Genomic DNA, 72,089 nt, shown 5'->3' on the forward strand with positions numbered 1-72,089 from the left:
TTTAAGAGGTGATCATTTTAAGGCGTTGGACCTTAAAAATGATCCATTTTACTTAGTTAGAAAATGAAATGACAAACTTCAAAAGCCTATTTTTATGGACGAGCTTGACTAGGCGAGTTGATTTTAGCCTTAGTTTCACTTTAGTTATTAATCAATTCGATTAAGAATGAGAAATCCCAAAGAGAAAAAAAACGTCCGATTGATTTTCCGCTTTATTTTACTAAAAGATGTTTTTTTGATTATTATATTATTTTTTACCTCTTTTTGATTTCCAACGTGGTTACGGCACGACCGAACGGTCGGAATTCATTTTAACCGAAGTTAACGGATAATACAATTCAAACGTTCGGTGGAAATTGATTTTGTTTTTGAGTTAAGCGAGAAATGACTTAAGTAAAATGGCTTAAGCACGTCAACAGGGGGTATAAAAAGTAAACAAAACGAGAATAAAAATGCACGAAACACAATGTGGACCACCATGGGTACATAGAATGAATCGAAAAGCTTGGTTCGAGGTACTTACCCGTTGAAGATCGAAGAACGATGAAGAACGAATGAAGAATGTCGAAGAACGGTTGAAACCTTTGCGAAATTCTTCACGGAAAACGTTACGGAAACGTTTCGGAAGCGCCTCGGCTTAGATTTTCTTCACGGAAACAATTTTTCCAAGCAAATTCGAAAGAGAGAGAAGTGCCAAAGGGGCTGAACATTTTGAAACAGCTCCCCCCTCCCCTATTTATAGAAAAAAAAGGAGGTGCTTGCCGCCCAAAGACTTAATGAAGAAGATTTCTAAGCGCACCCGAATTACTAAGTTCACCCCCCTTTTCGTATTTTACGGAAAAGTTACGGAAGCCTTACGGAACTGTTTTCGAATTTGATTTTCATCTTTTTTCTTTTCCCTTTTACCAATGTTAAGTGGAATATGCTTACCCAAGGTTTTCGGAAATTTTACGGAAGTATTACGGAAGCCGCGGAAGCCCCGAAAACCATTTTTCAAAAACGTGGAAGAGCTTGCCGCCCAGTTGCTTCCTCCTTAAGCAACCCAACTTCCAAAATGTCCTGGAAGGGCCTAGATTTGAATTGCTATTTACACCCCTATCTTGATAAGTTCACCCCCCTTACCTTTTTTGGTGATTCTTTTTTCGTAAAGTTACGGAAACTTACGAATCTCGTAACGATACTTGTTTTCTTTCCGTAATGTTACGGAACCTTGCGGATTACATAATCATCCCCTTTTTGACTTACGGAATGTTACGGAACCTCACTTAATTATGCAACGATGCTTCCGTTTGATTTCCGGTGTGTCACGGAAACTTACGGATTGTGCATCAATATTTTTTTGGTTTTTCGGCATGTCCTGGAATTTCACAAATTGCCTAATGATGGATGCCAAGCACCTCACAAGGACCAAAGAAAGGTCGCATGTCATCAAGCAAAGGTCCCCGGACGAAATTAGGGTATGACAGCTATTTATATGAAAAAGCCATTTTGGAGCAGGGGAAGCTCGCCCAGGCGAGCTGGAGCTCGCCCAAGAGAGCTAGTTACTTAGCCCTGAAGGAATGAGCTTGCCCAGGCGAGCTAATTGCTTAGGAAGAAAGTCATTTCATGGCCTAGGCGAGCCAGATTCTAGCTTGGGCGAGCTAGGGTCTAGTAAAATCCAAAGAAAGACCCTTTTTCTCCCTTCCTTGGTATCCTTTTGTTTTCTTGATCAAAAAACTGAGTGATTCCTTGCTTCACACTATAACTGGCGCCAAATATCGTAATTCGACTAGCAAGAATCAAAACATCATATCGAACGATATTCCTCGGACAAGATTAGGGTCTGACAGTTGCCCCTCTTTACTTATCTTTTATTAAAAAAGGAAAGTTAAGTAAAGATAAGGACACTAATTTCATTTAAGCGATCTTGCTATTCGAAACCAGACGCTAGAGGAAATAAAGGCAATGAAATTGAAAAAGCAAAAGAACATTGACATTGAAATATTGAAAGCATCAAGCAAAAGATGTCGTAGTCTAGTAAAACATAAGACTAAAGATATTGAAGTCTTTGTAAAAGACTAAAGATGTTGAAGTCTTGTAAATGTAAAAGACAGAAGACATTGAAGTCTTTGGAAATGTAAAAGACTGAAGACATTGTAGTCTTTGAAAGAGTAAAAGACTGAAGACATTGTAGTCTTTGAAAGCGTAAAAGATTGAAGACATTGTAGTCTTTGAAAGCGTAAAAGATTGAAGACATTGTAGTCTTTGAAAGCATAAAAGACTGAAGACATTGTAGTCTTTGAAAGCGTAAAAGACTGAAGACATTGTAGTCTTTGAAAGCATAAAAGATTGAAGACATTGTAGTCTTAGAAAGCGTAAAAGATTGAAGACATTGAAGTCTTTGAAATCATAAAGCAAAAGACATTATAGTCTTGGAATCATAAAACAGAAGACATTGTAGTCTTTGAAAGCGTAAAAGGCAAAAGACATAGAAGTCTTTGAAATTATAAAGCAAAAGACATTGTAGTCTTGGAATCATAAAATAGAAGACATTGTAGTCTTTGAAAGCGTAAAAAGAAAAAGACATTGAAGTCTTTGAAAATGTAAAAGACTAAAGACATTTAAGTCTTTGAAATCATAAAGCAAAAGACTTTGTAATCTTGGAATCATAAAACAAAAGACATTGTAGTCTTTGAAAGCGTAAAGCAAAGGACGTTGAGTCCTATGAATCATGCAATTGGATTTTGGAAATTGGTATATAATGAGAAATCTATGGACTCATAGCATGATGTGAAACATGAGTTTTGGAATGCTTGGACATGCAAACTTCACCCTAAAATAAAGTAAATGCAGGTTTTGTATGCAACAATGCAATGCAATGAAAAATTGTGCAATGTTTATGACATTCTTTCCTCTTTTGGTGATCTTAATTTTGTTTTTTTCTGTGTGTGAAAAAACACAGATTGACCGTCTCTTTCTAAAAGGCGTGATAACTCATGCAACCTCATCCTATCTTTTGCAAATCTCCTCGAGGATTCCCTTAGAGTGTATGTTTTGATTTAATCAATTGATAGTTTTGGGTGACAGCAGTGGAGCCGTTTAACATTTAATCAATCAACTGAAATATTGATCCTAGGGTTTGTCCTTTTTTTTTGTTTAAAACCTTCTATTATTCTGCATAGCAATGAAACATAAGGCTTTGGGATCGATCGTGCGCCCTATTGAAGGATGGAAATGGATTGTCACACATTGGTATGTGACCAAGTGAAACATTCCTGATTTAAATATCATAGAGTGTGTAGCTATTATAGGGGTGTGTAGCTAAGCTATAGCTTCTCAAGAAAGCTTCTCAAGGAGGTGAACTTAGTTTTTAGATGGGTGTGTGTAGCTAAGCTCTAGCTTCTCAAGGAAGCTTCTCAAGGAGGTGAGCTTAGTTTTTAGATGGGTGTGTGTAGCTAAACTCTAGCTTCTCAAGGAAGTTTTCTCAAAGAAACTTCTCAAGGAAGTTTTCTTAAGAAAGCTTCTCAAGGAAGTTTTCTTAAGAAAGCTTCTCAAGGAAGCTACCTAGTCTATAAATAGAAGCATGTGTAACACTTGTTGTAACTTTGATGAATGAAAGTCCTATGAGATACACTTCAAAGTTCCACTTCTTTCCCTCTTTTATTCCTTCAATTTCGTGCTCCCCCCTTCTCTCTTTCTTTTCCTCCATTAAAGCATCCTCTTCAAGCTTCTTATCCAAGGCAATTCTTGGTGGTGAAGCTCCTTCTTCCTTGGCTTATTCCCTAGTGGATGGTGCCTCCCCTCTCCTCTTCTCCTTTGCCTTCCGCTGCATCTCCATGGTGAAAAATCATCATTGAAGGACCTCATTGGAACTCAAAGATCCAGCCTCCATAGAATCTTCACAAGCAAGCTCTCATCAAGTGGTAATCAGAGCACAAGAGCTTCAAGTAGGTGCTCCTTAAACCTCCATTAATTTTTTTGCTTTACCTTCTCTTCCATTGTTGTTTCTTCATTTTTCTCCATGTATCTCCTCACATGTCTTGTTCTAAATGTTTTTAACGTGATTCTTTAGAGTTTCCACCGATTAAACTTGCTATAGAAGTTAGATTTGATTTTCTATGGTTCAAATTTCTTGTTCTTGTTCTTGAACCATGAATTGTGTTGAGTTTAGGTTCCTTTGAGTTTTGTCTTGTTATTTTTTGTGGCTGAAACCTAAACCATAAAATTCTTACAAAAATATTAAAGTAGAAGAAAACCTCAAAAATCTAGAGTGACTTGTTCACCTATTGTAGTTTTGTCATAGAAGTCATGTCTAGTCATGAAACTTGTCACATAAGATTTCTTATGTTGTGCTGAATTTTATTTTCTTGTTTCTTTGTCTAACTCATTTGTTCATGAGTGTATGAAATTCTTTTAGCCTATTATTTGATTTGAGTCAAATCTTTCATGTTAATTAGTCCTTAACATGTTCATGCAAAATTCTTAGAGAGTCTTTGATTGTGAACCTTTTCTTGAACTTTTAGGTTTCTTTATGATTGTGTCTATTGTGAATTTGAGTTTTGGTGATTGAATTGCTGGCTGAAATGTTGATCCTAAGTGAATATTGAACTCCGAAAACTGTGGTAAACAATCCTAGTGAGTTCAACATACATAGGAAGGTTGAAAGTAAGCCCAAGGCAATCAATATACTATGCATAAAGAAACAAATCGCTGGTGCTGGAATTACTGAGAATTGGTTACTTCGAATTTTGAGCTAAAATTTTTACTGAATTTTCTAGACATCTGGAAAAAAGTTATAAAAAAAGAAACAAGTGATTTGGATAAAAGGAAAAAATACGAAAAATCGCACAAGTTGGCAGGAAAATCAGTATCCAGAAAAAAAAAGGTGAAAGGGAAGGGTGCTTGTTGTTTTGGCTCAAAATTTATTCTATAATTGGAAATTTCAATTGAAAATTAGTGTGAAGACAAGTGCCAAAGCTAGAGGTTTTTTGAGTCTTTTTTTTTCAGTTTTTTTTTTTACTCTACTCTAGAGCCATTCTAAGTTTCTCTTTGAGTCCTAGCTTGCTTCTATGTCCTTTTCATTGCTTTAATTGTTGAATAATCCTTGAAAAATTGTCTTGTTAAAACTCCATTGGTTTAGCTTTCATTTCATTTTTTTTGGTCTTTGGTTATTGCTTGTCTCTTTGTTTCCTTGTTTGTGGGTTGCCATATAAGGAATTGGAAGGAGGATTGGTGCCATCCCTTGAAGAATTTGAGTCCAGAAGCAAGGGGCCAACCACCTTAAGAGCTATTGGACTAAGAAGCACTCCAAATTGAGTGAATCACCAAAGAGAGAACAACCACCAAAATTGAGGACCGTTTTGTAATTTTGTAATTTGCAATTTACTTACCTTCATTGCTTTCAAGTTTTTGTAACAAAAAGGCCTTTCATTGGAAGTGTGTTGGGAGCCTCCAATAGGTTACCAAACTTCCATTTGTGTGTAATAATTTTAGGCAATTTTTACTTAGGATAGTGAGTGTTTTGTTGGGAACCTTGAATGTGGTCATCCAAACACTCTTAGGATTCACCTAGTTTACATTTCTTGCTTACTTTCATAGCTTATTTCTTTTACCTTCCATTGTCAAACCGCCTAGATAGCTTGCATTTTACCAATTAGTTTTTTTTACCTTATCTTTCACACCTCTTTTAGTGTTTATTTTGGCTAGTTTCAACCATAGTTTCATTTACCTTTTGTTTTCAAACCTCCAACAAGAAAGAACCACAACTTAGAAACCAACATGAGTCATCATTCAACTAGTGTTAATGATGAGGGTACTAGTCATAAGGACCCTCTATCTAGAATCTTAGATGAGTTGAGTTCTCTCAAGTTATGGAAAGAAAAACAAGAGAGAAAAGAAAAAGGAAAAAAAAAGAGTGGAAGAAACAAGTCAAGATGAAAGAGAGAAAATAAGAGAGGAAGAAAGAAGAAAAATAATAAAATAAATGAAAAGAGAAAAACATGCCTCCTATAGTAGTCATGACTCTTGCAAGAGTTTAAGTGAAGAACTTAGCGACTATTATAGAGGGCGCCATAGTTCACATACTAAACATCACTCCCAAAGAAGGGAAAGGGATAGAAGGCCTCAAGAGGTTAACATTAGTCTTCCATATTTCCATGGAAATGATAATGTTGAGGCCTACTTAGATTGGGAAATGAAGGTTGAACAACTCTTTGCTTGCCATCATATTAGCGAAGAGAGAAAAGTTCCATTGGCTACCCTTAGCTTTCAAGGGTATGCCCTCTATTGGTGGACTTCCCTTGTTAGGGAACGAAGGATTCATGGGGATCCTCCAGTAGAGTATTGGAATGATCTTAAGAGTGCCCTTAGGAAGAGGCACATTCCTCCCTACTATGAAAGGGAGCTTATGGACAAGCTCCAAAGGCTTAAACAAGGGAGTATGAGTGTTGAAGAATACAGACAACAAATGGAACTACTCTTTTTCAGAGCTGGACTTAGGGAGGAGGAAAGGACAAGCATAGCGAGGTTCCTTAGTGGGCTTAATATGGAAGTAAGGGACAAGGTTGAACTCCTTCCATATAGGGACCTAGATGAACTAGTCCAACTTTGTATAAGAGTGGAACATCAACTAAAAAGAAAGCCTTCCTCAAAATCTTATGGCTTTCACTCTTATCCAAGGAAGGACCAAGCCCAAGGAATTTTGGGGGCTACACCTTCAAAACCCAAGGAAGAAAAGGGTAAGACCATAGAGAAATACACCCCTAAGACTAGTTCCCAAGAAAGGACTAGCAACATTAAATGCTTCAAATGTCTTGGGAAAGGTCACATTGCCTCTCAATGCCCCACAAAGAAAACCATGATTATGAGGGGTCAAGACATTTATAGTAGTCAAGAGGAAACTACTTCTTGCCCTTCCTCTAGTGGAAGTGAAGATGAAGTAAGGGGTGAAGAGTCTAGTGAGGAAGTCTACCCCCATGAAGAAGGTGACCTCTTAATGGTTAGAAGGCTCCTTGGAGGTCAATCTTGTGATCTATCTCAATCCCAAAGAGAGAACATATTTCATACATGATGCAAAATTTTAGATAAAACTTGTTCTCTCATTGTGGATAGTGGATCTTGTTGCAATTGTTGTAGCACAAGATTAGTTCCCAAGTTGAACCTCACTATCATTCCCCACCCAAAACCTTATAAACTTCAATGGCTCAATGAGCAAGGGGAAATGATAGTTAACCAACAAGTGAAGGTACCTTTCTCCATTGGGACATATAAGGATGAAGTTAATTGTGATATAGTTCCCATGGAGGCAGGGCATATTCTTTTAGGAAGGACGTGGCAATTTGATAGGAAGATCATTTACAATGGCCTACCTAATGAGATTACCCTCACCCATCTTGGCACTAAATTTGTGTTGCATCCTCAAACACCTTTACAGGTGGCCAGAGATCAACTAACTATGAAAGATAAAAGGGATGAGGAAGAAAAACTAGAAAAATAAAAGAAAAAGAAGGATAGTAAGACCTTGTCTTCAAAGGCCAAGGGGAAGGAAAAAGAGGAAAAGGATTCCTCCAAGAAGATTCTTAAGAAGGAAAATCATTTTGCAACAAAAGGTGATATTAAAAGAGCACTCCTTCTTAAACAATCTTTCTACCTTCTCCTATCAAGGGAAACATCCCTTACCACTGCCACAATTCCTACATTTGAGACCTTACCCCCAAAGGTCTAAGAACTCTTACATGAATTTGGTGATATATTTCCCAAAGAGATACCCCCTGGGCTACCTCCTTTAAGGGGAATAAAACACCAAATAGATTTAGTCCCAGGAGCAAGCCTTCCTAATAGGCCAGCCTATAGGACTAATCCTCAGGAGACTAAGGAGATAGAGTCTCAGGTAAAAGAATTGTTGAAGAAGGGCTGGGTCTAAGAGAGCCTAAGCCCATGTGCTGTGCCAGTGATGTTGGTGCCCAAAAAGGATGGTACGTGGAGAATGTGTACAGATTGCAGGGCCATCAACAACATCACTGTAAAGTATAGGCACCACATTCCTAGACTTGATGATTTGCTTGATGAGTTGCATGGTGCCAATATCTTTTCAAAAATTGATCTTAAAAGTGGGTATCACCAAATCAGGATGAAAAAGGGTGATGAGTGGAAAACCGCTTTCAAGACCAAGTTTAGTTTGTATGAATGGCTAGTGATGCCTTTTGGGCTCACTAATGCACCAAGCACCTTTATGAGGCTTATGCATCATGTCTTAAGGGATTTCATAGGTAGATTTGTAGTTGTTTATTTTGATGATATTTTAGTGTACAGTAGGAGCCTAGATGATCACTTAGGACATCTCAGGCAAGTTCTTTCGGTCCTTAGGAAAAACAACCTCTATTCAAATATAGAGAAGTGTAATTTTTGTGTAGATAATATAGTTTTCTTAGGGTTTGTAGTTGGTAGAAATGGGGTCCAAGTGGACCCTGAGAAAATCAAGGCCATCCAAGAATGGCCCACCCCTAAAAGTGTGGGAGATATTAGGAGCTTCCATGGGTTGGCAAGCTTCTATAGAAGGTTCATTCCTAATTTCTCTACAATTGCATCACCTCTCAATGAGCTAGTGAAGAAGAATGTGGCATTTACCTGGGGTGAAAAACAAGAGCAAGCCTTTGCTTTGCTCAAAGAAAAGCTTACTAAGGCACTTGTTCTAGCTCTTCCTGACTTTTCTAAAACTTTTGAGCTAGAATGTGATGCCTCTGGAGTGGGAGATGGAGTTGTTTTGTTGCAAGGTGGGCACCCTATTGCTTATTTTAGTGAAAAACTTCATGGTGCCACCCTTAACTACCCCACCTATGATAAAGAGCTTTATGCCTTAATAAGAGCACTCCGAACTTGGGAACATTACCTTGTTTCCAAGGAATTTGTCATTCATAGTGATCATCAATCACTTAAGTTCATTAGAGGGCAAAGAAAGTTAAACAAAAGGCATGCAAAATGGGTAGAGTACCTAGAGCAATTTCCATATGTTATCAAATACAAAAAGGGAAAAACAAATGTGGTAGTTGATGCCCTCTCTAGGAGACATACATTGTTTTGCTCACTAGGAGCTCAAATTTTAGGATTTGATAACATTAGGGATTTGTATGCTTTAGATGAACATTTCTCTCCCATTTACAAGAGTTGTGGGAAAAAGGCCCAAGATGGATACTATTTGGCTGAGGGGTATTTGTTCAAAGAGGGAAAGCTTTGCATACCCCAAGGAACCATCAGGAAATTACTTGTGAAGGAGAGCCATGAGGGTGGGCTCATGGGTCACTTTGGGATAGACAAGACCCTTGTCTTACTCAAAGAAAAGTTTTATTGGCCCCATATGAAGAAAGATATCCATAAGCATTGCACTAGGTGTGTGGCTTGTTTACAAGCCAAGTCTAGGGTGATGCCTCATGGGCTATACACACCCTTACCCATTCCATCTGCACCTTGGGTAGACATTAGTATGGACTTTGTCCTTGGGCTCCCTAGAACCCAAAGAGGTGTAGACTCTATCTTTGTAGTGGTGGATAGGTTTAGCAAGATGGCACACTTTATACCATGCCACAAGGTGGATGATGCTTCCCATATCTTAAAACTCTTTTTTAGGGAAGTTGTGAGACTCCATGGTTTGCCTAGGACCATTGTGTCAGATAGAGATGCTACGTTCCTTAGCCACTTCTGGAAAACATTATGGGCTAAGCTAGGAACTAAGCTTCTTTTCTCCACCACTTGTCATCCACAAACTGATGGGCAAACAGAGGTAGTGAATAGGTCTTTATCCACTCTTTTAAGGGCTCTTCTAAAAGGCAACCATAAGTCTTGGGATGAGTATCTTCCTCATGTAGAATTTGCCTACAATAGGGGCGTTCATAGAACCACCAAGCAATCCCCTTTTGAGGTTGTCTATGGGTTCAATCCCTTAACACCCTTAGACCTCATTCCCCTCCCACTTGACACTTCTTTTATACATAAAGAAGGGGAATCTAGGTCAGAGTTTGTAAAGAAGTTGCATGAGAGGGTTAAGACCCAAATAGAGAACTAAACAAAGGTGTATTCAACTAAGGGCAATAGAGGAAGAAAGGAGCTAGTTCTTAATGAGGGGGACTGGGTTTGGCTCCATCTTAGGAAGGAAAGATTCCCTACTAAAAGGAAATCCAAGCTTAGCCCAAGAGGGGATGGACCTTTTCAGGTCTTGGAGAGGATCAATAATAATGCCTATAGGTTGGACCTCCCAAGAGAGTATGGAGTCAGCACCACTTTTAATATTTCTGATTTAATTCCTTTTGCAGGTGGAGCTTGTTAGTGCTTAGCTCTACTGAGCTTTAAAAGATTGGCTAAGATTTTGTTAAAACATAAGCACTTAGACAATGAAGGAAAGCTGGAGTTGCTGCACATGATGTCCAACGTTATGTCAAGGAATAAGAACGGGCTGCACAATGTACAAGGCAAGATAAAATGGCAAATGAAGAAGTGAAGTTGCAGGATCCACGATGTCGGATACAATGTCCTGACATCCTGCCCGAGAATACTGGAGTTGCTGCACAATGCAAGATAAAAGTCAAGTGCAGAAGTGAAGCTGCAGGATCCACGATGTCGGACACGATGTCCTGACATCCGGCCCGAGAATACTGGACATATAAATCTGTTATATCTTTAACAGATTATTGTGCAGTTAGCAAGAGATTAGAAGATCTATCTTTAGGAACGAATTAAAAGATCATTAAAGTTCGAATTTCAAAGTAGAAGAGTTCGTTCAGGGATTAAAGATTAAAGATTAAAGATTCAAACTAAAAGATCAAAAGTTATCTTTTAGTTCTTTAACTGCAGATTTTTCAGAAGAAGATAGATCTCCTCCAGCATCAAGGAGTTGCAGCCCAGAATCGTACACGGCTATATAATCATGGAGGCTGCACGAGTTCTGTACCAAGTCCAGGATTGAAGAGTTAGTTTGTGAGTTTTTGGGACTTGAGTCTTTTGTGAGCCACCTTGATGGTACCCTAGCATCAAGTGTTGGACCTATGTGTGTAGAGTTGATCTCTTGTGTCTAGAGTTGATCTCTTGTGTCTAGAGTTGATCTCTATTGTGTAGGGTTGATCCCATTTGTTCAGAGTTGATCTCTGGTGTGTCTTTGACTTAATTGTAAACACAGGAGTGTGAGTGAGAGGGAGTGAGCGGAGGTTCTCATATCTAAGAGTGGCTCTTAGGTAGAGATCGCACGGGTAGTGGTTAGGTGAGAAGGTTGTAAACAGGGGCTGTTAGACCTTGAACTAACACTATTGAGAGTGGATTTCCTCCCTGGCTTGGAGCCCCCAGATGTAGGTGAGGTAGCACCGAACTGGGTAAACAATTCTCTTGTGTTATTTACTTGTTTAATCTGTTCATACAGACACATATAATCTGCATGTTCTGAAGCGTGATGTCGTGACATCCTGTACGACATCTGTCCCCTGGTATCAGAATTTCAATTGGTATCAGAGCCAACACTCGAAATCACAGAGTGAGATCTAGGGAGATAAATTCTGATGAACATGGAGAAAGAAGGCGGACCAGTGAACAGACCACCAATTCTCGATGGAAGCAACTATGAATATTGGAAAGCAAGAATGGTGGCCTTCCTCAAATCACTGGATAGCAGAACCTGGAAAGCTGTCATCAAAGGCTGGGAACATCCCAAGATGCTGGACACAGAAGGAAAGCCCACTGAAGAATTGAAGCCAGAAGAAGACTGGACTAAAGAAGAAGACGAATTGGCACTTGGAAACTCCAAAGCTTTGAATGCTCTATTCAATGGAGTTGACAAGAATATCTTCAGACTGATCAACACTTGCACAGTGGCCAAAGATGCATGGGAGATCCTGAAAATCACTCATGAAGGAACCTTCAAAGTGAAGATGTCCAGATTGCAACTGTTGGCCACAAAATTCGAAAATCTGAAGATGAAGGAGGAAGAATGCATTCATGACTTCCACATGAACATTCTTGAAATTGCCAATGCTTGCACTGCCTTGGGAGAGAAGATGACAGATGAAAAGCTGGTGAGAAAGATCCTCAGATCCTTGCCTAAGAGATTTGACATGAAAGTCACTGCAATAGAGGAGGCCCAAGACATTTGCAACATGAGAGTAGATGAACTCATTGGTTCCCTTCAAACCTTTGAGCTAGGACTCTCGGATAGGGCTGAAAAGAAGAGTAAAAATCTGGCTTTCATGTCCAATGATGAAGGAGAAGAAGGTGAATATGACCTGGATACTGATGAAGGTCTGACTAATGCAGTTGTGCTCTTTGGAAAGCAGTTCAACAAAGTGCAGAACAGAATGGACAGAAGGCAGAAGCCACATGTCCAGAACATCCCTTTCGACATCAGGAAAGGCAGTAAAAACCAGAAAAGATCAGATGTAAAGCCCAGTCACAGCAAAGGAATTCAATGTCATGGGTGTGAAGGCTATGGACACATCATAGCTGAATGTCCCACTCATCTCAAGAAGCAGAGGAAAGGACTTTCTGTAAGTCATTCTGATACAGAGAGTGAACAAGAAAGTGACTCTGACAGAGATGTGAATGCACTCACTGGGAGATTTGAATCTGCTGAAGATTCAAGTGATACAGACAGTGAAATCACTTTTGATGAGCTTGCTACATCCTATAGAGAACTATGCATCAAAAGTGAGAAGATTCTTCAGCAAGAAGCACAACTGAAGAAGGTCATTGCAGATCTGGAGGCTGATAAGGAGGCACATAAAGAGGAGATCTCTGAGCTTAAAGGAGAAGTCGGTTTTCTGAACTCTAAATTGGAAAACATGACCAAATCAATAAAGATGCTGAATAAAGGCTCAGATACGCTTGATGAGGTGCTGCTGCTTGGAAAGAATGCTGGAAACCAGAGAGGACTTGGATTTAATCCTAAGTCTGCTGGCAGAACGACCATGACAGAATTTGTTCCTGCCAAAAACAGGACTGGAGCCACGATGTCACAACATCGGTCTCGACATCATGGAACGCAGCAGAAAAAGAGCAAAAGAAAGAAGTGGAGGTGTCACTACTGTGGCAAGTATGGTCACATAAAGCCCTTTTGCTATCATCTACATGGCCATCCACATCATGGAACTCAAAGCAGCAACAGCAGAAAGAAGATGATGTGGGTTCCAAAACACAAGGCTGTCAGTCTTGTTGTTCATACTTCACTTAGAGCATCAGCTAAGGAAGATTGGTACCTAGATAGCGGCTGTTCCCGACACATGACAGGAGTCAAAGAATTCCTGCTGAACATTGAGCCCTGCTCCACTAGTTATGTGACATTTGGAGATGGCTCTAAAGGAAAGATCATTGGAATGGGAAAGCTAGTTCATGATGGACTTCCTAGTCTGAACAAAGTACTGCTGGTGAAGGGACTGACTGCAAACTTGATCAGCATCAGTCAGCTGTGTGATGAAGGATTCAATGTAAACTTCACAAAGTCAGAATGCTTGGTGACAAATGAGAAGAGTGAAGTTCTAATGAAGGGCAGCAGATCAAAGGACAATTGTTACCTATGGACACCCCAAGAAACCAGCTACTCCTCCACATGTCTATCCTCCAAAGAAGATGAAGTCAGAATATGGCATCAAAGGTTTGGACATCTGCACTTAAGAGGCATGAAGAAAATCCTTGACAAAAGTGCTGTTAGAGGCATTCCCAATCTGAAAATAGAAGAAGGCAGAATTTGTGATGAATGTCAGATTGGAAAGCAAGTCAAGATGTCCCACCAGAAGCTTCAACATCAGACCACCTCCAGGGTGCTGGAACTACTTCACATGGACTTGATGGGGCCTATGCAAGTTGAAAGCCTTGGAGGAAAGAGGTATGCCTATGTCATCCACAACAGAGTCACACTTAGAAGAGGGACTCCAACCACTCTGTATGAAATCTGGAAAGGGAGGAAGCCAACTGTCAAGCACTTCCACATCTTTGGAAGTCCATGTTACATTTTGGCAGATAGAGAGCAAAGGAGAAAGATGGATCCCAAGAGTGATGCAGGAATATTCCTGGGATACTCTACAAACAGCAGAGCATATAGAGTATTCAATTCCAGAACCAGAACAGTGATGGAATCCATCAATGTGGTTGTTGATGATCTGTCTCCAGCAAGAAAGAAGGATGTCGAAGAAGATGTCAGAACATCGGGAGACAATGTAGCAGATGCAGCTAAAAGTGGAGAAAATGCAGAAAACTCTGATCCTGCTACAGATGATTCAAACATCAACCAACCTGACAAGAGACCCTCCATTAGAATCCAGAAGATGCACCCCAAGGAGTTGATTATAGGGGATCCAAACAGAGGAGTCACTACAAGATCAAGGGAGATTGAAATTGTCTCCAACTCATGCTTTGTCTCCAGAATTGAGCCCAAGAATGTGAAAGAGGCACTGACTGATGAGTTCTGGATCAATGCTATGCATGAAGAAGTCTATGTGGAGCAGCCAAAGGTATTTGCAGATCCAACTTATCCAGATCATGTATACAGGCTCAAGAAGGCTCTCTATGGATTGAAGCAAGCTCCAAGAGCTTGGTATAAAAGGCTAACAGAATTCCTTACTCAGCAAGGGTATAGGAAGGGAGGAATTGACAAGACTCTCTTTGTCAAGCAAGATGCTGAAAACTTGATGATTGCACAGATATATGTTGATGACATTGTGTTTGGAGAGATGTCGAATGAGATGCTTCGACATTTTGTTCAACAGATGCAATCTGAATTTGAGATGAGTCTTGTTGGAGAGCTGACTTATTTTCTGGGACTTCAAGTGAAGCAGATGGAAGACTCCATATTCCTCTCACAGAGCAAGTATACAAAGAACATTGTCAAGAAGTTTGGGATGGAGAATGCCGGTCATAAAAGGACACCTGCACCTACTCACTTGAAGCTGTCAAAGGATGAAGCAGGCACCAGTGTTGATCAAAGTTTGTACAGAAGCATGATTGGGAGCTTATTATATTTAACGGCTAGCAGACCCGACATCACCTATGCAGTAGGTGTTTGTGCAAGATATCAAGCCAATCCTAAGATAAGTCACTTGACTCAAGTAAAGAGAATTCTGAAATATGTAAATGGCACCAGTGACTATGGGATTATGTACTGTCAGTGTTCAGATTCAATGCTGGTTGGGTATTGTGATGCTGATTGGGCTGGAAGTGCAGATGACAGAAAAAGCACTTCTGGTGGATGCTTCTATCTGGGCAACAACCTTATTTCATGGTTCAGCAAGAAGCAGAACTGTGTGTGCCTATCTACAGCAGAAGCCGAGTATATTGCAGCAGGAAGCAGCTGTTCACAGCTAGTTTGGATGAAGCAGATGCTGAAGGAGTACAATGTCGAACAAGATGTCATGACATTGTACTGTGACAACATGAGTGCTATCAATATTTCTAAAAATCCTGTTCAACACAGCAGAACCAAACACATTGACATTAGACATCACTATATCAGAGATCTTGTTGATGATAAAGTGATCACACTGAAGCATGTTGACACTGAGGAACAAATAGCAGATATTTTCACAAAGGCTTTGGATGCAAATCAGTTTGAAAAACTGAGGGGCAAGCTGGGCATTTGTTTGCTAGAGGAATTATAGCAACTACAGCAATCTGAACGTGCCCAAACGAATCACTTAACATTAATAGCACGTTCACTATTAAGCCAAAACGAATTCGACCGTTGCCTCACACGCCCCTCTACATTCTTCATTCAAAGTTATATCTGCTTGGCATTCGTGTTTTTACCAGCATTTCCCAATAGCCTTCTGAGATTTACGAAATCATTCCAAACGCTCTGCTTTTCCATGGCTACCTCACCAAAAGAAACTTCCGCTTCTGGTTCACCCGCTGTACCATCATCTCCGCACCAGGAACAACCGGAATTCAACATTCAACCCATACAAATAATTCCTGGTCAAGCTTCAGTCCCTGAGAAACTGATTCCCAGAAGACAACAGGGGGTGAAGATTGCTGAAAACCCTAGCCCTGCAACAAGTCCTAGGGAAGTAGACACGGAGATGGACAAGAAAATCCGCGGTATTGTGAGTAGCATTCTGAAGGATGCTTCTGTGCCTGATGCTGAGAAAGATGTTCCAACATCTTCCACCCCAGATGTTTCTGTGCCTGATGTCAATAAAGATGTTCCAACATCCTCCGCTCCAAATGCTGAAGCCCTCCCTTCACCCAGTGAAGAGGAATCAACAGAAGAAGAGGATCAAGCCTCAGAGGAGACCCCTGCACCAAGGGCACCAGAACCTGCTCCAGGTAACCTCATTGACTTGGAAGAAGTCGAATCTGATGAAGAACCCATTGCCAACAGGTTGGCACCTGGCATTGCAGAAAGGTTACAAAGCCGAAAGGGAAAAACTCCCATTAAGAGGTCTGGAAGAATCAAGACTATGGCCCAGAAGAAGAGTGCTCCAATCACTCCTGCCACATCCAGAAGAAGCAAGGTTGCTATCCCCTCCAAGAAAAGGAAAGAAATTTCCTCATCCGATACTGATGATGATGTCGAACTAGATGTCTCGACATCTAAGAGGGCCAAGACTTCAGGGAGAAAGGTGCCTGGAAATGTTCCTGATGCACCATTGGACAACATCTCTTTCCACTCCATTGGCAATGTTGAAAAGTGGAAATATGTGTATCAACGTAGACTTGCCTTGGAAAGAGAACTGGGAAGAGCTGCCATGGATTGCAAGGAGATCATGGACCTCATCAAGGCTGCTGGATTGCTGAAGACTGTCAGCAAGTTGGGAGATTGCTATGAAGGCTTAGTCAGGGAATTCATTGTCAACATTCCCTCTGACATATCAAACAGAAAAAGTGATGATTATCAAAGAGTGTTTGTCAGAGGAAAGTGTGTTAGATTCTCCCCTGCTGTGATCAACAAATATCTGGGCAGACCTACTGATGGAGTGATAGATATTGCTGTTTCTGAGCATCAAATTGCCAAGGAAATCACTGCCAAACAAGTCCAGCATTGGCCAAAGAAAGGGAAGCTTTCAGCAGGGAAGCTAAGTGTGAAGTATGCAATTCTGCACAGGATTGGAGCTGCAAACTGGGTTCCCACCAACCATACTTCCACTATTGCCACAGGTTTGGGTAAATTTCTGTATGCTGTTGGAACCAAATCCAAATTTAATTTTGGAAACTATATTTTTGATCAAACTGTTAAGCATTCAGAATCTTTTGCTGTCAAATTACCCATTGCCTTCCCTACTGTGTTGTGTGGCATTATGTTGAGTCAGCATCCCAATATGTTAAACTACACTGACTCTGTGATGAAGAGAGAATCGCCTCTATCCCTGCATTACAAACTGTTTGAGGGGACACATGTCCCAGACATTGTCTCGACATCAGGGAAAGCTGCTTCAGGTGCTGTGTCCAAGGATGCCTTGATTGCTGAACTCAAGGACACATGCAAGGTGCTGGAAGCAACCATCAAAGCCACCACAGAGAAGAAGATGGAGCTAGAACGGCTGATCGAAAGACTCACAGACAGTGGCATTGATGATGGTGAAGCAGCTGAGGAAGAAGAAGATCCAGCTGAGCAAGAAGAGGCAGCTGAGGAAGACAAAGAAGCAGCTGAAGAAGAAGAAGAAGCTGCTGAGGAAGAGGAAGATGCAGCAGAAGAGACAGAATCAGATGATGATTCTGAAGCCACCCCATGATCATCAGACCCTTATGTTTGCTTTTCACTTTTATTAGCTAAAGGGGCATGTCCCTTTGAACAAATTGATTACTATTGGTCTGTAATATTTGCACATTCATTTCATGCATCCTACTTTTGCCAAATTTATGTCTAAAAAGGGGGAGTAATAGTATTATGCTTGCTATTATGCATGATTATGTTGAATGTTATGGCAGTAGGATACGATGTATGCATGACTCATGATTTTGAGGGGGAGTTGTATGAATATGATCTTGAGGGGGAGACTGCTGCTGAGGATGAATGTTGTAAGCTACTAGAAGATGCTGCAGTAAGAGCATGAAGACAGGGGGAGCAGATAGAGGATGTCACATGAGATGTCTTGACATCCTGGAAAAGACTAGTAGCTGATAGAAGATGATGCAGTAAGCATGGAGACAGGGGGAGCAGAAGCAGAAAGCTGATGTCACGAGAGATGTCTTGACATCCTGGAGAAGACTTGTAGATTTGCAACTTGAAGAATTTCCGCTGTGCTTGATTACTCTGATAATGGAAGTTGCTGATCCCACTTGCATAACTGCTCGTACCTGCTCAGGAAGTGTCTAAGTATGTTTTAGACAAAATTTGCCAAAGGGGGAGATTGTTAGTGCTTAGCTCTACTGAGCTTTAAAAGATTGGCTAAGATTTTGTTAAAACATAAGCACTTAGACAATGAAGGAAAGCTGGAGTTGCTGCACATGATGTCCAACGTTATGTCAAGGAATAAGAACGGGCTGCACAATGTACAAGGCAAGATAAAATGGCAAATGAAGAAGTGAAGTTGCAGGATCCACGATGTCGGATACAATGTCCTGACATCCTGCCCGAGAATACTGGAGTTGCTGCACAATGCAAGATAAAAGTCAAGTGCAGAAGTGAAGCTGCAGGATCCACGATGTCGGACACGATGTCCTGACATCCGGCCCGAGAATACTGGACATATAAATCTGTTATATCTTTAACAGATTATTGTGCAGTTAGCAAGAGATTAGAAGATCTATCTTTAGGAACGAATTAAAAGATCATTAAAGTTCGAATTTCAAAGTAGAAGAGTTCGTTCAGGGATTAAAGATTAAAGATTAAAGATTCAAACTAAAAGATCAAAAGTTATCTTTTAGTTCTTTAACTGCAGATTTTTCAGAAGAAGATAGATCTCCTCCAGCATCAAGGAGTTGCAGCCCAGAATCGTACACGGCTATATAATCATGGAGGCTGCACGAGTTCTGTACCAAGTCCAGGATTGAAGAGTTAGTTTGTGAGTTTTTGGGACTTGAGTCTTTTGTGAGCCACCTTGATGGTACCCTAGCATCAAGTGTTGGACCTATGTGTGTAGAGTTGATCTCTTGTGTCTAGAGTTGATCTCTTGTGTCTAGAGTTGATCTCTATTGTGTAGGGTTGATCCCATTTGTTCAGAGTTGATCTCTGGTGTGTCTTTGACTTAATTGTAAACACAGGAGTGTGAGTGAGAGGGAGTGAGCGGAGGTTCTCATATCTAAGAGTGGCTCTTAGGTAGAGATCGCACGGGTAGTGGTTAGGTGAGAAGGTTGTAAACAGGGGCTGTTAGACCTTGAACTAACACTATTGAGAGTGGATTTCCTCCCTGGCTTGGAGCCCCCAGATGTAGGTGAGGTAGCACCGAACTGGGTAAACAATTCTCTTGTGTTATTTACTTGTTTAATCTGTTCATACAGACACATATAATCTGCATGTTCTGAAGCGTGATGTCGTGACATCCTGTACGACATCTGTCCCCTGGTATCAGAATTTCAGAGCTGATATAGAGGAGGAGGAACCAACAGATTTAAGGTCAAATCCTCTTCAAGGGGGAGGGGATGATGCAATCCTCCCTAGGAAAGGACCAGTTACCAGAGCCATGAGCAAGAGGCTCCAAGAGGATTGGGCTAGAGTTGATAAAGAAGGCCTTAGGGTTCTCATGAACCTTAGGGTAGATTTTTGAGCCCATGGGCCAAGGTTGGGTCCACTCTTCTTTGTAAATAGTAGAATAGGTTGTTTTCTTATTTTGGGCCTTGTATTTTGGCCATTCTAGTAGTATAGGGTTTTAGCCTTGTATTTCAGGGCATTTTGAGTAGTCTTTGTAGTAGGATTTTTTTTGTATTTTCATGTTTTTTTGTCATGGGGGTGAGCTTAGCTATTATAGGGGTGTGTAGCTAAGCTCTAGCTTCTCAAGAAAGCTTCTCAAGGAGGTGAACTTAGTTTTTAGATGGGTGTGTGTAGCTAAGCTCTAGCTTCTCAAGGAAGCTTCTCAAGGAGGTGAGCTTAGTTTTTAGATGGGTGTGTGTAGCTAAACTCTAGCTTCTCAAGGAAGTTTTCTCAAAGAAACTTCTCAAGGAAGTTTTCTTAAGAAAGCTTCTCAAGGAAGTTTTCTTAAGAAAGCTTCTCAAGGAAGCTACCTAGTCTATAAATAGAAGCATGTGTAACACTTGTTGTAACTTTGATGAATGAAAGTCTTATGAGATACACTTCAAAGTTCCACTTCTTTCCCTCTTTTATTCCTTCAATTTCGTGCTCCCCCCTTCTCTCTTTCTTTTCCTCCATTAAAGCATCCTCTTCAAGCTTCTTATCCAAGGCAATTCTTGGTGGTGAAGCTCCTTCTTCCTTGGCTTATTCCCTAGTGGATGGTGCCTCCCCTCTCCTCTTCTCCTTTGCCTTCCGCTGCATCTCCATGGTGAAAAATCATCATTGAAGGACCTCATTGGAGCTCAAAGATCCAGCCTCCATAGAATCTTCACAAGCAAGCTCCCATCAGTTGATCCCACTGAAACTTGATGTCATGGGCTGATCCCGAAAGAATTTGTACAACAAAGGCCACCCTTGGATTCAAAAGGAATCCTAAGGAGTCTGCATGAGCGACCAACATTAGATGTACCCTATTATCACAATTGTCTTTGGGCTTTTTCCATGAGCTCCTGGTCGAATGAGTTTTCTTCTCAAATGTGCAAGAGCAAAACCTTGAGGATTCTCTTATATATATATATATATATATATATATATATATATATATATATATATATATATATATATATATATATATATATATATATATATATTTCAACAATCACAAGAATGTGCGGGTTCCATTTCAAAATCCTAACCCAAAAGCAAAATTAGTCCTTCCTTGATCCACATGGGCTTTATTTGGCTTGTAACGTGGTTAGGGGTAAGAGGGCTATGAAAGAAAGTATTAGAGAGGCTCAAAGAATGTTTAAGGGTTATATTGAGTAAGAACCTCAAGAGCGTTGCTTGTACTTTAATTCATTTCAACTCTTAGGTTGGGCTCTACTCCCTTTGTCTTATACATTAATCCTTGTTGCACTTTTGTGCCTTCCTTATAAATCTAGAGATCTTTTGTCCCTTTTTTGCTATCTTTTTTTTTCTTCACTCGCCTTTGGCAGATTTGCTTTCTGCTCTTTATTTTTTTTTAACATCATTGTTGCCCAACCTAGAGCTTAGTAAACCTCATGCATGTGTTGTTTACATTGCTCTTCCTGCCGGTTTAGTGGAGGTTCCTACTCAGGGTTTTTGTTTTGTTTTTTGTTGTTTTTTTAAGAAAACAATCAGAAGGGGTAGCAAGGGATAAATCAATGTTTACGATGAAGAAACACGATCATGTGCCATTTCAAATCTTGACTAGATACTTTTATAGTTTGGATTTTAGGACAAAACCTCTGATAAACACGCTCCTCATCCTTTCTTCTTTTTATTTTTTATTACCCTAATTTTTGCCTAGATCGCCCTTTTGGGTTTTCAACCTACCGGGTGAGAACTTCTGATCTGTCCCTAGGTTTGCTTGAGGCTCATGCATAGTGCCTCTCATTGCCCCAATGTAGGGCTCTGAGGTATCTATTGTTGTCTTTTGTCATCACCTTGTAGCAAGGAAAAATGAAAGGAACTGTGTAGGTTCTCGAAAATGAATTTTCAAGGACGAGAAATATTTAAAAGATTTTCAATTAACAAATTAAGTTGAATGATTCTTGTTCTCAACAACTAATTTTTCTCTCAAAAGATAACTTTTAAGAATGATAAAATGAGGTCACATGTGTTTGTACTTCTCATTTTTTATTTGAAACACAGTCAATCAAACATATTTTTTATTTATTTTTAACTTTACTCGTTGTTTACGACACCCCAACCAAACGTGTAGAACGAGCAATTTCTGATTGAACAGACTTGGAGATCAACTCAGGAGCATAAGTCACTTGAGCAAACAAGCCAACAACGTACATTCATATTCCAGTGAAAATGCAAAGATGTAATTGTGAGAGAATGAGAGACAAGGACATCAAATTTATCCATATTATTAGCATTGTGACTGTTGTTTACAGTAATGGCATAACCTTGAAAATCCTAATGAGTCATTAGAGACATCTAACAACAACCTTCAAATTTCCCCAAGTATCATGTATAGTATCGCTCGACAACATCAGAATTCACACGCAATTGTCCTCCTTGAATTTTAGCCATCCTGCATCAATTAGACTTTGCACCTTATGTTTCAGAGTCATACAATGCTCAGTGGAATGCCTCGAAACTCCTCCATGATAAGCACATGTTGCATTCAAGTTGTATCCTCGGGAAAATGGAGGTTGAGGAATCTTTGTTGGGACTATGGCTACCATTGCATTATTGAGTAGATATGGGAGTAAGTTAGCATACGACACTGGAATTGGGGTGAATTCTACAGGCTTCTTTACTGGAAAATTCCTTCCCTAGTTGGTGTTTTGGTTTGTATTAAGGGTGGTGTTTGGCCTCAGATGTGCAGCAGGCAAGTTTTGTGGTCGATTTAGGGATGACCTGAAGTAGCTCCATGTGGAGCTTGTAGGCCTTAGATCTTCTTCATCAATGGAGTCCTTTGATTCTTGAAGATCAATCACAACGGAATGGAGAAGGAAGAAAGATGATTGGAGACACCACTTCAAGGAGAAGATGAGTCAAGAACAAGCTCACCACCATAGGAAGCCATGGATAAGAGCTTGAAGGTAGGAGAAGATGAGTGGAGGGAGAAGGAGAGAAAGAGCATGAAATTTTATGTCTTAAATGAGGTCTAAACTTTGAAGTGTAATTCTCAAATGATCAAAGTTGAAAAAATGCACACGCATGGCCTCTATTTATAGCCTAAGTGTCACACAAAATTTAGAGGGAAATTTGAATTTCTATTCAAATTTCACTTGAATTTGAAATTGAATTTGTGGAGCCAAAATTTCACTAATTATGATTAGTGAATTTTATCTATGGTTCAGCCCACTAATCCAAGATCAAGTCCAAGATTCTCCACTAAGTGTGCTTAGGTGTCATGAGGCATGTAAAACATGAAGGACAAAGTGTGACTATATGATGTGGCAATGGGGTGCAGCAAGCAAATGCTCACCTCCCTCTTAAGATGGTCCAAAATTTAATTGGATTGGGCTTCTCCCAATTCAATTAAATTTATCTCCCAATACACATCAAATAGTGCACTTAATGTATGTGAAATTACAAAACAACCCCTAATACAAAAACTGGTCTAGGTGCCCTAAAATACAAGGGCTAAAAAATCCTACATTACTAGGGTACTCTCCTTACACTATGGAGCCCTAAATACAAGGCCCAAAATTAATGAAACCTTAATCTAATATGTACAAAGATAAGTGGGCTCATATTTAGCCCATGGGCCTAAAATCTACCCTAAGGCTCATTAGAATCCTAGGGCCTTCTCTTACATCTCTGGCCCAATCTTCTTGGAATCTTCTACCTAATGCCCTTGGGGGGTAGGATTTCATCACGACCTTTATGGATGATTGGGTGTTCTTGGTTGGTAGGGTGGTGGGTAATGAGAAGGACTGATATTGGCTCAGTATTAATATTGTTGAGCTAGTGGGAAATTTGGCCATGTAGGAATGATAGTCACAGCATGGGTTTCTCCCTCCTTCTTATTCTCTCCATTTACCCTAGGCTTCCTATTCATCAAAGCAGCATAATCAAATTTGTCTATTCTCAGACCCACTTTGATCCTCTCGCCAGCAAACACAAAATCTGCAGAGCTTGAAGGCATGTAACCCACCATCTTCTCACAGTAGAACACCGGTAACGTGTCCATTATCATTGTTATCATCTCTCTCTCCATCATTGGGGGTGCTACTTGAGTTTCTAGATCCTTTCACCTTTGGGTGTATTCTTTAAAAGATTCATGCTCCCTCTTGCACATGTTCTATAGCTGCATTCTATCTGGAGCCATATCAAAATTGTACTGATACTACCTGATGAAGGCAACCATTAGGTCCTTCTAGGAATGGACCCGGGAAGGTTCCATATTAGTTTACCAGGTGATGGCTGCCCCAGTAAGACTTTCTTGGAAGAAATGCATCAACAATTTTTCATCTTTCGTGTATGCCCCCATTTTCCTGTAGTACATCTTCAGGTGATTCTTGGGGAAAGTAGTCCCATTGTACTTATCAAAATCTGACACCTTGAACTTCGGAGGAATGACCACGTCGGGCACTAGGCACAGCTCTGCCATGTTAGCAAAGGCATAATTTCTGCCTCCTTCAATGACCCTCAGCCTTTCCTCTATATGATCAAATTTATCCTTTTCCACCATAGCAGGGGGCCCTTCTCCCATCGCAAAATGTAAGGGTTGGGCTTATGGGTGATATTGAGGCCGCCCCAAAGTGTTTGGCAGGGGTACGCCACAAAATGTCTACCCCTTAGTAGCATATTTAAGGTGAAGCTCGAAGTCGGCTAGAGTGTGGTCTTGGGGTACTTCATGTGTCTCTCCCATGGGTTGAGGGACCTATGCATGACCAGCTTGGGGTTGTTGGCTCTCAATGGGTATGGCAGTAGAGTTATCGACATTCTCATCAAGAGCATGTGCAGCATTGGGGGGTAAGCCATATGGTGGGAAGGAATGCTTGCTCTGGACCTGCACAAAATGGAGGCCTCTCGTACTTCCCAATGCTTCGCCTCCCTGACCTACCATATCCGAGACTGGACGATTTACTTGATTGAGGCCAGGTGGGTGAGTCGGGTCCACCTCAGTGGTGATACTTATGACAACGACTATAGCCGTGTTGACCTCCATCATTTTTCTCATACTCATCATGGCTTCCATCATTGTGGTCATTTGCTCTTTCATGGCCTCCATGTCGGCCTTCATCTATTCTTGTACCTCCTCTATTTCACTTATCACTCTAGTAGCTTTGGCACATGTTCGATAAGGGCGTCGATAAGCACGTTCTTTCCTTTTGATTACAATGATTACAGTTCTGATTTCAAGGAAAGAATGCAATGAGCAATGCAACTAATGTGAAAAGAAAAATAAGCATGGATGCATGTGAACGATACATTGTTGAAGTATTGCAAATTTTGCACAGGAGATTCAGTAGAGCATAGGGTCGAATCAATTCAAATTTTCATTAAAACAACATTGTTCATCACATCTTGTTAGAGTCAAAGTGCAACTGGAAATAAAACATGGACATCAACAGTCCCTAAATTTGTAAATTATTTAGCTCAATCATGTGTTGGCAGTAGCCAAAGAAGCCATGTAAACTCGATCCATCTTCTGCCCCAACTTTTGCAAGATGGTTACTTCCATACTTGATCTTGACTTGATGAAAACCTTTTCTTAAAAGCATGTGCTTGGTTCGACCCTATGTTCGCAAGAATAGAAATTTTGATTTCCAATACTTCAACACCCCATCATAGAGGAGATATGGTGAATGATTAGGGTATGGTTATGCTATGCATGACAAACGTATTTATCAAACTAACACAAGACACCCGAAGAACCATCCTTTCCTAGTTAACAATGCATTAGGTACCAGGTTCACGTGATTTTCAATCATTTTTCGAGAGAAATGAGTGTATAATCCCAACATGGTCTGTTTATAGCTATCATCATGGTACCCAACACATGTAACTAAGAATGTGGTGTCAACTTTCACGCCTCATTGTGACTTTCTTTTTGTTTTTTTTTTGTTTATGTTTTTTTTTTGTTTGTTCTTTTTTTGGAAAATGCAAGGCATGAGCAACTATGTGTCAGGATCATGCATGAGTGAACATAACATGCGAACGATGAAAATAGAATGTATGTAATTGGAAGAACAAAAGCATGCTAAATGAAGATGTATGATAATGCGATGACTCACGCAAATATGCATGAATATGATAAATGATAAATGCAGGAATGATATGTCCATTATGATGCCATGAAGAGATGCATGATGCGATCAAGGAACAAGCCAAAGTGAGTTTGCTATGTGCCCCTAATTCAGGAACCTAATAGAAAGGATCCAACAGTCCACTTCCAGTGACAACTCCCAAGGGTACTTTCATGTAACCTTACCGGTCTCTAGAGATATCATCCTCTTAAATAATACATTGTGGCGATAGGGACTATCAGCAACAATGCATCACCAAAAGAGGAAAACTCTAGATGAGGCTTCACTGTTATCAAGCGAGTCAGAGACCTAGCATGACCACAGATCAACCTCTACTCCTTATGGCTCACACAGACCCGGGTATAGGGCCTAATATCTCAATGTGTGTGCAAAAGTGTAGGTGTCATGTGTGCATAGAGCAATCTAAGAATTACCCCACCCTACTTTCCAAGCAAACAGACAATTCCCAAGTAGATGCAACAAGTACGTCACATGTCGTCTACCCCAGGATTCAATGGCACGAATTATCTCAAACTATGAACGTAATAGATAGACAGATACATACCGAAAGGCAATAACATGGCAAAGGTTATACACAAATATAAACAAAACAAAGGATAAAAGACAAAAGGGAACATAAATAAAGGAGAAGTCATGATAAAATTGCACACTGATTGAAAGGCTTAACTCTCTAACACAACTCCTCAGTGGAGTCGCCATCTATCGCAACCTACCCTACGATGGACATGCAGACAAAAAGCAAGCGAAAGAAAGTAAAAGAAGGCATCTTCTAAAAAAAGAAAACGAGAGGGAGTCACCACCAACGCTTATTTAAGGAAAACGTTGGAAGAAACCAAAAAAAGGTCTGCGAATTTTGAAAATAAGGGTTTGGGAGTTGTTTACGCATAAGGAAGGTATTAGCACCCCACGTGCCCGCACAACGGACGACAACCTTTAATTGAGTGTCCACAACGTGACTTCAAAATTATTTTATTTTCCCTTTTTATATATATATATTTTTTTAGGGTCAACAAGGGGGCTGCCCTTGCTCCTACGTATCCTTAGGTGCAAACAAGAAGGTCATTAAGGCGTTGGACCTTCAAACGATCTCAAGTGATTTTTGTGGAGAGAAATTTAGTTATGAGTTGTTTTTTGTTTTGGTTTTGTTTATTAACTTTCAATCTCTTTAAAGACAATTTTACGGCACTAGTGATTGGTTAGGATTAAAGTTTACAAATAAAAAACAAGATCACCAATGATAAATGGAGAAGATGAATATGCACATAATAACAGAGGGGACCCCTAAGGGTACATAGATTACATTCAACTCTTGGAAAAAACTAACTGACTATTGCACAAGGGACACAGAACAAGAGAACGATATAGGGAATGATCACAGTCGCGATTCGGTAGCACCTCGGCTTCATTTTTCTTCCTTCTTCCTCTTCTTTCTCTCTTTCTCTTTCTTTTTCCAACTTTTGAACCCTTAAACCCCTCCCCTAGCTTGGCTATTTATAGGAAAAAGCCACTTTGGGATAGGGGAAGCTCGCCCAGGCGAACTGGAGCTTTCCCAGAAGAGCTAGTTACTTAGCCCTGAAGGAATGAGCTCGGCTGGGCGAGCCAGATTCTAGCTTGGGCGAGCTAGGGTCTAGAAAAATCCAAAATAAAACCCTTTTGCCCCCTTCCTTGGTATCCTTTTGTTTTCTTGATCAAGACACTGAGTAATTCCTTGCATCGCACTGTAACTAGCAAGAATCAAAATATCATATCAAACAATATTCCCCGAATGAAATTAGAGTCTGACAGTTTCAACCACAAAAAATAGCAAGAAAAAACTCAAAGGAACCTAAACTCAACACAATTCATGGTTCAAGAACAAGAACAAGAAATTTGAACCATAGAAAATCAAATCTAGCTTTTATAGCAAGTTTAATCGGTGGAAATTCTAAAGAATCATGTTAACAACATTCAACACAAGACATGTGAGGAAATACATGGAGAAAAAAATGAAGAAACAACAATGGAGGTTTAAGGAGCACCTACTTGAAGCTCTTGTGCTCTGATTACCACTTGATGGAAGCTTGGTTGAGAAACTTCTATGGAGGCTGAATCTTTAAGCTTCAATGAGGTCCTTCAATGGTGATTTTCCACCATGGAGATGCAGCGGAAGATAAAGGAGAAGAGGTGAGAAGAGGCGTCATCCACTAGGGAATAAGCCATGGAAGGAGAAGCTTCACCACCAAGAAAGTGTCTTGGATAAGAAGCTTAGAGAGGAAGCTTCAATGGAGGAACAGAATGAGAGAAAGAGAGAGGGAGAGAGAGAGAGATAGAGAGAGAGAGAGAGAAAGAGAAAGTGGCATGGAAAATTGAAGGAAGAAAGGGAGAGAAGTTGAACTTTGAAGCATGTCTCACAAGACTCTCATTTATCAAAGTTGTGACAAGTGTTACACATGTTTCTATTTATAACTTAGGTCACTAACTAAATGAAATTCACTTTTTTTGTGATTTTCATTTTCATTTCATGTGAATCTAAGAGGAATATTCCAAGGATATACCAAAGAAATCTTAGCATATTCCAAGAATATGCCAAAGGCTTCTTAGCATATTCCTTTTAGATGCCACAAGAATGGAAGGTGTGACTCTAGCACATGGGAAAGGAATATGCCTCAAGAATATGCCAAAGGCATCTTAGCATAATCCTTGAGAAGCTAGAGGGGGGGAACTACACACACCCCTCCAATAGCTAAGCTCACTCCCATGCCAAAATACATGAAAATACAAAAAAAAAGTCCTTACTACAAAGACTACTCAAAATGCCCTGAAATACAAGGTTAAACCCTATACTACTAGAATGGCCAAAATACAAGGCCTAAAAGAAGAAAAACCTATTCTAATATTTACAAATAAGAGTGGACCCAACCTTGGCCCATGGGCTTAAAAATCTACCTTGAAGTTCATGAGAACCCTAGGGCTTTCTTTAGCAGCTCTAGCCCAATCCTTTGGAGCTTCTATCCAATACCATTAGGGGGTAGGATTGCATCACACACGCATCATTAAAATGGTACTTCCTAACAAGATGTAACACTTGAATGACATCGTGATGCTCAACATTGTCACTTCCATCATAACCATACGTGGAGGATTTTTGGGAGTCCATCCACACAATCTATTTCTAGAAGGTCCTGGCATCATAAGAATCAGAAGTACGAAACAACTTCTGCCCACTAAACAATGAGCTCCAGCTGCTAGGGAAATTAACAATCTTCACCTTGATCTTTCTTATGGACATCTCTTCATTGTAAGCTTAAACCTCTTCTTCTTGTCAGCATCCCAAACTAGTAGGCGTGGACTCACTTTATCAACAACCATCCTAATATCAATGGCCCTTGAGATGTGTAGACTAGGAGGGTAGGAAAAGGCTTGGTCTTTCAAATACATTTGTTCATGCAACTTGCCAAGGGATGGGCGGTCTTCTTGAGAGAGATTGATATCATCTGGATCCACTAGTAAGAGTTTGGTGATTGGCGTCCACAGATGCACCTTCTTCTGAAATTCAATCTTTAGGGTTCCACTTTGTGAGCTCTTTTGATCCTTGAGAGATGCTACTTTGTGAGCTCTTCTTATCCTTGAGAGATGCTACTTTTGTGTTTTTCAAACAAATCCCGAGAGATGCTACTTTGTGAGCTCTTTTTATCCTTGAATTTTTTAAGAATGTGCATACTTTTGTAGGGGATACCTCGGTTGATGGACAAGCTCATTACTGAGTACCTGGTGTGAGCCAATGAGGAGACATCTTGATAATGTTGGGCTGCATTGGACGAGTCCATTGTGGAGGACGAAGATGAACTATGGAATCTATTGGTATAGCCTTAAAGGCTTTAGATGGAGTATGCTCATAATCATGCTTCGTCCAGATAGGTGCTTGGACAATGATTGTTTCCTTGCCACAAGTTTAGAAAATATAAACTCATAATATAGGGTCTTAAGTGTAGGATTGTCGTTAATGAATGCTAGAGGAAACTTTTAAGCAGTTGTTAAAAGTTCCCTTGGAGCAGCCCTTATGAATCTATCCAGATGAATTGGTGATGGAGGTGGACACAATTGAGTAGATGGAGCATGTTTACAGAGGGGAGAGATAGGAGTGTCATTTGTGGACTCACTATCTGATGATGATAAAGAGGTCGGATCCTCGTTGTTCCCAATAAAGGAAACTGCCCATTCCTTGTCACCAATCTTGGGGTTGGCCTAGGTCGCCTTCGTCTTGATACGACTTGGAATTGCAGAGGGGATGATAGACACATGTGGTTCAGAGACTAGTTGGACTTTCTTAGCCCTTTTTGGGGCAGGGCAACTAGGACAATTATTTTCCTCTTCTGAAGAACTAGTTGAACAAGACCTTCATCTTCTTCATTAGTCTCACTTAGGTGTTTCAACCTTTGTGGGGCTGAGGTTGTGGTCACTGGATGCACAAGAGTGGATGCAATAGTCTCATGCCTTTTCTTCATCCTGTGCTCCCTAGCAAGTATCTCCTCTTCCTTTTTTCTTTTATGATTTTTTCTTGTCTTCTTTCTTTTCTGTTGCTAATCCATAATCTTCTTAATCTTTTTGGAGATACCAAAGTTGTTCAGACATTGGTCATCATCAGCAATGGCTTTGGCTAGCATCTTCTGCTTCCTTTTGTTGATAGCATCCAAGTCCACCAAAGGATCCTCCTTCTGACTTTGTTATAAGGCATTCATAGCTTTTAGGTTAGTCTTGCTAAAATTTTGTTGTTTAGCAACAACTGAGCCCTTGGCTATTACAATGTGCTTAAAGTCTTTGTCCATCTTGTTGAAGACATGGTACACTCTTTTATCCCACAAAATCTTGTTGATGAGAGCAACATAATAGATGTCGTCCAAACCACCTAAGCCCTTCAGGTTCCTCAATATGTTGGTGTACATGGTGTGTGGAATGTCAAAGGGGAGGTTCTCCATCAAGTGAAAATTATGTCAGACAAAGTTGTTTTAGAACCTACTTTATGAAGAACACTCTTGTTCAGAATGTTGGCCCAAATCTTTGCGTTCTCACACATTAGGTATTAGAGATAAGGGAAGCAACATGAAGACTTATCCTTGAAGCTTGAAGAAGAGCCTGAAGAATTTTTGTCTTTTACATGCTTAACTCTCTTAAGTGGCATTTGTATTGGTTATTGCATTGTGTGTTGCATCTTAGTCTCTAATATTTCATATATGTATCATGCATCATCATGTAGGAGTAAGAAGAAAAGTTCTAAAGCTGGAAAATTTCTTCTAAAGTTAAAGCTCTCTATTTTAATCGATTACCAGTTGATCGTAATTGATTACACAAGAGTTTGTAGCTTGCAGAGAAGTCTCTCATATCGGTTTAATCGATTACAAGCTTATCGTAACCGATTACACAATTCTTTTTGAGACAATGATTGATTTTTTAGGAGTCTCTGCTTTAATCCATTACCAGTAGATATAATCGATTACTTCTCTCTTAAAAAGTGTTTCAGAAGTGATCAAGAACACTTTAATCAATTACATCAAAAATCTAATCGATTACATTGTTCTTGAAAGTTTTCCAATTTTTGGGAAGAACACTTTAATCAATCAAAATGGTAATAATCAATTACTTCTTTGAAATAATTGATTACATTGTATATTTAATTGATTACAGGCAGTTATTACGAGCTGGTATAAGCTAGAATAACATTATTAGAAAATATGTTTTTTACATCGGTTATTTATGACTTTCAACATCGGTTTTTAAATCGATGTTGAAAGTACTGACGTTGATAGTATTATTGTTAACATCGGTTTTTTAAAAACTGATGTTAACGTAAAATTACCAACATCGATTATATAAATAACCGATGTTGCTAATATGAATTACACCCAAAAAATGTATATTAATGTTGAAAGTTAACATCGGTTTTTTACAAAAAAAAAAAACCGATGTTAACGTAAGTTAACATCGATTTTCTGTAAAAAAAAACCGATGTTAACAAATGTGTTAGTGTTGAAAGTTAACATCGGTTTTTTGAAAAACCGATGTTGACGTTAGTTAACATCGGTTTTATGTAAAAAACCGATGTTAACAAATGTGTAAGTGTTGAAAGTTAACATCGGTTTTCTGTAAAAAAACCGATGTTAACGAATGTGTGAATGTTAATAGTTAACATCGGTTTTCTACAAAAAAACCGATGTTAAACCGATGTTAACGTTTTCGATATTAACATCGGTTTTTTACAAAAAAATCGATGTTAACTGTCAAATTAACACATTCATTAACATCTGTTTTTCCAAAAAAACCAAAATTTAATCTGTAAATTTAAAATCAGACCACACAGCACACAACATATATCATTTGCATTCTGCTTTCAAATAGGTTTTAGCAAAAAAACTAGCTATCAACAAAGGTTATTCAATGTTAAAATGAAACAACAATTGTAAAAAATGTAATGCAAAATATGTAAACTAATTAAGTAACCTAAAGTTACATAGTTGCCTAACATCCTATGTTTGATTTCTAACTTTTAGATAATACTGTGCCCACTGGATGCGAAGCGCCTTGAATCTCTCTGCTTCCAATGGTCTAACTTCATTAAAATACTACATGATCAAATAAAAAAATAAATTAATAATGTAATAACAATTATAAGAAAATCAACTTTGTTTGAAATAAACAATTATCGTCTCCCAATTGTCATTAATGGCAGTGAACACGTAATAAAAATATTCATTGGTAACAAACATTTGTACCTGTGATGATGAGCAGCACGGTCCAAAATGAAAGCAAGAATCAAAGAAATAACTGAATGAACACCTACATCAATCATCATTCCAAAAAATAGATATCAATATGAATGCTACAGTCAAAAGCAAAACTAATAAACAGGTGCTAATCAAAATAAATTTTATTTATTTTTTACTTATATCTAAGTCTAAAGGAAATACACTCATTTGTTACTTATATATAAAGGACTAAAGGAAGTATTACATTAGTTAAATTAAACCTCTAAAGGAAGTATTACATCAAGTTCAATTTTCGTTTTCGTTATTCATGGAGGAATTTTACGTTTTCTATTTCATTATGACATTACATTATATATACTAAAATCCATCAAGTTCAGGGCCTAGTAACAAGAGTTTGAATAATTCTGATTAGATTTGAAGCTCCTCCACACAACCCGTTCTTGGAATTTCCTTAAGGACCAAAGTACCCCTGTCAAAATCCACTATACATTTATGAAGCTTGCATCGTTATTAATATAGTTAATAAAAATAATAACTAACAGGAGCTACGCCTCTGTTTTACTAAAGGTATACTTTGATTTAATTAATTTTTCCATTGTTTCTAGTCTAGGAATTAGGATATAAACATGGTTTTAAAAAAAGTTTGTGGTCATCAATGTGTGTAGTTACACTCTAAGTTTGTAAGGAGAGGATATATATTTGATTTTAAAAGAATATATTAGGGTGAAGATAATTGGAGATCCAACTGAAAAACCAAAAAATTTTAATTACTGTGTTAAGGATGGTGCAAAACATATATGGTGATTACAATTTAAAACCATTTGAATTAAAAGATAATTAACCATGTATAAAAGTTAAAATAAATTAAGAGAAATATTAATTTAATTTTTGTGTGAATATATTAGCTAGAGTTGGAATTTTCAATTGTGTTGAAGTGGGTTCTGCATGATTGGAACGATGAACTCTCTGTGAAGATATTGAAGAACTGCGAAGAAGCTATTTCAGGGAAAGGGAAAGGGAAAGGGAAAGAAGGAAAGGTTATAATTATAGACATAGCAATTGATGAAGTAGGTGATGATTGCGAAATGACTGAATTGAAGCTAGACTATGATTTAGTGATGTTGACTATGTTTAATGGAAAAGAAAGAGAAAAGAAATAGTGGGAGAAACTAATTTACGAGGCAGGATTCAGCAACTACAAAATTATTCCTATATGTGGATTCAAATCTCTCATTGAAGTTTATCCTTAATTTATTATTAGAGGCTGTTGTAATCGTTGTGTACTACGGTTTCATTTTGTTACAACATTTTCCTAATCTGTTCTTTTATATTTAAAGCTTTGATACAATATAAATAAAAATAATTAGACTTTATATTAAAAAATATTATATGATATTTTTAATATTTCTTTTGTCTTTTATATTGATTCAATTATCTCAAACTCATACCTTTTTTCCCACTTAACAATAAATAATTAAGAATATAAGAAAAATATTTAATACTTTAATTAATTTATTGATCTTGTAAAATGACAGGAAAAATAAAACCAAAATGACAAATAAAATGATATAAAAAGAGTATTAAGATTGAATTTAATTAAATGTAAAATGACATTAAAATACTTGCAACATATTTATACCTTGTTTATTTGAATATGTTACAATATATTTTTACGTATTTTAACCACTCTTTGTTTAAAAATGATATGCCAATATGATAGGAAAACGACAACATGTGGCTGGTCCCTTATAATGATTAGTACCACGACATTTGCAAGTGAAACACACATACGATAATAAAAATAAAAATTGTTACTTTTGCAGGCCACTTTTATTTAAAGTTTAAAAAACACATATAGTATGCCGCTTACTTCCCTACGTACGTTTTTAGCATTTTGTTTGCTTCTTTTGCTTTGTTATCGTTGCATTAATTACCACAAAATACATATACATAAATTAACACATCCTATCGGCACAATTGATTAAGAGACGGTTAATATAAGCAAACTGCCTTATCAGCACCTTTAAGCAGCAGAAGCCTAACTAAGAGACAAATAATTACCTTGTTTCTTAATGTCTTATCAGCACCTTTAAGCAGCAGAAGCCTAACTAAATTTGGTATGAGTTTGAACAGCAAGATTTAATGGTGTCCAGCCATCCTGAAACAGAGAAAACATTTATATTCTCAAAAGGCACTGCAAAAGACCACTTCCTAACTTTAAATAAAGCAATTAGCCCATATATATAGTACATACAAAACTAGCAGATAAAATAATTATTTCAAGGCCCCTCATTAAATTCAAGAAAATCAGGACAAGGAGTTTCTCCCGTGATAAAACAATTTGAGAAAATGCCCTCTTAGAACAAAGAAAAGTCAGATTAAAAAAAATAAAAAATAAAACACATCAATGTTCTGCTGTTTAGACAATAAAGTATTTCTTTCCCACTTAAAATCTAAAACACCTATATTATCCATAGAAATAAAAAAAAATATCAGAATTTTACAAACAACTCATACACCAAAAGGCCCAGACAAGAAATGCAAGGGAAAAAAAATTGAACCTTCCTCTGCCAATGGCCATGCACATCCATTAAGAACTTTTATAAAGGACAAAACAAATATTCAAAGCTGCTACACTGTTTATTTCATTCCAAAATTGAAAGTAGGCTTGGAGCTAATAGGAATAGTTCTAAATTATAAATTGAAAAATAAAATAAAATAATATTGAAAGAAATCCAGAATAAACATACTTTTAATTCTGGCAATTCAATTACACATCCGCACTCCACTACCTCTGCTCCCACTCGCTCTGAAAGGCAACAAAAACTTATCAACGTAATCAAATCCCAATATGACATTAGCAGACAAAAAACAACAAGCTCGGACTATATGGATTAGCACGCGACGGAGAGACTCACCCTGTGTTAGAACAAAGGATGAAAGATTGAACAAAAAGAAAGGAAAAAAAAAGAAAAAGACTTCAAGTCCCACATCGCTCAAGATAAACACTTGAATAGTGTTTCACTCCCTATATATAGAGAGCTCATTTCTTCAATTTTCCTTGCCCCAGTTGAGAAGCATTTCCTCAACTTTTCTTTCTCCCTCTCATATTTCAGCCGATGCATTTCCGGCAAACTTCTCTCTCTTTCTTTCTGTCGCTCTAAAATTTTAGTTGGCTATAAGAGTGACTTTTTAAGTCATATTTTCGGTTGGCTATAAGAGTGACTTTTCAAGTCATATTTTCGGTTGGCTATAAGAGTGACTTTTCAAGTCATATTTTTCGGTTGGCTATTAAAGTGACTTTTTAAGTCATATTTTCGGGTGGCTTTAGAATGACTTTTCAAGTCATACAAGAGGGTGTAATTCTAGAAAAGGTTCCCTTAGTGCAGTGGGAATCTTATACAGTGATCTGGGCTGTTTTATCCTGGGGACTTCGTGGTTGATAGTCTGTTTGCACAATTTTTGGCAGTGCCAGGAAACGTCTTAAAGAAAGCGACATTGTTTGCGACTCAGCCAGTAATTTTTTCGATTTGCCATAAACTATTGTTACAACAATTTTGAGACATTTCGGTTCTGCTATGGCTACCATAGATATTACTGGCTCGAACAGCAATGACCTCAACAAACCTTTTAGGTTTGAAGGGTATCATTTCAAACGTTGGAAACAAAAGATGATGTTTTCTATGAAAAAAGTTGCCTATGTTTTGAACACTGATATTCCAGTGATGCCTAAAGATGCTGAGAAGGAAGTGAAGGATAAAATGACTATGGAATTAGCTCTTTGGAATGAAAATGATTACCTATGCAATAATTTCATTCTAAATGGGCTAGCTGATGATCTCTATGATTATTATAGCCCATATAAGTCTGCCAAATTAGTTTGGCTAGCTCTGAAAAAGAAGTATGATACTGAGGAAGCTGGGACTAAAAAGTATGTTGTTAGCCGCTACCTCAAGTATCAAATGACTGATGATAAATCAGTAAAGTCTCAATTCCATGAGATACAGAAAATTGCTCAAGAGTCATACATAGTTGTAATAACTGAGATCAATATGATTGGAGGATCATATGGATGGTGGGTAGACACCGGTGCCTCCTGCCATGTCTGCTATGATCGTGCTATGTTTAAAACATACATGAATGTTGAAAATAAGAAAGTGTTGCTGGGTGATTCCCACACCACTACTGTTGGTGAAACTGGAGATGTTGAACTAAAGTTTACCTCTAGAAAGACTTTGATTCTCAAAGATGTGATGCATACTCCAGAGATGAGAAAGAATCTGGTTTCTGATTTTCTTTTAAATTAAGGAATAGTGGGGGTACTTCATCTAGTCATCTTCCTGCTATTAGTAGTGAAAATCTTGCACAATCAGAACCAGATATAGAGCCTCGAAGAGGTAAGAGAGCAAGAATTGCTAAAGAGTATGGGCCCGATTATATAACCTATACATTAGAGGAGGATCCATCAGACCTTCAAAAAGCTTTATCTTCTTTGGATGCTGACTTGTGGCAAGAAGCCATTAATAATGAGATGGATTCTTTAGAATCTAACAAGACCTGGCATTTAGTAGACTTGCCTCTTGGCTACAAACCAATTAGTAGTGATCATTGTTGTGTAACAATTTTGATATGAAAGACCTCGGAGAAGCAAGTGTAATCCTTGGTATTAAGATTACTAGGTCAAAAGAGGGAATTTCTCTAGATCAATCTCACTACATTGAGAAGATGTTAAAGAAATATGACTACTTTGATTGTAAACCTGCTAGTACACCATATGATCCAAGTGTAAAACTGTTTAAGAACACTGGTGAAGGTATACGACAAATTGAGTACACAAGTATCATTGGAAGCCTTAGGTATGCCACTGATTGTACTAGACCCTACATAGCCTATGTTGTGGGATTATTATGCAGGTTTACCAGTAGACCTAGTATAGAGCACCAGCACGCTATTGAAAGGGTAATGAAGTACCTTAAAAGAATCATAAACCTTGGATTACATTATAAAAGGTTTCCCGCTGTACTTGAAGGATACAGCGATGCAGATTGGAACACTCTTTCATATGATTCCAAAGCAACCAGCGGCTATATATTTAGCTTAGCTGGTGGGGCTGTTTCTTGGAAGTCAAAGAAACAGACTATCTTAGCTCAGTCCACTATGGAATCTGAGATGATAGCACTAGCAACTGCTAGTGAGGAAGCAAGTTAGCTGAGAAGCTTACTTGCAGAGATTTCGTTATGGAAAAGACCGATACCAGCTGCGTTGATCCATTGCGATAGTACCATGGCTATTGAAAAAATTGAGAACTGTTATTATAATGGTAAGAAACGACAGATACGTCGTAAGCACAACACTGTTAGAGAGTTACTCTCAACAAGAGCTGTTAGAGTGGATCACGTACGCACCGATGATAATTTAGCAGATCATTTGACGAAAGGATTAACTAGAGAGAAAGTCCATAACACTTCTAAAAGAATGAGACTATTGCCCTTACTGCGATGATCATTCATGATGGTAACCCGACCTAAATGACAGGAGATCCCAAGAACTAGGTTCTATGGGTAATAACAAGTTATGAAGTGATATGAGATGAACATGTTGTTATAAGTGAAAGCAGCATGATTCCTGAAGTAACAAGAGGATGAGTTATGAAAAAAATTTGTAATTCTTAATGAGATCTATACTCTATGTTGAGTGGAGTACCTAGGCTACAGGAGTACTCTTGACAGACTCACCTATGTGAATGTTGAAGTGGGGGCCGCTTCATATGAAATTTTGGGCAAAAATTTCTAGAGCATTCACTATACCCGGATAGACGTGCATGGCCTTTAACGCACGGGCTTTATAGAATACACCTATGAAAAGGTTGTGTGTGGTTTGATGTCGAAGATAGAGTTCAAGACTTCGAGTCACTCTAGTAAAATCTGAATCTTACTCACTATACAAAGGTTCAAGTTGTATGACACCTTTGCTTTTGCACAATTTTATGAAATCCTCGAAAATCTTCTTTTCAAATTTCAAGTGGGGGATTGTTAGAACAAAGGATGAAAGTTTGATAAAAAAGAAAGGAAAAAAAAGAAATAGGCTTCAAGTCCCACATAGCTCAAGATAAACACTTGAATAGTGTTTCACTCCCTATATATAGAGAGCTCATTTCTTCATTTTTCCTTGCCCCAGTTGAGAAGCATTTCCTCAACTTTTCTTTCTCCCTCTCATATTTCAGCCGATGCATTTCCGGCAAAATTCTCCCTCTTTCTTTCTGTCGCTCTAAAATTTTAGTTGGCTATAAGAGTGACTTTTTAAGTCATATTTTCGGTTGGCTATAAGAGTGACTTTTCAAGTCATATTTTTGGTTGGCTATAAGAGTGACTTTTTAAGTCATATTTTCGGTTGGCTAATAGAGTGACTTTTCAAGTTATATTTTTCGGTTGGCTATTAAAGTGACTTTTTAAGTCATATTTTCTGGTGGCTTTAGAGTGACTTTTCAAGTCATACAAGAAGGTGTAATTCTAGAAAAGGTTCCCTCAGTGCAGTGGGAATCTTATACAGTGATCTGGGTTGTTTTATCCTAGGGACTTCGTGGTTGATAGTCTGCTTGCACAATTTTTGGCAGTGCCAGGAAATGTCTTAAAGAAAGTGACATTGTCCGCAACTCATCCAGTAATTTTTTCGGTTTGCCATAAACTATTGTTACAACACCCTGAAAAACGTTGGCTTCTAGGGTTTGTGTTGTGAACGCGAGCAAAGGTTTTGTGGTTATGTGATGAATGAATCTTGTAGACTCTGTTTTGTTGGAGGCTGCAGGCTATAGGGTAGAATGAGGGTTTTAGTTTGGAGAAGGTAAACAATTGGTGCATTGCAACCCAACCCGGCCCAGTAAAACTATTGGATTAGTATCAGCTTTTGAGGACCCTTTTACGTACGCTAGTAATAAAGGATATATTTTTTAATTTATTTGAACTAATAATTAATAACCTTTTGCCATTTTTAAATGAAAAATGTCAGCCACATTGGCCTGGATATATTTCTTTTGTTTTTTAAAATAGTTAATTCGGACGAGACGGAATTGCAAACTCTGTTTCATGATTACATATCGAATTCTTAAGTTAAAGAGCCTTTTAATAAAAGTATCAATAGATTATTCAAGTTGATGAAATTTGTAAAAGCAAATTATTATTAGTTGATAAGAGTACTGAAGCGCATGGTTATCTTGCAACTTAAGATTATTTCCTTTTCTTAAATAACTTATTACATGGCGGCTTTGTTGGAAAGATAGACAATTAGACATAATCTTTATTATATGAAGGAGACCAATATTCCTCAGACATGTATACAAACGTGATTTTGATTCTTTTAAATAAATCATTTATACTTAATTTTTTTTTTACCATATTGACACGAAATAGATTCCAAATCTAAATTATTTAGTAAAAATAATACTATCAAGTTGTACCAAAATATTTATACATTACTGATTAAAATATTCTTATATTATTATCTAATTATCCAATACATACTTATTAAATGTTTGTTTTCATGTTTTCTGTTGTGCCAAGATAAAATCAAATTTGATTTTACAAGTTTGAGTAGTGGGGGTAATGTACATACATATATATAAATTAAAATTGAAAGAGAGCATCTTTTTAGTTATTTTTTAACAAGTTTTTTTAGAATTTTTATTTTATTTTTATTTCTATGGTTAAACATCTTTTAGTCCTGTATAGATATGTAAAAATTTATTTTTAGTCCCTCATTTTTAAAATATTAAGTTTTGGTTCTCCATTTTTTAAAATGTATCAAAATAAATTTGACATTAATTTTGTTAGTTTGGTTAACATTTATTCAATATGTGACGACTAAAAATCCAAAAAAAAAATATGAAAGAAATCCTTAACATATATCTTCACACACCCATTCCCACCTCTAAACCTTTCCTCATCATCCCACACCACTAACAACAACTCATCAAACCCTCTCTCATTCTCAACCCACCCCAAGTTAAATAATTAAAATATATCCTTTATTACTATATCACATTAAATTAAATAATTAAAATATTGTTGTAGAACTTTTTTATTTTACCCTGATGTAATTTTTTGTTTGTTTTACCCAACCGTAAATGATGATAAAACAACATAAAACCAGTGATGAAAACAAATTTTCTATGACTTATTTTAAGAATTTAATTACAAGAAAATATGTAACAAAAAATTATATTTTCATCTAATCTAATCACAAATAATAGACCATTTGTGTGGTAGAATTAAAAAGAGTGATTATTCTTATGAGTTGAGTTGGATTGTATAAAGAACCAAATAGAGAACCATCTCAAATGGTGTACACAATTCATAAGGGTTTAACCATAACAAAGAAAAAAAAGAGGCTAATATTGGCGTTTGAGAATCAAACTTGAAAATAACTCTTAAGTTAATTGATAATGGTGTCCCTCTTTTACTATTATGTTTTCTCTTTTAATGAGCTAGATCCCAACATTTTTTAATGGGTCATACACATTACGCTACACTTAAAATCTTTTACTATTATGTTCTCTCTTTTTTTTAAGCAAACTATTATGTTCTCTAATAACATACAATCGTGAGTTTCTTAAATAATGGGTCTAGTTGAAATTATTTATTGGAAATTAATTTTAAATATTAGAGAAATAGACCTCATAAATAATTAAAAATAACATGTGATAGTCTCAATGTTTATCATAACATCATTTTGCCAAACAAATAAAGTTGACGACAAAATCTAAAGATAAATAAAAGTTTGAAGACTTTGACAAGCCAAATATTTGTTCAAATATTAAAATTAGAATTTTAAAAAAAATAGAGACTGAAAATAATTAATCCAAAATGCATTTTCATTGTTTCTTTTTTCCTAAATGAGTATTAAAATATATTTAATTGAGTATTAAAATAACTTTTGACAAAAAAAAATTCATCACTATTTAAATATAATTTTTTTTCTTTGTTTCTTCTTTCCTAAATAATTTTTTTATTAAATTTATTAACAAAAAATTCACATAATTAACAAATGAGGTTAAAAATAATAATAAAATGACAAATGTAATAAAAATAAATTACATGTGGATTATAATTAACTCTAAATTTAAAGACTTAAAACATAATTTTCGTGTCTCATGAAAATATTTTTATTTTTGTTCTGAAAAATTTGTTTAAAAATAATGAAAATATCATTTTTTTAAAATCCTACAAATATATGAGATAACTATAATTATTTAAATTAAACCACTGTAACATATATTTTCAATAAATCAAATTAATATATACAAATATTTTAATTTACTTTAAATTTAAAGATAATACGATAATATAAATATAGTAGGAATACGCGCGGGAGGGCGACGCGTGACTTGCGAGTGTGTGTTCCAAGAAAGGAATACGTGCGGAGTCGCCACCAACGTTTATTTGAGGAAAACGTCGGAAAAACCGGAAAAGACGTGATCTAAGAACTTTAAGTGAAAGGTTCGGGAGTTGTATTTACGCACGGGGAAGGTATTAGCACCCCACACGTCCGTCACAAGAGACGACAGCCTTTAATCAAATGTGCAAATATGACTTCAATTTATGTTATCTTCCCTTTTTACGTTCTTATGTCTTTTTTATGCCTTTTTATATTTTTATCTTTTTGTGGTCGATAAGGGCATTTCCCTTTGCTCTTACGTATTCCTCAATTGTGATGAGAAAATCAGACCTGCGTAGTTTTTTTGTGAACAAAGCGTTTTGGTTAAGTTATTTTTTTATCCTTTTTTGCAAGATATGTTTTTATTGAATGAAAGGTCATTTAAGGTGTTGGACCATTAGACAATCTTTCGATTCTTTTGAAAAAGTGAGAAAACATTAAGGCATTGGACCATTAATGATTTCTTTATTTTTGAAAGAATCGAAAGATTGTCTAATGGTCCAACGCCTTAAATGACCTTTCATTCAATAAAAACATATCTTGTAAAAAAGGATAAAAAAATAACTTAGCCAAAACGCTTTGTTCACAAAAGAACTACGTCAGTCTGATTTTCTCATCACAATTGAGGAATACGTAGGAGCAAAGGGAAATGCCCTTGTCGACCACAAAAAGATAAAAATATAAAAAGGCATAAAAAAGACATAAGAACGTAAAAAGGGAAGATAACATAAATTGAAGTCATATTTGCACATTTGATTAAAGGCTGCCGTCTCTTGTGACAGACCTGTGGGGTGCTAATACCTTCCCCGTGCGTAAATACAACTCCCGAACCTTTCACTTAAAGTTCGTAGATCACGTCTTTTTCGGTTTTTCCGACGTTTTCCTCAAAATAAATGTTGGTGGCGACTCCGCACATATTCCTTTCTTGGAACACGCACCTGCGAGTCACGCGTCGCCCTCCCGCCGAAGGGTAGGTTGCGACAGTTGGCGACTCCACTGGGGACTATTTTTGGAGAGTTAGGTCATTTAATCTTGTGCAATGTTTTATCATGACATCCTCCTTTGTTGGTTTCCCTTTATTTTCCTTGTGTTCTTGTGTATATAACTCTTTGATGCTTTTAGTGTGTTTTAAAATGTATGCATGAGGTAAATATTTTTATTTGATACACACGAACACCAACACTATTTGCACACACGATGATTTGAAAAAGGGCCCTATACCCGGGTTCGTGGGAACATAAGGAGTGGAGGTGAATCTGTGATCATGCTAGGTCTCCGACTTGCTTGATTACAGTGAACCCTCATCTAGAGTTTTTCTCTTTGATAACATATTGTTGCTAGTAGTCCCTACTGCTGCAATATGTTCTTCGAAGAGGATGATACCTCTAGAGACCATCAAGAGAGATATGACCACCTTGGGGATTATCACTAAAAACCTTTTTAGCTCTCTCCCATATAGGTCCTTGAATAGGGGCACGAAGCGGACACGCTGCGTGCCATTTTTTCACACTGCCATGCATAAGTGTCATGTACCCTTTTGTTTATATTTTGTGAATATTGTCATACTATACACTCCTGTGTTGCACCTTTCGCATATGCATCACGCACGGATTCTGTTTTGGTCCCCTCTCTTTGTCAAACCAACGGAGGGTCCGTACCACCTTCTTAAATACATACGTTGGGCACTTTGCTACCCCAAGACGTTGTATCTAAGAAGGAGACAATTTCTCGGGCTCCCGTATTCATAAATTGCATCTATGTCATATGCATTTCTTCATGCATTCATCCATTCCACCCATGATAGATGTCGAAGTTTTGAATCGCACTAGATTTTGTTTCACTTTAGTAAAACATGGGATCAAGTCAAACGCCTTCGCTTAAAAAGAGGTTCTATCAAGTCAAGGTCAGGAGCCTAGGAATCACCAGTTTAAAAGAGCTAGGGCAGTTAATGGGTCAGCTCCAACGGCAAGCTTTTCGCAAAGCTTACGATAAAATCTGGGACCTAGCCATGGTAGAAGTCTCCACAGAGGTCATTGCCTCCATCGCCCAGTATTATGATCAGCCATTGAGGTGTTTCACCTTTGGGGACTTCCAGCTATCACCTATGGTAGAAGAATTTGAAGAGATCCCAGGATGCCCTCTAGGGGGAAGGAAACCATACCTCTTCACAAGGTTCTATCCCTCATTAGCTAGAATTTCTAAGATAGTCCAAATCTCGGCGCAGGAATTAGACCACAGAAAGCAAGTTGAAAATGAGGTGGTTGGAATACCGAAAAAATATTTGGAGGCAAAAGCAAGAATCTTGGCAGGTAAAGGAAAATGGGCCCCGTTCATAGACATTCTCACACTGTTGATCTTCGGAGGAGTCCTCTTTCCGAATGTGGATGGGTTGGTGGACCTAGCAGCGATCGACGTTTCTCTCGCCTATCATAACCACAAGGAAAGCCCGGTTGTCACTATGTTAGCCGACCTATATGACACCTTCGACCGAAGATGTGAGAAGAGCAATACGAGGATTGTTTGCTGTACTCCAGCTCTTTATGTATGGTTGGTTTCACACCTTTTTCACCAAGAGGTGAGGCATGCTTGCCCGCTAGAAGGTCACCGTTCATGCACAGAGAAAGGAGGCGCAAATTGGGACCAACTCTTAGCAAACAAAGAAGGAGCGTCTATCAACTGGTTCCCTCGATGGAAGGAAGGAAGAACCAGAGTTCTTATTTCATGCGGAGGATTTCCAAATGTTCCCTTGATGGGGACGAGGGGTTGCATCAGCTACAATCCCGTTCTTGCTATAAGACAACTTGGCTACCCTATGAGAGGGGCGCCACTAGAGGATGAGCTCACACCTGCCATTTCACGAGGTTTCAATAAGACCAACATGGAGACACTTCAGAAGGTCCGCAAGGCATGGGAGGTGTTGCAAAAGAAGGACAAGGAACTCAGGGGCAGTAACAATGGGCCCATCGGTGGCTATCGTAAGTGGTTAAAAGCCCACGTGCAAGGTTTGGTTTGGCTTCCAAGTTTGAGAACCGCTAAAAGAAAGGAAGTTGAGGCACCGGAGGAAGACGAAGAGGTGCAGGCCCTTAGGACGGAACTCAAGCAAGCTCAAACAGTCAAAGAAAGGTTCAAATCAACAGCTCTTAAAATCCGAAAGGAGAATGCCGAACTGAGAGATATAAATATAGCTACCACTAGAGCCTTGGAACAAGAAACCAAGAGGGCTCGTAGGGAAGAGCACGGTCGGAACAAGTTTCGAGGGGCTCTGTGGGGCAGCAACAGCGAGCTTAAACTCCGAAGAGAGGAATGGGACCAATCACTAGTAGACAGTTTGATCTTGAAAGATGAGTTGAAGGTTTGCTCAAAGTCCAAAAGAAACCTATCTTAGCGGTTATGCGAGACAGAGACCAACATGTTAGCTATCGTCAGCAAGTACCAAGAAGAATTAAATCTAGCCATGGCCCACGAGCACAAAGTGGCAGACGAGTATGCCCGAGTGTACGCGGAAAAGGAGGCTAGAGGAAGGGTGATCGACTCGTTACATCAAGAAGCAACAATGTGGATGGACCGATTCGCTCTTACATTGAACGGGAGTCAAGAACTTCCCTGATTGCTAGCCAAGGCCAAAGCAATGGCGGACACCTACTCTGCCCCCGAGGAGATCCACGGACTTCTCAACTATTGTCAACATATGATAGACTTAATGGCCCATATAATTAGAAACCACTAGGATGTTTGTATTGTCGCTCAAATCTTGACTAGTTATAAACTTTCTGAATAAAATGAGTTTATCCCTCGTTTTTACTCCAAAGATCAGTGCGAATCAAATCACTCATGCATTTTTTCTCTAGCATGCATAAGCATCTCTTCATGGCATCATAATGAACATATCGTTCATGCATTTGTCCGTTATCATATTCCTGCATCACATTTTACATGAGTCATTGCATCATCATGCATATTCGTTCAACATACTTTTTGTTCTACAAACTGCATACCTTTTGTTTTCATGTTCGCTCAAGCATGATCCTTGCATTTTCCTCTGCAAAACTAAAACAAAAAAAAGCATGAAAATTCACGCTGCATTCATAGTTGCATATATTCGGTACCATGAGCCAACCATGTTGGGATCAAAAACCCATTTCACTTAAAAACAAAAAATGATTGAACATGGTACCTAATGCGTGGCTAACTAAGAAAAGATGTTTCTTCGGGCATCTCAATTTCATAATGACATTTTCCATGCATAGCACACGTATTCCCGAGTCTTTCATCTCTATGAAATATTGTTGAAGTATTGGCGATCGGAATTGCCATTCCTTGGATTACGGGGTTGAACCAAGCTCATGCTTTTATGAAAATGTTCATCAAGTCAAGTTGAAGCATGGAAGTAACCATCTTTCAAAAATTGGGGCAAAAGATGGATCGAGTTACATTGTTGCTTCATCTACTGCCAAACACATTTAGGACTGTTCATGTCCTTGTTACTTCCAGTTTCACCCTGACAAAGATGTCATGGACCATGTTGAAAATCTAAATTGATTCAACCCCATGTCCTGCATAAAAATTCGCAATACTTCAACTATGCATCATTCACATACATCCATGCTTTTCATTGGTTGCATTGTTCATTACATTCTTTCCTTGAAAAAAGAAAAATGAACTTAATCATTGTTATAAAAAAGAAAAGAACATGCTTTGCGGTGCCCTTACCGAACCCGTGCTAGAGCTAGAGTAATGGGTAAAGTAGAGGAGGCGCAAGAGCAGATGAAGGCCGACATGGAGGCCATGAAGGAGCAAATGGCCACAATGATGGAGGCCATGATGAGCATGAAGAAGATAATGGAAGCCAATGTGGTTACAGTTGCCGCTACCAGCGCTATTGCTAAGGTGAACCCGATGCCCCCATCTGGCCTTAACCAAATGAATCATCCAACCTCAAATATGGTAGGCAAAGATTTGGGAAGTACGGGCGGCCCCCCATTATGCGCAAATTCAAAACAAGCATGCCTTCCCACCATATGGCTTGTCTCCCAACTATACACCACCCAATGTGGCATACATTCCCAATGAGGATGTCAATAACTCTGCTCCCATACTCATTGAGAGCCGACAACCTCATCATGCACATGTCTCTTAAACCGTGGGGGAGACACATGAAATGCCCCACCACAATCTAGCGGACTTTGAGCCTTGCCTCGGATATGCCACTGAAGGGCAAGCAGTTGGTGGTATACCCATGCCAAACACTTTGGAGGGCCCTCAGTTTCGCCCACGACCACAACCCTTGCATTTTGTGGTGGGAAGACCCCCTCCTGCTATGGCTGAAAAGGGAAAGTTGGATCATATAGAGGGAAGGCTCAAGGACATTGAAGGAGGCGAAGATTATGCCTTTGCTAACCTAGAAGGGTTGTTCCTAGTACCCGAACATGGTCATTCCCAAGTTCAAGGTGCCGGACTTTGACAAGTTGATCGAGGTCGTACCCGAATCAAATAAACATGAAAATGCAGTAACTATGAAGTGATCCTAGGTCGTTTCCCAACGAGCAATGATAAACCAAATGTTCATAATATACTTGCAGTAACAGTAACGATTGGGGGGGTTTGTTTGTTTTGTGATTTAAGGAGCAGAACAAGTAAACTGGAATACGAAACTAATAATATTAAAAATGGGTTGTTTCCTCTGATTCAGAAGACATTCTCTTATCCTGGGTTATGGAGAATTCGTCCCTAACAGTTAACCACTTAATCCAACCCTATTTCAATTTACTAAGCGAAAATCAACTTAGGGTTGTCAATACGTGATTAGGCACCACATACACCAGTTAGCCCTTCGTCCATTAAGCATGAACGCAAGTTAGGCTCAGAGGCAATTAATCGAACACGAAGCATGCACTAATTAATGTTCACGAATTTGGGTTAACTGGTGAAGGGAAAACTGCCAGGGAACCACATTATAAACGAAACCTCAAAGAGAGTTGGGCTTCGTCCTCAAAAGGAAACAACACCAGAATATTTAGCCTTCCATAGATTCAAACAGAAAACGTAAATGAAACATGAAACAAAAACGTAAATGTGACAGAAACGAAAATGAAAACAGAAACGTAAAATGAAAGTAGAAGAAGAAACAAGAACGAAATTGTAATTAGAAGCAGGAAATGGAAAATTGCATTACGTGAACAGAAGCATCCAAGCAGAAAAAACGTAAAACCCTAAACAAAGCTCTGAATAATGAATGACATAACAGAATAGAATTCCACGAATCCTAAGGCTGCTATTTAAAAACAGTCACTCAAAGTCACTGGGTCCTATTACAATACTCTGGCCCAAAACGAAATAAACACTGAACCACATAAAATAAAATTGCGAAATTTCCTAATTAGAAATTAACTAAGGTAAGCGCTGCTTTATTTTCCCTCTTCAAGTCCACAACCAAAATCCGGATTAAGCCCAATGTTTCATTAATTCCTAAAATTAGATTAAAAACATCAAATTAGCTAAATGAGCCCAAATAATAAAACTGCCTAATTAATTGAGAATTAAGACCAATCAGTAATTAAAATGGTGCAAAAAGGGTTTAGAAAATAGAAGAAAATGATGGCACATCACAAGTACAAGTGGACTACTTGCTCCAAGAACCATCTAAAGATGTATTGTCGGAAGATGGGGGCATACGCAAAGGATGAGAAACTGTTTATACATTTTTCCTAAGAAAGTCTTACTAGGACAACTATCACCTGGTATACTAACTTAGGAACCTTCCCGAGTCCATTCTTGGAAGGACCTAATGGTTGCCTTCGTTAAGCAGTGTCAGTACAATTCTGATATGGCTTCGGATAGGATGCAACTACAGAACATGTGCAAAAAGGGGGCACGAATCTTTCAAGGAATATGCCCAGAGGTGGAGGGATCTGGCAGCTCAAGTAGCGCCCCCAATAACAGAGAAAGAGATTATCACAATGATAGTAGACACGTTACCGGTGTTCTACTATGAAAAATGGTGGGTTACACACCTTCAAGTTTTATAGATTTGGTCTTTGCCAGCGAAAGGATCGAAGTGGGTCTGAAAAGAGGCAAATTTAATCATCCTGCTTTGATGAATAAGAAAACTGGGGCAAATGAAGAGGGTGAGGATGAGGGAGAAACCCATGCTGTGACTGCCATTCCTATACAGCCAAGTTTCCCACCAACACAACAATGTCATTACTTAGCCAATAACAACCCTTCTCCTTACCCACCACCCAGTTATCCACAAAGGCCATCCCTAAATCAACCACAAAACCCGCCTTCCACACAACCAATGCTAAACACCACCTTTAGCACCAATCAAAACACCAACCAAGGAAGGAATTTTGTAGCAAAAAGCCTGTAGAATTCACCCCAATTCTGGTGTCCTATGCTAACTTGCTCCATTATCTACTTGATACTGTAATGGTAGCCATAACCCCTGCTAGGTTTCCTCAATCTCCATTTTTCTGAGATACGACTCGAACGCAATGTGTGCTTATCATGGAGGAGCCCTGGGGAATTCCATTGAGCATTGTATGACCCTGAAGCGTAAGGTGCAAAGTCTAATTGATGTGAGCTGGCTGAAATTTGAGGAGAATCGCTTGTGAATCCTAACATTGACAAATGACACCACACATGGGACAATTTTGAAAGCTGTTGTTAGATGTCTCTAATGACTCATCAGGATTTTCAAGTTTATGCCATTATTGTAAACCACAATTACAATGCTAAATAATGGATGAATTTGACATCCTTGTCTCTCTCATCCTTTCACAAACACATCTTTGCTATTCAACTTCCACCGGAATGTGAGTGTAAGCCATTGGTTTGTTTGCTCAAAGTGACCTGCGCTCCTGAGTGTTGACTTCCAAGACCGTTCAATCAGAAATTACTCGTGCTACACATTTGGTAGGGGTGCCATAAAACAATGGGTAAAGTTCAAAACAAATAAGTTTCAAAATAAAAGAAAAAAAAAGGGAATTTGATTGACTGTGTTTTCAACTAAAAATATAGGCATTCATGTGACCTCATTTTATCATCCCTAGAGAAGTGAGTTATCAAGAATAGAAGTCATTTGACTTAATCCATCAATTGAAAAATCCTTCAACTATTTCTCGTCCTTGAAAGTCCTTTTTGAGAATCAATCGCTTCATCCTTACTACAAGGTTGTGAAAACAAGACAACGATTGATACCTCAAAGCCCTACATTGGGGAAATGAAAGGCACCATGTATAAACCTTAAGTGAACCTAGGGGCAGATTAGAAGTCCTCACCCGATAGGTTCCCTGCTACAAGGTCATGACGAAAGACAACAATTGGTACCTCAAAGCCTTATACTGGGTAGTGAGGGGCATCGTGCATAAGCCTCAAGTGAACCTAGAGGCAGATTAGAAGTTCCCACCCAATAGGTTCCCTGCTACAAGGTCATGACGAAAGACAACGATTGGTACCTCAAAGCCTTACACGGGGGCAATGAGGGGCACCGTGCATGAGCCTTAAGTAAACCTGGGGGCAGATTAGAAGTTCTCACCCAATAGGTTCCCAGCTACAAGGTCATGACGAAAGACAACGATTGGTACCTCAAAGCCTTACACTGGGGCAATGAGGGGCATCGTGCATGAGCCTCAAGTGAACATAGGGGCAGATCAAAAGTTCTCACCCGTCGATGTTTTTAAACAAAAAAAAGGGGGGGACAAACCCTGGAATTTCAATGGATTGATTAAACGTCAAACGGCTCCATTACCGTTACTCCAAAATGGTCAAGTGACTAAATCAAACAAAACATATACTCTGAGGGAGTTCCCGGAAATATTTGCAAAAGATAGGAAAAGGTTGCATGAATTATCACCTCTTTCAAAAGGACAGTCAATCTGTGTTTTCCAAAAAATTAAATCAAAATCAAAAATCACAAAATAGGGAAAGAATGTTATGAACATTGTACAACTTTCCATTACATTGCATTGTTTCATATGAAGTCCGCATTTACCAAATTTCACAACAAAGGTTGCATGCATCTGCATCACTAAACATCATGATAACTACATAGATTTCCTACATCTAATCTTTTGAATTTGGGATGACCGGCTCTCTCGATGGGTCGATCTCTTGCTTTCTCATAAGGATGGACCCTTGGGTACTAGTACCCTCACCTTTAGAGGACTATACGTCCTCGTCATCAGAGGGTTGCACGCCCTCACCTTCAGAGGACTACACGTCCTTGCCTTCAGAGGGCTACACGCCCTCACCTTCAGAGGACTACATGTCCTCGCCATCAGAGGATTACAAGTCCTCGCCATTAGAGGACTACACGTCCTCGCCTTTAGAGGACTACACATCCTCGCCATCAGAGGGTTGCACGCCCTCACCTTCAGAGGACTACACATCCTCGCCTTCAGAGGGTCATGTACCTTCACCTTCAGAGGACTACACGTCCTCGCCTTCAGAGGGCTACACGCCCTCATCTTCAGAGGACTACACGTCCTCGCCTTCAGAGGACTACACGTCCTCGCCATCAGAGGGCTGCACGCCCTCACCTTTAGAGGACTACACGTCCTCGCCTTCAGAGGGTCATGTACCTTCACCTTTAGAGGACTACACGTCGTCACCTTCTGAGGGCTACACGCCCTCACCTTCAAAGGGCTACACGCCCTCATCTTCAGAGGACTACACGTCCTTGCCTTCGGAGGGCTGCACTCCCTCGTCTTCAGAGGACTATATGTCCTCCCCTTGAGAGGACTACACTTCCTCGCCTTCAGAGGGCTACACGTCCTCGCCTTCAGAGGACTACAAGTCCCCCTTTTCAGAAGGCTACACGCTCTCGCCTTTAGAGGGTGACATGTCCTCGCCTTCGGAGGGTTGCGCTCTCCCTCGCCTTTTGAGGGCTACGTGTCCTCACTTTCAATGGGCTCCATATCCACACCTTAAGAGAATTTAAGGTCCTCTGCCCTTAATGCTTAACCAAGACTTGTGCTCCCGGTTAAGGGACCAGTAATTTCCCTTCAACCATTCTTTTTCGGGCCACCCCTTGATCTCAAAGGAGGGCCAACTGTGCGAGCACAACCAAAGGAAGGCTATCGCCCAGCTACTGTGCATAACGGGGCAAGGTTTCACCCGTGCCATTGCAAAGAGACGAGTGTGGATCATGCGCACCAACATGACCACTCTTACACATATATAAATGACGTTGCTACTTAGCAACATTCTGCCCAGCGACCGCAATGCCGATCTCCCCCTGCGAAAGTATCAGTTGGTCTGTGCCGTCACAACATAGGTAAGTATGCATATGGTTCAACTGATTATTAATGCCATCTATTGTTTGCAGGGATTGCGCCCGCAAGACACCCAGCGGACCCGGAGAAGCCCAACAGGGCCCTGGGGTGTCCAGCTCTGGTTACGGGCCTCTGTTAGTCCTACAGGGTGCCAGTTCCCCCCAGCAAGGTCATGCCGTCGTAACATAGGTAAGTATGCACTTCTCTCAACTGATTTCTGATGTCATCTATTGTTTGCAGGGATCGCGCTCGCAAGACACCTAGTCAACCCGAAGAAGTCCAAAAGGGTCCTGAGGTTTCCAGCTCTGATTACGGGCCTCTGTCAATTCTACGGAGTGCCCATCATCCCCAGCAAGGTCATCAGGCCTCCTACTAACCGAGCTTTCATCAAGAAGTATTGTGCCCCCAGACAGGCAGAGGGCGAGACACCACAACAGCATTGGGATGGCCGGTAGCGGGCAATAGACGCACCGCCACCACCTCTAGAGTTCACCTCAGCTCATCCACAAAAAGGTTAGAGCGTTGCCTACGACACATGGCTGACCAATAGGCGACCAAAGTCCAAAGCCAAAGGTAAGCAAAAGTACTAGGTCCGTGACCGACAAGTCATCAGGCGTCCGGCTCAAGACGTTAAAGAAGCGCTACTAGGAGGTAACCTAGTACCTTTTGAATCTATGCTTGTTATTTGATCACTTTTTATAGTAGGACGCACCTAGTTGCTTATGATCCTAGGAATTTAAATAAAACAAGCACAAGCTCAGAAGGTAGTCATACCTCACAAAATATATGTATGTGTGTTTAGGTAGCAAGATACCTTAGATATGCATGTATGTAGCAAAAAGATATCTCACAAAATATATATATGTATGTTTAGGTAGCAAGATACCTTGGATATGCATGTATATAGCAAAAATATCTCACAAAATATATATATGTATGTTTAGGTAGCATGATACCTTGGATATGCATGTATATAGCAAAAATATCTCACAAAACATATACATGTATGTTTAGGTAGCAAGATACCTTGGATATGCATGTATATAACAAACATACCTCACAAAACATATATATGTATGTTTAGGTAGCAAGATACCTTGGATATGCATGTATATAGCAAAAATATCTCACAAAACATATATATGTATGTTTAGGTAGCAAGATACCTTGGACATGCATGTATATAGCAAAATACCTCACAAAAATATACATATGTTTAGGTAGCAAAATACCTCATGGAAAAAGAAAAAAAAAGAGAAAAAAAGAAAGAAGAGAGAGGAAATGAACAAATGATAAATAACTTAAAAAAGAAAAAAAGAGGAAAAGGAAAAGAGAGCAAGTAAGGAAAGAAAAAGAAGGAAGGAAAAAAGAAAATAATAAGAATAAAAAGTTGTCTAGCTAAAAAAACAGCATGCTCGTGAAAAGAGGTAATTTCCAACTTTTATTTGAAGGAAAAATTCGCTGATCATAGCTAGTTTTTGAAAAAAATGTGTGTACACATTTGAAGGGTAAATGCTGTGAAAGTTTTTCCGAACACCCAAAATAAGACTCAGATGAATGCACAAATTGATAAAAGAACATATTTTGGAAACACTGGGTTGACTAAAATAGAGAAAATGAATTATGAGCCCTAGCATCACATGACCAAAAAAATTTCGACACTTGAGTGTCCACATAGGTGCATGCATGACTAGTTTTGCATAAAATTTCCAAATCATCATTGTTGCATTTGTGTCATGGAAATAATGTGGGACATTCCCTTTTATCCCTGAACCAGACCAAACCCTGACATATATCATGTCCAGCCGTTCTACAAGCCTTGAGCCAAAATCCCAACTCACCATAACCTTGCCCTCAAAAGAAAACAAAAAAAGAAAAGAAGAGAAAAGAAGAAGAGAAAATTTCCGATCAAAAGAATCAAAAGAAAGCAAAAAGAGAAAATTCCCAATCAAGGAAAATGGGGGAAAGCAAAAAGGAAAGAGAATTCTCGATCAAAGATCGGAAGAGACAAGAAGAAATATGCAGAAAGGTCTTAGGACCAGACAATATCTGAACAATACAGATTTGTCACCAAGTAAACAAGAAAAGAAAGGAAACCACGACCTAAAGTGGTCCTCTCCTTTTGATTGCCAACCAAAATCCTGTGTGTCAGCAACTTTTTCGCCCCGTACTAAACAAAAAGAAAAAAAGAAAAGGCCAAAAACATTCAAAGCCGAAATTCCCACAAAAAAAACACCATTCCCAAGAAAAAGTCCTATTGATCCATGATCATGCATGTAATCTTTGATTTGATAGGAAATGATTTGCAAGATCAAGTCATGGCATATCTATGGTTCGGAATTAGGACGAAACACTTACCTGTGTGAGATTAATACACTTTGAGTGATTTTCTTCTATTTTTGTTGAACTCAGTGTTTCCTCTAAATGGTCATTTAGAAACGAAATGCTAACATCCAAAATCTCATTTGTGGTTATGAGAAGATTTCATCAGCATACTCCCCTTCCCCGGTAGACACATTGTTTTTAATCCGAAAAGCATATGTTGCTCTGATTAGTTGGAAGTTTTCTCTCTTTACTAAAGCATGTTCGCATTTTAGTGAAGAAAACACCGAGACTATTTTTAGTCTCACAAGTTATCCAGAACTATGTAGGTCTGAGTTCCTCATTGAGGATACGTATGAGCAAGAGTCTCGCTTTTGTCAGCCGCCCCACAATCTCTGTCATACTAACCTTGGAGTCATGCGACAAGCAGAAATACCCTAGCGGTTATTCGTATAAACTTTTTGCTATCTATAAGACTCAAAGCATGATAGCACGCAGAGACTAACATCGTCTTCTGCGCCTTTTGTCATCCAGAGGCGGCGGGCCCGATGACATGCGGGAACCATTTGGTCCCGCACTTACTTTTGCTATCTATAAGACTCAAAGCATGATAGCACGTAGAGACTAACGTCGTCTTCTGCGCCTTTTGTCATCCATAGGTGGCGGGCCTGATGACATGCGGGAACCATTTGGTCCCGCACTTTTAAAATACTTTTGCTATCTATAAGACTCAAAGCATGATAGGACGCAGAGACTAACGTCGTCTTCTGTGCCTTTTGTCATCCAGAGGTGGCGGGCCCGATGACATGCGGTTATCCGCACGCTCGATGAGTGATAAACGCGCAGAGACAAATTCTGCGCCCTTTATCATTCAGGAGCAATGAGTCGAGTGGTAAACACGCATAGACAAATTCTACGCCCTTTGCCATTCAGATTTCGCAAATTGGGTGATAAACGCGCATAGACGAATTATGCGCCCTTTATCATTCAGGAACAACAAGTTGGGTGGTAAACGCGCAGAGACAGATTCTGTGCCCTTTATCATTCAGGAGCAGCGAGTCGAGTGGTAAACGGGCATAGACGAATTATGCGCCCTTTGCCATTAAGATTTCGCAAATTGGGTGATAAACGCGCATAGACGAATTATGCGCCCTTTATCATTCAGGAACAGCAAGTTGGATGGTAAACACGCAAAGACAGATTTTGCGCGCTTTGTCATTCAAATTTCGCAAGTCGAGTGATAAACGCGCAGAGACAGATTCTGCGCCCTTTCTCATACGGGGACAGTAAGTCGAGAGGTGGGTGGAGACAAATTATGGTTATTTCGTGCACCTTTTCGCCATCCAGAGGCGATCGTGTCCGGTGGCACACAGAGACAAATTATGGTCATTTTGTGTCTCGCCGCCCAGGCTCGATCATGTCCAACAAAACGCAGAGACAAATTATGGTCATTCTGCGTCTTGTATCAACCAAGAGGAACAAATTCGACAGTATCAGGATGATGTGTCGATACAGATCATTTTCAAATTTTTGCAGGTTCTGCTGGCAGGGAGGTTCACTGGCCGAATGGTGTTTCGCTCGAACGAAATTAGTGTCTTATCTTTACTTCCCTTTTATCTCCAATAAAAGACAAGTAAAGAAGGGCAATTGTCATACCCTAATTTCGTCCGGGGACCATCCGTTGTTGGGATGCGACCCTCGTTTGACCACTTCGAGGTATATGGCACCCATCGTTAGGCAATTTGTGAAGTTCTGAGACAAGTCGGAAGCCAAAAGAAAAGCGTTGTAGCACAATCCGTGAAGTTCCGTGACATGCCGAAAATTAAAAGGAAGTGTTAGTGCGCAATCCGTAAAGTTCTGTAACGTTCCGGAAGGCAAAAAAGGGATGATTACGTAATCCATAAGGTTCCGCAACATTACGGAAAGAAAACAAGTATCGTTAAGAAATTCATAAGTTTCCGTAACTTTACGGAAAAAGAATCACCAAAAAATGTAGGAGGTGTATTTAGTAAAAATGGGGGTTCAAATAGCAATCAGGCCCACTTGGGCCTTCCAGGATGTTCCTCCAGAAGGCGGTTACTTCTGGAGGAAGCAACCTAGCTCGCTTGGGCGAGCTGGGTGGCAAGCATCTCCTTCCTTTTCCTATAAATAGGGGAAGGAGGGAAAAACAAAAATGTTCAACCCTCCTGGTATCTGAGATTCACTTAAAATTAGTGAGAAAAATTGTTTCCGTGAAGAAAATCCAAGCCGAGGCGCTTCCGTAATGTTTCTGTAACGTTTCCGTGGGTGATTTCGCGAAGATTTTCAACCGTTCTTCGACGTTCCTCGTTCGTTCTTCGTCGTTCTTCGGTCTTCAACTGGTAAGTTCCCAAAATCGAACTTTTCAATTCATTCTATGTACCCTTAGTGGTCCTCATTTGTTTCGCGTGCTTTTATTTTCATTTCATTTACTTTCCGTACCCCCTTTTGACGTGCTTTAGTCATTTACTTAAGTCATTTTCTCGCCTAATCAAAAATAAAATAAATTTCCACCGATCATTTGAATTGTAACATCCGTTAATTTCTGTTAAAATGAAATCCGACCGTTCGGTCATGCCGTAACCACATTGGAAACCAAAAAGAGGTAAAATAATAATATAATAATCAAAAATATCTTTTAGTAAAATAAAAAAAAAATCAATCAGACGTTTTTCTTTGGGATTTCTCTTTCTTAATCGAATCGACTAATAACCAAAGTGAAACTAAGGCTAAAATCAATTCGTAAACCAAACTTTTTGTCATCGCCTAAAAAAGCCATTTTCAAAGGTCCAACGCCTTGAAATGGTCTTTTCTGCTTTTATTGGTTAAGTGTAGATTTCTAAAAGGCCTAAAATCAATATGTAACTTTGTTACTTCTTTCAAAAATAAAAAAATCATTAATGGTCCAATGCCTTAATGTTTTCTCACTTTTTCAAAAGAATCAAAAGATTGTCTAATGGTCCAACGCCTTAAATGACCTTTCATTCAATAAAAACATATCTTGCAAAAAAGGATAAAAAAATAACTTAACCAAAACGCTTTGTTCACAAAAGAACTACGTAGGTTTGATTTTCTCATCACAATTGAGGAATACGTAGGAGCAAAGGGAAATGCCCTTGTCGACCACAAAAAGATAAAAATATAAAAAGGCATAAAAAAGACATAAGAACGTAAAAAGGGAACATAACATAAATTGAAGTCATATTTGCACATTTGATTAAAGGCTGTCGTCTCTTGTGACGGACGTGTGGGGTGCTAATACCTTCCCTGTGTGTAAATACAACTCCCGAACCTTTCACTTAAAGTTCGTAGATCACTTCTTTTTCGATTTTTCCGACGTTTTCCTCAAATAAACGTTGATGGCGACTCTGCGCGTATTCCTTTCTTGGAACACACACCCGCGAGTCACGCGTCGCCCTCCCGCCGAAGGGTAGGTTACGACAGTAGTGTAAGCTAGAATTACTTCTGAATAAGCTAGAATTACGAGCTGCTATTAGTAAAACAAAGAAGAAAAGAAAAAATGCTTAGATACAGTTCGCTCACAACTTCTAATCTTTGGTTGTAAAGATCATATTGTGAAAAGTGAGTTGTGTATGTCTCTCGAGTTCAAGAAGGCACTCATTCATTCAAGGAAGGGTCTTGCATATGTTTGATCAGGTTGTGTCTTGCATATGTTTAATCAAAATGGTATTAATCAATCACTTCTAACAACTTCTGAATAAGCTAGAATTATGAGCTGGTATTAGTAAAACAAAGAAGAAAAGAAAAAATGCTTAGATACAGTGTGTTCACAACTTCTAATCTTTGGTTATAAAGATCATACGTGAAAAGTGAGTTATGTATTTCTCTCGAGTTCAAGAAGGCACTCATTCATTCAAGCAAGGGTCTTGCATATGTTTAATCGAAATGGTAATAATCAATCACTTCTAACAACTTCTAAATAAGCTAGAATTATGAGTTGGTATTAGTAAAACAAAGAAGAAAAGAAATAAATGCTTAGATACAGTGTGCTCACAACTTCTAATCTTTGGTTATAAAGATCATATTGTGAAAAGTGAGTTGTGCATTTCTCTCGAGTTCAAGAAGGCACTCATTCATTCAAGGAAGGGTCTTGCATATGTTTGATCAGGTTGTGTCTATCTTTGACTCTACTTTTCATGTGGTTTGCATATTGTTAGTTTGTGCATGAATTTCGAAAGGCATGCTAGAATAGAGTTTTCTAGTTTTGGCTAAGGGTAGGTTTCTCTTAGGCTCTTATTCACAGAGGACCCTAGGGTTGGGTACCTTAGTCTTTTTTTTGGGATAGGAACTGAGATTGTTTGTTATTGCTTGTAAGAATTCTATATGCATAGTGAAAATCTAATTCGGGTTGGATTAGATAACTGGATTAGATTCTCTTGAGATAGAGAGTGAACCAGTATAAAAATTGGTGTACTTCTTCTCTTGATCTTTTAATTATGATTTTAAAAGTCTACTTTGATTTAGAAACCAATTCACCCCCCTCCTCTTTGTTTGTGAGTTCCATCATATTTTTCATCAGTTTGTACATAATGGTTTTCTGATCACCAATCTTTTTAGCATTCTCCCGGTAAAGTGCCCTTGTAACATAGGAAACATAACTCTTCTCCTATCCCTCCTAATAGGTACTGCCTTCCATAGACATGTTGTTGCCTTGGCAATAATGTCACTGGACAACACAACCTTGATTCCCAAAACCTTGGATGCTATCTTTTTCTTGTTGACAAACTCAACATGCCTTTAGAAGGTTTCGATGAGTTTAGGGTATATGGTTTATGGCTCATTAAAGAAATGTTTGGCACCACAGAAGAGTAGAGTATCACTGAGCTTAAGACCCACTTTTTTGAGTTACTAAATGTTGAAAAAGTGTTTTACATGAATGGATGACTCATTGTCTATGAGGATGGTGGAGATTTCCATGGTTGGGATAATCTCAGTAGCAGGAGTGTTTGAGGTGGCCATTGCAGAGAGTTTTGGGAGCTAGTGTTTGAATATCAAAAAAGAAGTTAAAGTTTTTTAGAGAGTGAGTAATGCCAAGAGTTTTGACGTAATAAGGTTTAATAGTTGACTTTTTGGCTTTTTCAAAAAGAATCATTAAGCCCGCTTTCCAAAATTGACTCAATAATGTGAGTGTGTGTTAAAGTTCATTGGATGATATATCCTTGGATGCAACAGTGGACGACATATAGAGATTAAATTATTCATTAATAGAGATCCTTCCAAGTTGACTTCTTAACAAAATCAACCTTTCTTCAGTTAATGATTTTGTAAAGATGTTAGCAAACTGATCATTAGTGGGTATGAACTGTAAGTCCACTATCCCATTCTAAATTGTTGGATCGAGTGGCCTCAGAATAATTAAGAAGGGGGGGTTGAATTAATTATTCCAAAACCTTTACTAGTTAAAAATTACTCTTCTAAGGCTTTTACTTAAATTGTTAAGAGAATATGGAGTAGAAGAGAAACTTAACAGGAAGTAAAAGCAGAAATTAAATGCACAGCGGAAAGTAAAAGAGTAGGGAAGAAGGAAACAAACACACAAGAGTTTTTATACTGGTTCGGCAACAACCCGTGCCTACATCCAGTCCCCAAGCGACCTGCGGTCCTTGAGATTTCTTTCAACCTTGTAAAAATCCATTTACAAGCAAAGATCCACAAGGGATGTACCCTCCCTTGTTCTCTTTGAACCTAGTGGATGTACCCTCCACTAGAACTGATTCACAAGAGATGTACCCTCTCTTGTTCTCAGTCAAACCCAAGTAGATGTACCCTCTACTTGTACCACAAAGGATGTACCCTCCAATGTGTTAAGACAAAGATCTCAGGCTGTTAAACCTTTGATACTTTGTGAATGGGGATACAAAAGAATTCTCAGGTGGTTAGTCCTTTGAACACTTTTGTATTAGGGAAAGGGAAGAATCAAAAGAATTCTCAGACTGTGTCGTTTTGAATTCTTTGACAAGGGAGAAGGGAGACACAAAAGAATTCAGGCGATTAGTCCTTCGTTCTTTTGGAAAAGGGAGAAGAGAGACACAAAAAGAATTCAGGTGGTTAGTCCTTGGCGAATTCTTTTTGGCAGAGGGAGAAGGGAATGAAAAAGATGAATAGCACAAGTTTTCAAGGTTTGGAAAACCAGAAAACTTCAGAAAGCTTTTGGTACAAAGAAGAAGAAGAAGTTCAAAGAGATTCAAGGCTTGTAAAGGATTGTAATGAAATGATTTAGAAAAGTATTCAAGATGCTTGAAATGCAAAACAAATCCTTGCTTTTATAGACTCTTCATGTCTGGTCAAGAAGACCATTTAGAAGAGTTATAACTTTTAGAAAAACTTAACACCAATTTGAAAAAGTCAAAACCTTTTTGAAGAGTTACATCTTTTGATTTATCAAAAATAGTCACTGGTAATCGATTACCAAATAAGTGTAATCGATTACATAAAGCTTTTAAGTGAAAGGATGTGATTTTCACATTTGAATTTGAATTTCAACGTTCAAGGGCATTGGTAATTGTCGCAACCTACCCTTCGGCGGGAGGGCGACGCGAGACTCGCGGGATGCGTGTTCCACGAAAGGAATACGCGCGGAGTCGCCACCAACGTTTATTTGAGGAAAACGTCGGAAAAACCGGAAAAGACGTGATCTACGAACTTTTAAGTGAAAGGTTCGGGAGTTGTATTTACGCACGGGGAAGGTATTAGCACCCCACACGTCCGCCCCAAGGGACGGCAGCCTTTAATCGAATGTGCAAACATGACTTTGATTTTTTATGTTCCCTTTTTATGTCTCTATATCCTTTATACCCTTTATATTTTTTTCTTTTTTGTGGTCGACAAGGGTGTTTCCCTTTGCTCCTACGTATTCCTCAATTTGGGATGAGAAAATCAGACCTACGTAGTTCTTTTGGAACAAAGTGTTTGGTTAAGTTGTTTTTGTCTTTTTTGCAAAATATGTTTTTATTGAACAAAAGGTCATTTAAGGTGTTGGACCATTAAACGGTCTTTTGATTTTGAAAGGGGAGAAACGTTAAGGCGTTGGACCATTAACGATCTCTTGTTTTTGAAAGGAGAGAAACGTTAAGGCATTGGACCATTAACGATCTCTTGTTTTTGAAAGGAGAGAAACGTTAAGGCATTGGACCATTAACGATCTCTTGTTTTTGAAAGGAGAGAAACGCTAAGGCATTGGACCATTAACGATCTCTTTGTTTTTGAAAGGAGAGAAACGTTAAGGCGTTGGACCATTAACGACCTCTTGGGGTGGTCGACAAAAGCGGGGCTTTTGCTCCTACGTATCCTCAATGAGGAACTCAGACCTACGTAGTTCTTTCTTATCAAGTGATTCCTTTTTTGCTTAAGAGGTGATCATTTTTAAGGCGTTGGACCTTAAAAATGATCCATTTTACTTAGTGAGAAATTGAAATGACAAACTTCAAAAGCCTATTTTTGTGGACGAGCTTGACTAGGCGAGTTGATTTTAGCCTTAGTTTCACCTTAGTTATTAATCAATTCGATTAAGAATGAGAAATCCCAAAGAGAAAACGTCCGATTGATTTTCCGCTTTATTTTACCAAAAGGATGTTTTTTTGATTATTATATTATTTTTTACCTCTTTTTGATTTCCAACGTGGTTACGGCACGACCGAACGGTCGGAATTGATTTTAACCGAAGTTAACGGATAATATAATTCAAACGTTCGGTGGAAATTTATTTTATTTTTAAGTTAAGCGAGAAACGACTTAAGTAAAATGGCTTAAGCACGTCAACAGGGGGTATAAAAAGTAAACAAAACGAGAATAAAAATGCACGAAACACAATGTGGACCGCTATGGGTACATAGAATGAATCGAAAAGCTTGGTTCGAGGTACTTACCCGTTGAAGATCGAAGAACGATGAAGAACGAATGAAGAACGTCGAAGAACGGTTCAAACCTTTGCGAGATTCCTCACGGAAAACGTTACGAAAACGTTTCGGAAGCGCCTCGGCTTAGATTTTCTTCACGGAAACAATTTTTCCAAGCAAATTCGAAAGAGAGAGAAGTGCCTAAGGGGCTGGACCCCTTCCTTCTTCATTTCCTCCCCTATTTATAGCAAAATAGGGGAGGTGGTTGCCGCCCAGCTCGCCCAGGCGAGCAGGGTTGCTTCCTCCAGAAGCAACCGCCTTCTGGAGGAATCTTCTGGAGGGCCCAAGTGGGCCTGGGTGCTATTTGCACCCCCATTTTTACTAAGTACACCCCCCTCTGCTGTTTTTTTTTGTAATTCTTTTTTCGTAAAGTTACGGAAACTTACGAATTTCGTAACGATACTTGTTTTCTTTCCATAATGTTACGGAACCTTGCGAATTACATAATCATCCCCTTTTTGACTTACGGAATGTTACGGAACCTCACTTAATTATGCAACGATGCTTCCATTTGATTTCCGATGTGTCACGGAAACTTACGGATTGTGCATCAACATTTTTTTGGTTTTTCGGCATGTCCTGGAGTTTCATAAATTGCCTAATGATGGGTGCCAAGCACCTCACAAGGACCAAAGAATGGTCGCATGTCATCAAGCAAAGGTCCCCGGACGAAATTAGGGTATGACAGTTGCCCCTCTTTACTTGTTTTTTTATTGGAGATAAAAGAAAAGTAAAGATAAGACACTAATTTCGTCCCTCTCGATTTGACGAGAGTCGCGGGTGACCATAAAATCTCCACATGCAAATGACTTGTTGTTCCCAGAATTTCACAAATTGCCTAATGATGGGTGCCAAGCACCTCACAAGGACCAAAGAATGGTCGCATGTCATCAAGCAAAGGTCCCCGAAAATCAGTGTATGACACTAATTTCGCTCCTCTCGGTTGACGAGAGTCGCGGGTGACCGTGACTTGTCGTTCCTAGGATTTCACAAATTGCCTAATGATGGATGCCAAGCACCTCACAAGGACCAAAGAATGGTCACATGTCATCAAGCAAAGGTCCCCAAAAATCAGTGTATGACACTAATTTCGCTCCTCTCGGTTGACGAGAGTTGCGGGCGACCATGAAATTTCCGCATGTAAATGACTTTGTTGTTCCCGGAGGAACAAAAGGTGCAGAAGACTGTGTCAGCCCCTGCGTGCTATCAAGCGTTCTGTCTTACAGATAGCAAAAGAATGGGTGCGAATAACCATAAGGTATCTCCGCGTATCATGGGTGCAGAATGACCAAACTTGGTCTCTGCTTGTCATCGGGCCCGCCGCCTCTGGATGACAAAAGGGTGCGGATAACCGTAAGGTATCTCCGCGTATCATGGGTGCAGAATGACCAAACTTGGTCTCTGCTTGTCATCGGGCCCGCCGCCTCTGGATGACAAAAGGGTGCGGATAACCGTAAGGTATCTCCGCGTATCATGGGTGCAGAATGACCAAACTTGGTCTCTGCTTGTCATCGGGCCCGCCGCCTCTGGATGACAAAAGGGTGCGAATAACCATAAGGTATCTCCGCGTATCATGGGTGCAGAATGACCAAACTTGGTCTCTGCTTGTCATCGGGCCCGCCGCCTCTGGATGACAAAAGGGTGCGAATAACCATAAGGTATCTCCGCGTATCATGGGTGCAGAATGACCAAACTTGGTCTCTGCTTGTCATCGGGCCCGCCGCCTCTGGATGACAAAAGGGTGCGAATAACCATAAGGTATCTCCGCGTATCATGGGTGCAGAATGACCAAACTTGGTCTCTGCTTGTCATCGGGCCCGCCGCCTCTGGATGACAAAAGGGTGCGAATAACCATAAGGTATCTCCGCGTATCATGGGTGCAGAATGACCAAACTTGGTCTCTGCTTGTCATCGGGCCCGCCGCCTCTGGATGACAAAAGGGTGCGAATAACCATAAGGTATCTCCGCGTATCATGGGTGCAGAATGACCAAACTTGGTCTCTGCTTGTCATCGGGCCCGCCGCCTCTGGATGACAAAAGGGTGCGAATAACCATAAGGTATCTCCGCGTATCATGGGTGCAGAATGACCAAACTTGGTCTCTGCTTGTCATCGGGCCCGCCGCCTCTGGATGACAAAAGGGTGCGAATAACCATAAGGTATCTCCGCGTATCATGGGTGCAGAATGACCAAACTTGGTCTCTGCTTGTCATCGGGCCCGCCGCCTCTGGATGACAAAAGGGTGCGGATAACCGTAAGGTATCTCCGCGGGCTACCAGCTCTTGAGTCATGGCAACAAAAGGCGGTGTGGTCGACAAAAGCGAGGCTCTTGCTCCTACGTATCCTCCAATGAGGAATTCAGACCTACGTAGTTCTGGATAACCTGTGAGACTTGAAAAAGTCTCGGTGTTTTCTCCACTAAAATGCAAACATGCTTTAGCAAAGAGACAAATATTCCAACTGATTTAGAGCAGCATATGCTTTTTTGAGTGAAAAACAATGCGTCTACCGGGGAAGGAGAGTCTGCTGATGAAATCTCCCATAACCATAAATGAGATTTTGGATGTTAGCATTTCGTTTCTAAATGACCATTTAGAGGAAACACCGGGTTCGACAAAAATAGAAGAAATCACTCAAAGTGTATCAATCTCGCACAGGTAAGTGTTTCATCCTAATTCCGAACCATAGATATGTCATGACTTGACTTTGCAAATTATTTCCTATCAAATCAAAAATTACATGCGTGATCATGGATCAACAGGGCTTCCCTTGGGAATGGGTTCTTTTGGTGGTTTCTTCTTTCGGCTGTTGTGTGTTTTTGGCTTTTGATTTTTCTGGCTTTTTCTTTTTCTGTTTTTTTTTGTTTAGTGCGGGGCGAGAAAATAAGGTCGCTAGCGCACGGGATTTTGGTTGGTAATCAAAGGGAGGAGACCATTTTAGGTCGTGGATTCCTTTCCTTCTTTTTTGTTCATTTGGTGACAATTCTGTATTGTTCAGATATTGTCCGGTCCAAAGACCTCTCTGCACATTTCTTCTGTTTTCTTTGGCCGGGAGCTTTCTTCTTTTCTTTTTTTTTTTTTTTTAATTTCTCCCATTCTTTGATTGGGAATCTCCTTTCTTTTCTTTTTGCTTTCTCCCACTCTTTGATTGGGGAATTTTCCTTTCTTTTCTTTTTTTGCTTTCTCTTTGATTCGAAATTTTCCTTCTCTTCCTTTTTGCTTCCGAGGGTAAGGATTATGGTGAGTCAGGATTTTGGCCCAAGGTTTGTAGAATGGCTAGACATGATACATGTCGGGGTTTGGTTTGGTTCAAGGATAAAAGGGATGCCCCACATTATTTCCATGACACAAAAATGCAAAAATGATGATTTGGAAACTTTATGCAAAACTGGTCATGCATGCACCTATGCGGACACTCAAGTGTCAAATTTTTATGGTCATGTGATGCTAGGGCTCAGGATTTATTTCCTCTATTTTAAATCAACCCAATGTTTCCAAAATATGTTCTCTTATCAATTTGTGCATTCATCCGAGTCCATTTCGGGCGTCCGGGGAAATTTCACAGCATTCACCCTTCAGGTGTAGACACATTTTCCAAAAATTGGTTATGATCAATGAATTTTTTTCAAAGAAAAGTTGGAAATCGTCTCTTTTCAAAAGCACGTCGTTTTTTTAGCTAGACAACTTATTTTCTTTTTTTCCACCTTTTTCCTTACTTGCTTTTTTCTTATTTGCTCTCTTTTTCTTTTCACTTTCTTTTCTTTTCTATTTCATTTTTTTTTATTTCATTTTCTTTCCTTTTCTATTTCATTTTTATCATGATTTTTTTTTTTTGTTTATTTTACATATATACTTTTGGACGATGTTCCTAAACGAAGAACTCTACACGGTTCCAGAATTTCAAACATCATCGATAGTAATGATATATAAATACTAACGCACCAATCTAAACAAAAATGTATGCGCTGTACAAATGACAATCGAAACAACAAAAACAAACGTTAGTCTCTCAAGTCAAAACAATAACATAGAATAAAAATGACAAAAGAAATATGAAAGAAACATGAATCTGGGGATCTCCCAGTCACGTGTCTCCACTCCCTCCCAAGAAGTCAAGCAAATCGGCCATCTCCTCATCCTCGTGGGCTTCTTCTCCATCGCCGGGAGCTTCTGGGGGTGCCTCTCCTGCTTGGGCCTCGGGCCAATCTCCGGGCCATGCCACCTCTGCCCTGAACTGGTCTGGAGTAGGGCATGAAAAAGAAGCGAAGCCCTGGCTCTGCATGCTAAGACTCATCTGGTACAGACAGTCATGGGTCCGTACATGTGCTCGGTGGTTGGCCGCCTGCTGGCGAACCAAATGCCGTAAATACTGCTCCATGTCAAATGCCCCAGCCTGGCCAGCCTGATGAGGTGGTGGTGGCGCGCCTGCGGCCTGTGGAGCATCACCCTGAGCCTGTCTCTGGGTACAGTACTTCTCAATAAAGGCCCGGGTGATAGGCGGCCGAATCACCTTGGTAGGTGCAACGGGGACTCCGAACGACTGGCAGAGTCCTGTGATCAGTGCGGGGAATCCCAGGGCCCTGTTGGACTTATCTGGGTCCAAAGGGTGCCTAGTGGGCGCCATACCTGCAAAAATATATATGGCATCAGCGATCAACTGAGCCACATGGATGCTCATCCGTGTCAGGATGGCGTACACCAGCTGGCACTTGGGCATGGGGAGGTCGGAATTATGATCGGTGGGCAGGATGTTGCTGAGGAGCAACGTCATCCATATCTGGGTCAGGGTGGTCATATTGGTGCGCATGATTCGCACTCGCCTCCCTGCAGCAGTCCGGGCGAAATCCTGCCCCGGTATACATAGCAGCTGGGCGATGGCCTCCTCATCGAACCCATCAGACCGGTTCCTCCTCTGGCCATACTCGCATTCCTGGCCCTCTTCCAATACCATCGGATATCCCAGGAGCTGGCTGATAGCGTCGGCATCGAACGGGATCCACTGACCCCTAACCCAGGATCTCATGTCACGCACGCCTTCCTCTATTGGCCAAGCATTGGCGTAAAACTCGAGGACTATTTCTGGATCAAACTTGGCCATGGGAGTAACCAGTGGTGCCCACCGCCGGCGCCCTATTTCCTCCTGGAAATCAGTGTACTCGTCCTCCCTGAGCTGGACGCGTCGCTCTCGGAGAAACGACCATCCCTTGATGGCTTCGAAACGCTGCTGGTGTACAACGCTCCTAAAGCGGTGACTGTCGTACTCCGGGGCGGAACTAGTTCCTTCGGCCGCCTTGTCTTTCCTGGACCTCTTTGAGGCAAGCTTCCTCGGTGCCATTCCTGCGAAGGCAAACATTTGGAAAGTTAGTTTTAGTGGGACATTACTCTTAAAGCAAAAATGGCATGTAACCTCCTCCCATAAATACAAACATCAATGTAAATTTAGAGCAAGCTTATGCGCATATTTCCTTACAAACGTTCTCTTGCACAAGACATTTAACCGAAAAAATGCACCCATATACAATCAAGGCAGCTTCGTTACCTAGATTATTTACACGTACCTCCAAGGTGTATTTGTTACTTACATCACACACATGTCTTTGGCTAAATTCACATACATGCATACTCAAAGCATTTTGGGGTACCAAAAATTGCACATGTGCACATCTTGGCATTTCTAATACCTATTCATACGCAAACTTCATGATGAATCTTGACTACCCACACAATAAGGTGCTACATTTCATGCTCTTTTTTTCAAGTTTTTGCTACCTAAAGCCGCATGCAAATTCAAGCATATTTTCCTTTGCTGACTAAAATTGTATTCAAATTAAAAGGTATATATTTTTTGTAATATGTTTTCTTCACATAACATGCAACACATTTATATACATTTTTTGTGAGACATTTTTGACTACCAAAAATTGTATATACATACATTCAAGTATTTTGCTATTCATACCCAAAGTGCAAATTGCCAAAGGTATCTTGCTACCTATTCTAAACCTACACATTCATGACGAGCCCAATTCCTAAACATCTAGGCGTAGGGAAAATATTGTAGCGTGGCCCATAGCTGATTGCCGGCCAAAAAAGGGTAACTTTACCCAATACGCACCTCCTCTTGTGTTCTTTGGCATAAAAACTTTGGTTCCTAGGCCTAGGACATATGTGGGGCAATTACTCTACCCCTTTCGAAACTGAATGCATGTCCCAAAAAATATGTGCAAACCAAATTGCCCCATGGGTTGGTATCCCTACAAAAATCCCGCGCTAATGCCATTGAGGCATTTCACCGAACACTTGGTGGGCGCGCGTTTAGGCATCAATAGCAAGAGAACGGGGACAATGTGGCATGCCCCATTACTTCAAAATGCATTATAGGCCTAGGGCCATCTCATACAAACCCCCAATTCAACTTAATCAAGCAAGAAAACAAACCAAAATTGCCCCACATATTTGAGTACATTCCCGCAATTTAGAGCACCAAAAGGAGATCAAAATACACCAATGAAAAGCTAGAAAGCTTAGGGATGGAATACTTACTTGATGGTGATGAACAAAAGCGCGAAACGGAATCAAAAAATGCGAAAAATGATGACCCTAGGACTGCAAACTCGTAAATCCCGTGGGTATGGCTTTTGAAAGGGGGAAAGGAAGTTTTTTGAATGGAAAAACGTCCCCCCCTTTCGTCATTTTTATATTTTGGTGCAGAGGTGGCTCGCCCAGGCGAGCCCATCTCGCCCAGGCGAGCTAACCTGCACCCCTTTTTTTTTTTTTTTTTTTTTTTTTTTTTTGAGGGGAACATTAACCATGTCTCCTCCCTTCTCATGGATTAGCATTTTGCCTAACTTGAACTTACTTAGGTTAGAATCAGGCGTTGATTATTTATCTTATTATTACTCTTTTCCTTTTTAAAACAAACAAATAGTAAAAGAAAGCTGCAAAATAGAAAGGATACGGGGCTGCCTTGCAGCGACATTCCCTGCTTGTTTCGCACAGAGAAGGGCAACGATCGGTTGGTCGTGACCCCCATCCCCGCTTGCGTTCATCCTTAAGTACCTGCAAAAATAAACAACCAGGTATGGCCAATCTTGACCGCATCATTACCCTACCTTGATTGGTTTCTGCCGTTCATGTTTTGTCTCCACTCCAGAAGGTAGCCCAAGGTGATCCTGCCCCTGTTTTACCACAACAATATACATGCGTATGCGTGTGCGTATGCATGAATGTTTTCAAACGCAGAAAATTTAGGGAAAGTTGGTTCAGGTTCAATTCTAATTAAGCGCTTGGGGGATCCCATGAACTGAGCGGAAGGGCTCAGGCGATCACAAATTAACGCAAGGTGTGAAACTAACGTGAGGACTAAAAGCCTCAAATCCATGTTCATTTCTTTGAAAGATCGTAACAAGAGATACAACGGACCGGAAAATCCTGGGGGGAAATCTAGAAAACGCATAAAGATAGAGAACATGCAGCGACATCCTTAATTGCCCCAGCTTCTAAGCATAATATCGTTTGACGACATCAGAGTTCACGGGTGAAGGTAGCTCTTCGCCATCCATGTTGGTAAGCACCAGGGCTCCTCCGGAAAAGGCCCTCTTCACAACAAAAGGCCCTTCGTAGTTCGGGGCCCATTTCCCTCGATGGTCCTTGACAGCATGGGACATTTTCTTTAGCACAAGGTCTCCCTCATGGAACTTGCGTAAGCGTACTTTCTTGTCGAATGCACTCTTCATTCTTTGCTGGTATAAGCGCCCATGACTCATGGCCGTTAAGCGCTTACCCTCAATGAGGTTGAGCTGATCGTAGCGTGTTTGAGCCCACTCTGATTCCTTTAATCCGGATTCTGCCAAGATCCTCAATGACGGGACTTCTACCTCGAACGGTAACACCGCCTCCATCCCATATACTAATGAGAACGGCGTTGCCCCAGTTGACGTTCGCACTGAAGTCCGGTAACCGTGTAACGCGAATGGGAGCATCTCGTGCCAATCCTTGTATGACACGGTCATCTTTTGGATAATCTTTTTGATATTCTTATTGGCCGCTTCCACTGCTCCATTCATCTTTGGCCGGTAGGGCGTGGAATTGTGATGCTGGATTTTAAACTCCTCGCACATTTCTGCCATCATCTTATTATTCAGGTTGGTGCCGTTGTCCGTGATAATCTTCCTTGGCAAACCATATCGGCAGATGATCTCTTTCTTAATGAACCTGACCACCACATTCCTCGTGACATTGGTATATGAAGCCGCCTCGACCCACTTGGTGAAATAATCTATCCCTACGAGGATGAAGCGATGACCATTCGAGGCCTTGGGCTCAATGGCCCCGATGACATCTATTCCCCACATGGAGAAAGGCCAAGGGGCGGACATGACATTCAGAGGATGTGGTGGGGCATTGACATTATCTGCGAATGCTTGACATTTGTGGCACTTTCTCACATGGACACAACAATCACTTTCCATGGTAAGCCAATAATAACCTGCTCTTAAGATCTTCCTGGCCATAGCATGCCCGTTGGCGTGTGTTCCAAACGAGCCCTCATGGACTTCCTCGATCATGTGATTTGCCTCCTTGGCATCCACACATCGCAGGAGTGTCATGTCGTGATTTCTCTTATACAGTGTGCCTCCGCTCATGAAGAAACTGGCTGCCAACCTCCTCAATGTCCTTTTATCGTTGTCGGCAATCTCTGGCGGGTATTCTTTGCTTTCGACATATCGCTTGATGTCGTAATACCAGGGCTTTCCGTCCCGTTCCTCTTCCACTTGGCAACAATGTGCGGGTTTGCCACGACACTGAAATTCAATGTAGGGTAGGTCCCCGTGCGGTGTTAGCTGGAACATAGATGCCAATGTAGCAAGTGCATCCGCCATTTGATTTTCCTCGCGGGGAATATGATGGAAGGAGATCTCATCGAAAGTCTCAGCCAACTCCTTGATGTAGGCTTTGTAGGGTATCAGCTTGGGATCTCTAGTTTCCCATTCTCCTCTCAGCTGATGGATTACCAACGCTGAGTCGCCGTACACCTTGAGTAGTTTGACATCGGAGTCAATTGCTGCCTGGACGGCTAGGGCACATGCTTCATATTCGGCCATGTTGTTGGTGCAGTCGAATCCTAGCCTGGCTGTGAAAGGTACACATTGATTGTCCGGAGAGATCAACACTGCCCCAACGCCATGACCTAGAATGTTTGACGCTCCGTCAAACCATACAGTCCATTTGTCCCGATCTTCGTCCAACTTTTCCTCGAACAAGGCCATGATGTCCTCATCCGGGAATTCCGGATGCATGGGCTGGTAGTCGTTAAGAGGCTGTTGAGCCAAATAATCTGCCAAAGCGCTTCCTTTTATCGCCTTTTGGGTGACGTAGACTATATCAAACTCAGATAGCAAGACTTGCCACCGAGCGATTCGTCCTGTGAGAGCTGGCTTTTCAAAGATGTACTTAACCAGGTCCATTTTGGATATCAACCAGGTAGTATGACTCAGCATGTACTGCCTTAGGCGATGGGACGCCC

The 72,089-nt window shown here is 39.7% G+C and overlaps 1 long non-coding RNA gene across 1 annotated transcript; it reads right to left on the reverse strand.

Annotated features, from left to right (window-relative positions):
* Nucleotides 1–35,174: 35,174 nt before the first annotated feature.
* Nucleotides 35,175–39,394, reverse strand: LOC114399090. Its single transcript, XR_003663641.1, has 2 exons — nt 39,306–39,394; nt 35,175–35,415 (listed from the first exon to the last, which is right to left on the reverse strand). It is a non-coding gene; the product is annotated as an uncharacterized LOC114399090 (long non-coding RNA).
* Between the last annotated feature and the right edge of the window lie 32,695 nt (nt 39,395–72,089).

Source organism: Glycine soja, chromosome 19, assembly GCF_004193775.1.
Source record: "Glycine soja cultivar W05 chromosome 19, ASM419377v2, whole genome shotgun sequence".
NCBI lineage: Eukaryota > Viridiplantae > Streptophyta > Magnoliopsida > Fabales > Fabaceae > Glycine > Glycine soja.